Genomic DNA, 72,089 nt, shown 5'->3' with positions numbered 1-72,089 from the left:
TTAGTAGTTTCTGTTCCATATCTAACACTCATTGCTCAGTGGAGTCTATTTTAATTCTGAAGGTAACTAGATCCACTTGCATAGTTTTAAGTTCTTTATTTGTGTCCATTGTTTCCTGTTCTACTATTAGTTGCTGAACATTTATTTGTTTTAAGTTTCCCCATATTCACTTCCAAGGCAGCCAAGAAGTATCAGAACTAGATTGTTGTTGCATGGTACATTGGTGTTTTCCCTGAAGTTCTTCTGAGAAGAGAAGCAGCCTATATGTATTCCCTAATGACACATAGAAACAGTGGAAGAACCATAAAAACAAAGTTACAGAATTGTTTGGGGCAACCCAGAAGTATGCCGTCTTATAACTTCTATTGCCTCAGTACTAGCAACTATTGGAGCCCATAGGCAGCAGGAGAAGTGCCATTCTGGTGTTGTGTGTGCAATCAAACCATCCCCAATTGTGCACTCAGCAGTAAGGACAAATGCTTGCTTTGAAGGCAGTGACTTGCAGAGGGTGTCTATGTAGAGTAGGAACATTATGGGAAACTGTGGAGAGTGCATCGACCATTTGCTTTCTATGGTGACAAGATCAGACGTGGGTCCTAGTTCAAAATGAGGGACAGTCCCCGGTACATCCTCAGTACAATGTTCATATAGCTGAAGAGCTCTGCCACTAACTGCTCTTTAGTTGCAGTGCTCAGTACACCAACTGCACCCTTCCCTTCCTACTTTAAGCTCCTCTCTAGCGCTCCCTCTATGAGGACAGATTGCATGGTCCTGGTACGGTGGAGGCAGCACCAGAACCTCCCTGACTACATGAGAAACCCTTTATGCTTGATGAATGTAGGCAGGTAACACAGATGGTCGCAGTCACCCCTCAGTTGGCTGGAAGCGCCTTCAGTCCTCGATCAGCCTTTTGCCCCAGTGGGGGAATAATTAAGAACCTGCAGTTTCACTGAAGGAGAGAGAGGCTAATATCTTATGTTCCAGTTATGAAGAATGATATCAGGATGACCTATAACACATTCTAAAAGTCAGACTGGCAAAATCCTTTCTAAGATGTGGTCAGCACACATAAGACCTAGCTCTGCACTTTTACGTTGTGTAGGTATTTAAAACACAGATCTGAGGCCCTGCATAAAGATTTAAATAACAAAATAGAAATCCAGAGAAAGGAGAGAATCCCATGTAACCTTTAGCACTAAGAACCATCTTGAATCCAGTCTTTACCCTGGGGGAGTTGGACAATGACAGGTTTCCACATTAGATCTTGAACGCATTGATTGAGAGCATATTAGGTTCCTTAGAGTCAAAATCTAGACAGTGATTGTAAGATATGACACAACTATAGATTCTCTATGAAGACTTCACTATTTCTGCATGTTTATCTGGTTTGATCTGGAACAACCATAAACCTCCTTAATAGAAACTCCTGATTAAGGACTGTCCCTTTCTTGTTAAAGCCTGAGCTAGAACTATGTACTATATTCACCGCAAGCCAGGTTTCCACTTTCATATTTGGCCCCTCTCCTGTGCATGTGATTCAAAAAGCTATAATCATGAAAACTAGAGAGCCAAGTGTGTTTCTTAATCATAACAATATTTAAGAGGTGTGGCGCAGCGGCCAGGGTGCCTGACTCTGGACTATGGGGTTCATGGTTTGATCCCCGGTGCCAGGTTAGCCCAGCACCATGTGACTCTGGGCAATAGCTTGCTTACTCTTCCCGAGGGCCCCCAGCACCGGGACACCACTTTGGAGGTAGCTGTGCGCTTTACAAATACTGTTATTTCATTTCATTTTCCTGTGTTAACATTCACCACACAATCATATTTCTTATTGGCTACATACAATGGGCCTCATTTATGAAAAGTGACGCATCGCTGCGTGAAAACAGCGATGCGTCACTTTTCATTGCGCCCTCCTTGCGGCACCAATGATGCGTCATATTTACATTATTACGCATCATTGCGCAAGGAGTTACATATACGTCAGTATTTCTGACGTATGTGTAAGAGCAAAAGTGACGCATTGCTGGAGTGTGTCACAAAATTGACGCAACTCCAGCAATGCGTCCTTTCACATGGGGAAAGCCCCATGTGAAAGGGCCTGCGTCAGTCTTATGCCTGCTGTGAGGCAGGCGCAAGATTTTGACCCAACGGCGTCCTAGAAGTGAAGCAGTGAAATCTCATAGATTTCACTGTGTCACTTCTACGACCCTTTCTTGCGTCAATACGCCCCCCTTGCATACATTATACCTGGCGCAGGTATAATGTGGCGCAGGGGTTTACAAAGTGACGCATCTACCTAGATGCGTCATTTTGTAAATTTGGCGCAACAAGGCGCATTTTTTACGCCACTGGCGCGTCACAAAGAGTGACGCACCGGTGGCGTAAAAGTGACGCAAGGGCTCATAAATGAGGCCCAAAGATTTCAAGATTGCACTGTGTATGTTGAGTGAAACTTACAGTATTTAATATTACTGCATGCTTTAAGAGTGAAAGCTCAACTGCAGAAACTGCAGTCTGTTCCATTTCTATCCAATAATACAGAATAATTAACAAGAAAATATCAATGTAGAACAAGAGGAACTGTTTGCTGAGTACCTTCGATTTGCAAGAGGTTTGTGTTTATTTGCTCTTAGTGCACCCAGATTCTGAATGCATGGAATACTTGATGGACTGCAGTCACCTGTCACGTTTTGTGTGACCTCTGCGAGTTCAGGACACCTTCCCGAGTTGTCAGGTTCTTTCGTGAAATGAAACATGGATCCCAAAGTGTTAGAATGTAATCCAAATGCTTCCTTGAATAATCCAAATGCTTCTCTTGAGCCAATGTCTTAAAAGGCAGAAATGTTGGGATATTATTCACAAGTGAATTTACTAAAATCCAGAGATGTTGCATGAGAACTTTGATAGAGGTTATTCTTTAATCTCGCTGATTAAGATTAACTCACACTACTACATTATCATTACTTACCCTTAAATTGTGGCCAGGGCTGTATGTGGTACAAAGTAGCCGCGGGTATTCATCCCAAGTCCCTCAAAGGGACGCTTCATAACAATGAGTCGTGGCAATCTTGAAACAGTAGTAATAATCTTGACAGCAGGGTCAAGGAACCTAGGTCTGATGTCCTTTCTTTGAGCAAAGGGAGAAGAACCAGCACCGTTTTTCGTATAACATTGGTTCAATATCGATAATAATATCAATAATAATCCTTATTTGATCTTCAAAAAACAGCTCATAAAAGATACACAAATAAAAAAATACAATAAAAAGACATAGAAATGTAGAGAAAACATTAAAATAGCCGCAATAAAATTCATTAAAATACTTCCACTTGGAGGGGATAAAAGTGTGTAGATGTAGTTTTAGCTGCTTAATGAGAAACTAGCAGCATATAATACGAATAAACTCACAAATCAATATATTAAATTGAGATTATTCTCCTCGATAAAATTAGTTACATAACATCAACTTGGGGAAGTTATAAATACATGAATCAAAATTCATCATCATAGTGAAAAATTAGCATCACATAGTGCAATTATATACGCAAACACTATATTTAAAATACCATACTCCTCCTTTGAGTTAAAATGCTTTTCAGAAAGCAAGCAACTAGGTAACACATCTAGTCATTGAGTTGCTGTAAAAAGAGAAAGGCCAGTTTTACACTTAGAGAATGTATACCTTTGCAGCAAAGTTAATCAAAACCTCCTTGTAAATAGTAAGTAATACCTAAAAAAAACAAATGCAACAAGGATTGACTTTATTGCTCATCAAATGGGCAAATACCAATATCTGCAGTAGAGTTTTGTGCCAATGAGAAACATATCAGCCATTGTATGAAACCTAACCTAAATCTAGCCAATAATATTCTCTCATACACGTTTGTCACAAAGGGTAAATAGAGAGCAATCGCAGGTGACGTCTGGATTATATAGTCATCTCTAACCAAGGGTTTAGCCACTTCCACTAGCTCGCTAGTGGCCAGACTATGCTTAGTGAAGCTATCTTGAACCCAATATTTATATTTTTTTCATAATGGGCTCTGGATGCTCAAATAAATGTACACCAATAGTTTCTGGCCAGAAGTCTGTAGGCCGAGACGCCTGCGGGCAATTGTTCGCGCTTAACAAATGCTAAAAATAAATAAATAAAATAAATAGATACGGAGATCTTTTGCCCTCTGTATTGAGGGGAATATGCTGTTTCGCAGTCTGAAGAATCTGTTTTACATGATCATGAGATAGCCAGCTTGCAATTTTAGGTTTGGTCATATCTTTGGTAATTGCTTGTTGGATTCAAAGTCTATGAGCCATTGAAACTCCAAGGACTGATTCTATGTTTAACTGAAAGATAATTTAAATTTTCCAAATCAGGGTAGTATGTCGTCACTTCTACAAGTTAAGGCCATTCATTGAAGTTTTTTCATCTAACATTTTGATTTTAAGATTTAGGCATTTAAGGACGACTGCAGTATTTACTTTTGCAACAATAAATGTGATACATTTCCCTTCCATACATTCCAATGATAGTGCAGAGTCCAGGGACCATTAAGGGGAAAGAGGACAAAGTCTGAGTTCCTTTATAAGATGACTGAATTTGGGTAAGAGGTACTTTATTCCTTATAACAAATTGTGACATCATCGTCCATCACAAAAAAGACTTAATTCTTTGATTTCTTGCTCCTTTGTGTTCATTGCAGAACAGAATAACAAAAAACAAAAAGCAGTTGTTAACTTTAGCAAAGAATTATTAAATTCAGTTCAAAAAATATGTCAGGCTAAAAAAAGCCTGTGGCTCGGATTGTGTAGAAACATGTAGAGATTTTATCTTTCCTTTAATGACATATAGGGGTCTATTACAATGGCGGGTGGACAACGGCAAATGGGACCACCCGCTATATGTGCGGTGGTCCCGCAAATCCAATTAGGATGCACCCACTACACTGGCGGGCGCATCCCAAATTTTTCACATTGTGGCGGGTGGTGCTGTATGCAACACCCACCGTAATGTGAAAAATGCATGTTGTGCATTTGCATGCACAACATGGCAGGCACCATGGAGTGCCTGCCACCTTGTGGATGTAAATGCAGGGGGGTACCATAGGTACCCACAATGTGCCCCCAATCCACCAACATCCTGCATGCATTGTAATAGGCATGCAAGTAATATGCATGCATGCATTGTATTATGGATGGCAGTGTCTTGCAGCCACCGCCACCATATTCAACCCTTTTCTGCCCAGTCGACTCGTCGACTGGGCAGAAAAGCAGCAGACTGCCTTCCCGTCTGCCGTGGCACCCCCCGCCATTATAATATGGCGGGGGTAAAATGCATTTGTGCGGTCTCTTTCGGGCAGCGGATCGTTGTCGCCGTTTGGGCGGTGGCGATCTGCCCACCATACTAATAGACCCCATAATGTGGACAAAAATACTCATGTTGCCATACTTATCTCCTTTATGCTGATCACTATTTTGTTTTAGATAAACATCAGAAGAATAAGTGCAGAACCCATTTACCTGGTTTAGATGTAATTATGCTCTGTGACCTGCCTTTCACCTTGCTGCTGGCTCTGGAAGTAGGCACTCTAATATCACAAGTCAATAGTAATACAATTGAAAGAAATATATATTTTCATTATTACAGGTAATTAGAAGGGTGACAGCAGAACTGTAATAAGATTTAATAAAGGGATTTCTGGCTCTCATGTATTGTTAAATAATAGCCATTTGATAGTGCAGTTTTCTGTTATATCACCAATGGCATCCTCCCCTTATCTAAAGTGGTAAGACAGCCGTGAGGGGCGGGGGTGTTGGGGAGGAGAGGAGAAAAAATATAAAAAGAAAAAAGAATTACCTGATGCTCTGCTCCTGCTGCCGCTGCCAGCCGCCTTGCTGCTCCTCTCGTTGGACCGGAAGGGGATGGGCCCGCAAGGCACAGCCTCCCTACCCAATCCAGATGAGAGCAATGCCAGTATTGGTCTAAGCAGCCTTGTTTGCCCCTCAGACAGTGCATTAGAGCCTGTGACATTTCTCCAACCTGGCTGTGCAACCCATTGGGCTAGGGAAATAACAGTATGCATGTCTGTTTGGCCAGCCTAAGGCAGCCAGCCAAACTGACATGCAGACTTATAAGTGCACACTACTCCTCCTGCCTGACATGCCTAGCCCCACCCCACCGAATTCTCATTGGGCAGCTCAGACCGCATTAATAAAGTGATAATAACATTGTGTTATTATAATTATATCTATCATCTGCTGGTGCTGGGCTGTGGGACAATGCTCCTCCGCCTCTACGGAGGAACCTCCCCCGTCAATCACAAAATAATTCCTTTCAGGAAAACTTTAAAAGATGTTCAATAAAGGCGACAGGTGGGAGCTCTGCAGCTACCATAAAATTCCCCTTCGCTTAAGAGCCTTTCTTATGGCACTCTTTAACTCGTCATTTCTTAAGCTGTAAATGAATGGGTTTAACATTGGGGCAATAATGCTGTAAAAGATAGAGCTCACTTTGCCCTGCTTCAGTGAGTGCCTTGAAGATGGTTGGAAATACACAAAGCTGCCTGTGAAATAGAATAAAGCCACAGCCATGAGGTGGGGTGCACAAGTTGAGAAGGTCTTCTTTCTTCCTTTTGTGGAAGACATTTTCATCACGGACCTGATTACATGGAAGTAAGATGCAATGATAAGCAGGAAGCAGCCCAGCATGTGCAAGCTCCCTACAACAAACACCACCAGCTCTGTCGGCTGAGTATTGGTGCAGGAAAGCTTCAGCAGTGCTGGAATGTCACAGAAATAGTGGTCAATCACATTAGATGAACAGAAGTCCAACCGGAATACATTACTGTTCAGGATGGTTGCATAAACAACCCCTAAAATCCATGAAGCAGCTGCTAACTGGATACAAGACCCTCTACTCATGATGGTGAGGTATCGCAAAGGAATGCAGATTGCCAGGTATCGATCATACGCCATCGAGGCTAAGAGAGCTGACTCAGTGGCGGCCATAGTCAAGAAAAAATAAAGCTGGGCCACGCAGCCTGAAAAGGAGATTGCTTTGGTTGTAGAAAAGAAGTCAGCCAGCATTTTGGGGATGGTAATGGAGATGTATAACATATCTAAGAAAGATAAGTTCCCAATGAAGAAGTACATGGGGGTCTGTAAATGGCGACTGAAGCTGGTGACGGTGAAGATGGCCAGGTTAGCCAGTACAGCAATCAGATAGATCATGAGGAATATCACAAAGTATATGATCTCCAGCTCAGGCACATCTGAGAACCCACGTAGGATAAAATCGTGTACTGAGCTGTGATTTGTCATTATTCTTTCCGATCTGCACTGAATGTCTGTGTGATCAATAAAAGACAGAAATCAAACACAATTAATTGATGACTTTGTTCCTCCTTTGCAGAAATACCTAGAACCGTAATTATTATGCCCTTCCTATTTACCAAATGACAGATTACATATTTTGTAGTCATGTAAAAAATATTCCATAATACACTCTAAATAGTAATAGAATCATGCATTAATATTAAGATGTGTGGACTCAATTAAAATTGTTAGAGTGCTGGGCCTAAGTAATGTTGTCTGCCAGTATTTGAAGTTCAGTGAGAGAATGAAGCAAAGGCTTTGAACCTACTAGGACAGTTAGCCTGTTTGCCACCATGTATTGGGTAAGATAAGTGGGCATGTATTAATAGACATATTACCTACAAAAGAACAGAGGATCAAAATAAAATCTGGAACAAGTATGAAATATAATGCAAGGTTTGTGGCTAAGAGCAATTTAAAGTGGGTCCTGAAACTGAAACATGTCAATTCTTAAGAATGCTCCACTTTGTTTATTTATCTTTGTATTTTTGTTTTAAGAGTTTTATATAGCATTGGCAGGACCCAAGGGTATCAGAGCGTTTTACATCAGTATATGTTCAATATCAAAATAAGGAGTAGTATCAAAACTATTAAGTCAAATCAAACAGTAAGTTTTCACATCCAGAGTAACTGGTATAGTCAGAATATTTAAGTTGGATCAAGTCAACTTAATTCTTAAGCACGTGAAGGAGAAAGGACAGGAGAAATAACAAGGAGGGGTCCAGATAGAAATGTGTTGTGTGGCAATTGATGATTTGTTAGTTGCAGTGATGGTTGAGGAGGTGATCCATTAGCTGGCTCTTGAAGCTCAAGAAGGAGCGGTTCATCCTGATAGGTATTGTCATGGAGTTCCACATTTTAGGGGCATTGCTCAAGAAGGAGCGTGTCTGAGTTTTTTGTTGGTAGGCGTTGAGCAGGGTGAGGGTAGGGGGTTTGTGCTTCTGAGGCTTTTCGTCTGTCCTGTCTTTTTCAGTTTACAGGTGAGGTAGGTTGGTTTTGCAGTGTGCAGGGCTTTGTGGGTAAGACAATACATTCTGAAGCTTCATCGATCTTCAATTGGAACTCATTTCAGTTCTTTCAGGGCCAGGGAGATGTGGTCATATTTTTTGATTCCTATGAGCATCCCCGCTGCTGCATTGAGCGCAGTTCTAAGGAGCGCAAAGTACTTGTGAGGGTAGCTTTTAAGCATGAGCGAATTTTGCGGATCTCGCGTTCGCGAATTTTGCGGATTTGCGGATTCGCAATCCGCAAAATCCGCGAATTCCCGCGAATTTGCGGATTTTTTTTTTTTTGTGTTCGCCCATGTTTCTGCCAGTTCGCGAGGGTTTTGTACACTTTCGCAAATTGCGAACTTACCTGTCGGGTCGCAAGTTTCGCGAACTTGTTGTTTCTACGTGTCCAGCCTGTTTGGGACACTCTTCTTCATCACTGCCACTCTCTGTCACCACTGCCACTCTCTGACTACTCATGCCACCCTCTGGCCCACCCATGCCACCCTCTGTTTCATCACCACACCCTCTGGTTGTCCAGTGTACATTATTTTCGGCAAAGCAAAGCACACCTTCCCTGCCTCAAGTGACCTGAATTAATTTGGGGCTGATTCATGTGTCACAGAATATTTTTTTAGCTGGCACCTGCTTCCTTAGTGCGCCCTGATTAGTGATCTTTTGCACTTGCTAAGTGCTTTCATTGTTGCAAAATTAGTTACAACACCTGCCCTGCCCCAACTGACAATAATGAATTAGGGGCTGATTAATGGATTTTAACTTCCAGCCTGGCTCCTGCTTGTCTCCCTTAGCTGTAATTCAGGACCTTTGTGGCATATGTGTAACTATTCTGAGGTTCAGAGCAGGGTCACATACTAGTTTCAACTGGCAACTGAACTCTGGAGGGGCCCCTCAGGAAGCACTCCAGGAAATGGCTACTAATGATGAGCCTGAACTTTTGAACCTGGTAAGTAGTTACTTTCAGTTTTGCTAAGATCGTATTTCTGCAATTTTGCACTTATTCGCGGGGCGCGAACTCACGCGAACAGTGCGAGCAGTGCGAGCAAAATCCGCTGCTCGCGGATTTGCGGATTTTGCGGGAAATTCGCAAATCTCGCGGATTGCGGATTTCCCGAAAATCCGCAAAATCCGCGAGCGGAACGGATTTTCCGCCCACGCCTAGTAGCTTTCCCATAGTCTTATCTGGACAGTACAAGCTCTTGTGAGATATAGTTGAGATCCTGCTCCGGTCGGTAGGGTTTGAATTTGTTCAGAAGTTTCAGACTGTAAAAGGTGCTCTCTGCTCTATTCCTTATATGATCTTTCATGATCAATTTGGACTCCAGGGTGATACTTAAAGATTTGAAAGAGTGGGATAGTGTTAGAGTACAGTAATGGCACCCATGGATTTTATCCATTCTTGCATCTGGAAAGGCTGCTCTTTCTTTGATGTGAGCAGAATTTATATTTTGTCTTGGTTGAGTACTGGTGGTTGCAAGATAGGCAGTATTGGACTTCTTTAAGAGTGGAATTTCATCGGGGTATGTCTCATAGCAAGAAGATTTCCACTTAGAGCTGGATGTCATCTGTGTATAAGTGAAATGGGACTTTTTCTTGGTTGAGGATGACAATGATGGGATCCGCGTAAATATTTAACAGTGTGGGTGAGTGTATGGAACCTTGGGGATACCCGGGGTTACTGCCATTGTATCCGAGTTCTGATTGCTTATTTGTATATGTTGGGCAAAATTATGTAGAAAGGATGTACCCCAGCATTGGACCACCCCATCCACACCAATTTATTTTTTAGGGAATCTAAGAGAAGCTTGTGGTTGACAGTGGCAAATGCCGACGAAAAGTCTAGCAGTATGAGTATGCAACATTGGTCTGTATCCAGAGATTTGTGTAGGCAATTAACTATGTTCAAGATAGCTGTTTCTGTGCTGCATCTTTTTCTGAAGCCTGATTGGTGAGCGGCCAGGAGATTGTTGTTTTCAAAATCTAGGTTAAGTTGTGCTAGAACACATCTCTTTAGAGTTTTGGCTAGGAATGGGAGAATGGAAACTGGTCTGAAATGATTAAGGTGGTTTGGGTCTGCTCCCGGTTTTTGATCAATGGTGTGACTCCAAGTTTGAGACACTCTGACATCACTCCGGTCTTCAGGGAGCTGTTAATAATCTTCGTCCAGAGGGAAGTTAGAGTGGTTGATTTTATTTGTACCAGGGGTGCAGGGAGAGGGTCTGCAAGGTGGGAAGAGGGCCTGGTTGTAGCCAGCAAAGCAGATATGTCTGACTCTACTAGTGTGCTGAAATCCTTTCATGTGCTCAGTTTTATGTGGGATTTTTGGGTTTTATAGCACTCATTGTTGTCCTGATGGGTGATCTTTGCTGGAGAGGCCGTGGAGTGGATGATTGGCTGTGGAGTGGATGATTGGTTAGGATCAAAGGAGAGCTCACTCTTCATAAATGTATCATTGATGAAGATGACAAATTTGTTACACCATGTTTTTCATATCTGAGGGTTTTCTATGGCTGGCTCAGAGGATTGTTGATTGATTATTTGAAGAGCTCTTTTGGGCTATTTTGGCCACATCTAGAGTGTTGCAGAAGATGGTGGTTTTTTATTTGTGATATGTTTTTTATATTTTCTGTGTTCCCCCTGAGTTAGTCCAGGTGAACCGTGGATGGATGTGTGTGTCAGAGTCTTTCAACTGCTCTGAGCTGTCTTCTTTCAGAGTAGATGTCTTGACTGAACCAGTATCTTTAGGGAGTGCTTCCCACCTTTTTCTTTTTCAGAGGGCTACTTGGTCCAGGATGGAGGACATCGTTGGGTTGTAGTGGGTGTTGAGTTCAGAGTTCAGTTGTTGAGAGGTTCTCTGATGAGGTGGGTAGAAGTGATGTCACTCTTTCTTCCAAGTCCTGTAGAGTAAGGTGTTGTATGTTTCTAATTCATTGGAGAGTGTTTTGTGTACGAGTTGGGTGAGGAGACACTTTATTAATGTGAATCAAAATGATGTGGTGCTCTGACCAGTCGACAGGGAGGGTGCTTAGAATGGTTAGTGTTTCTTCATGAGCTATGATAGCATCCAGGGTTGAGCCGTTATTGTGGGTTTGACCTTTGCAGTAGTAAGAGAGGGTATTAGCAGGAGCTCATTTAATGATTGGATTTGAGTATTGCTTTTATCATTCCAGTGAAGGATGAGGTCAGCTGGCCTTGGTCAGTGAGAGTGATCAGTGTGTTATCATGTCTGCTAGTTGTTTGCTGCAGGATATTGCATTACCTGGTGGGTGGTAGAGCAGGTGACAGTTCATGACTATGTTGTCTTTCATCCTTATGATGGTGCTGAAATGTTCAAATGCTTTGTAGGAGAAGGTGTCTGTTTGACTTCCATTGATATTGTTCTTGTGGCTAATGTTGATGCCTCCATCATGGCAGTCCTTTGTGTATGTCTTTATGATTTAAAACCCCGTTAGGACTAGCATGTCAATGACTGTGTATGAGAATTCAGTTAGCCATGTTTCTGTAATGAATGCGATGTCAATGTAATGGTTTAGGATTGATTCTGCTACTTCTGTTGCATGCTTGGTTGCAAATCTGTAGTTTATGAGCATGCATTTGGGCTTATTGCAATTCTTGATATCTTGGGGGAGGAGGTCAAGGGAATCTTGATGAGGTGAGATGGGGTTTGAGTTGATCTCATCGGTATGGGGTTTCTTTCTGTCCCATGATAATCTGGATTATAGAGGAGGAGTTGTGATGAATAGATGTCAGGTTGTATGACTTGACTAGCTCTGCAGCCTCACTCAGAAGCATCATGGAGATCATTCTTTAAGGTCTCTGAGCTTTGTTAGTGAGAGGAGTTGAGGTCCAGCTGTGTGGCTGTGTTTTAGGTCATTTTAGAGGTTGTGTGCTGTTGCATGAATGGAGGAGGTGAGGTTGATCGGTGGTATGTGGATAAATATTGTGGAGACCCTTTATTATCTAGTTGGTTTTCTGTATGCGTTAGTCGCTTATTTGGCTCAGACATGAGCATTTGCTTTTGTGAGGAGGGAGTGCGGGAGGATCCCTTCATGTTGTACAGGGTAAGGCCATCACTAGTATTATTTGCTGAATCTGTGAGTCACCTCATGTTATAAGTGGTGGGGCTTTCCAGCGTCACATCCTGCATGTCAGTGGGAGCTAGATTTGGGGAGTCTTTAAGGGAGTGACTGGAAGTTTCATTGGCTGTTTTTATGAAGGCGGGACCGATGGATGAATGGAGTTGGCCCCTTTGAAATGGCATCATCAGTGTATCGGTGTGCGCATAAGGAAGGGTATAGGAGGTGGGGGCATGAGCATCTTGTTCGACATCTAAAGAGGTCTGGGAGGGAGGGGAGGAGAAGGGAGTATGGTTTGTACAGAGAGGTGGCAGATGGAGTAGTTGAGCCCTGGGATTAATAGCAGTCAGCTGACCTAAGCTAGTATTCTGAGTTGGGTGTGTAAGTGTGTCAGTGGGTGAGTATACCCTATTTTGTGATCTAGAGGCAGTGGTGTGTACCAGTGCCCTCCTCAGATAATCTGTTTTGTACCAGCTGGGGTGGGGGGGTAAGATGAGTTATGAGGGGGAGAGTGGAGCTAGAGATGTGACTTATGAGTGTTTCATTGAGAGGAAGGTGGGTAAGTAAGGGAGGGAGTGGAGTAAGTGATGTGATTTTGGAGTGATTCATTTAGTTTAGTGTCCTGTGTTGGAGAGTCAGAAGAGAGGAATTTGTTTTGCCGCAGCAACGTGGCATTTCTCCAGTGTAGGGAATATGAATTCAAAAGTGCAGAGGTTGGCAATGACGGTCCAATTTTTGAAGATGGTTGTGGTAGCATTACCTTAGAACGTGGGCAAGTCAGATAATGTTAGTTTGCTGCTGTACCGGATGTTAGTGGCTTTGGTAATGTGGAAGTATTGTGTTAGGATTGCGTTCCATTTCACAGGACGGGTACCATAAAAGAGGAGGTCCATTCTCTTGTGCTTGTTAGAGGCGTTTAGTAGAAGTCGACGATGAGCAATTCGGAGTTTTGTATCATCTGTTTGTGTTTGAGATTTTTGGTGGCTGAGATAGATAGGTTAGGGAAAAGATGATGAAGAAGGAGTTTGGACCGTGAATTTTCATAAGGGGGAGAACTGCAGGGGTGGTGCCTCACAGCAGCGTATTGTGGCAAGGCATCTGAAATTTGCAGGGAGGTTGTCAGGACACAATGTGGCAAATTAGGTCAGACGCTTTAACACTACATCACCCACACTGAGTAGGCTGTTAATGCAGCTCTCAGTTGTCGGGCCACTATCGCTCACAGCCCAGCCAAAGGGGCTTCATTGGAAAGCTCAACATCCAACAATAGTCCTGGGTGCTAAGTGTCACCCATATCGAATTTGTGTGCAAAGACCTAACCTGCTGTGGTTCCTTGCTTACTCACCACCCTCTACAAGAAGAGAAACTCATTACCCTTAATCCTGTGTTAGCCTAAGTTACGCATGGGTCTTCCTTGGGAGAGAGGGTGCATTTTTGGTCGGTCGGGACAGCTTTGAAACTATGCTGCCAAGTTCAGTTCATCTGCAATATCTGCTTCACAATTGATGAGCTTCAAATTATTTACTTGCTCATCTGTCACTGTGGATCTAAGGTAATTCTTTATCAGGTTTAATCTCAGTGTCATCCTAAGGATTTTTAGGGACCCTGATCGAGAAATATATTTGGGATTCAGTTAGGAACAACTTTGAAGTTATTACTTTTTTTTTCTAATTCACACCCTATTTTGAATAACAATATTGAATTAGAGGAGGAGCTTCGCGGGCAAGCAAGATGGCCGCGTAAGCTCGGAGCTCCGGAGACCCTCCGACCCTCCACATAAATCCTGACAAGAATCCTGATCCGCGATAGTGGAATATTGTGGGTGAACGGTTGCTGAGGCAGGACTCGTTGTCCGATTCAAAATCCGACACTCCTATGTGGAGTTACACCGTGTAGAAGATCCGTGCCAGGGACGTGCTGCTGCCCGTGCTGTGGGTGACGACGATGACATTGCTGCACGGAAATGGTGTGGTGTGAGAGTGTCTACTCCGCTGGCCCAACGAAGCACGCAGAGTTGCGGAGTGGGACGGCACTGATCAGCAATTGGTGTTCGCGGAACCCGATAGTCGCATCGAAGAGCCGGAGTGACCCCGGGGTGTAATCCATTGTGCTGTCCCCAAAACCATCATGGCGGCCAGAGGCGAGCCGGACAAGACGAGGGTTCGTGGGAGTAGGAAGACTACGTATTCCCAATCGAACAATATGGATCGCTATGCCCAGCAGAAGAGCTCGCCAGGTTCAGCCACCCGGCCTAAAGACTCAAATCGGGACGGGTCGCCAGACACTTCGGACCCAACACTCCGGGACGTCATGGGCACCATCGCGGGCATCAAAACAGAGATACATAAACAACATGAGGTCCTGACACATAAAGTCGACACCCTGGCGATTGAGATCAACTTGATTAGAGCCGATCTGGGCAAGACCGACGATAGGGTCAAATCGTTGGACATTAAAACCGCGAGCCTCACAACCGATGTATCCGACCTACAAACAGAGGTCCGAGACTTGAGATCGGCCAACGATTTCTTCGCCAGACGGCTGGATGATTTTGAAGGACGTGCCAGGCGACAGAATGTCCGAATCATCGGCGTGCCAGAAGGGGCAGAGGACTCAGCCACCGATCTTTTCGTGGAAGACCTGATACAAACTCATCTGGCCCCTGCGGGCCTTAGCCGTTTCTTCTTAGTGGAACGAGCTCATAGACTGCCGGGGGGACGCCCCGAAGTTGGGTGCTCTGCCGATGCCCATTATAGCATGGCTGTTTAATTTCAGGGATCGGGATGCTATCCTGCAGGCTTCAAGAAGAAACAGGCCGCTCAAGTTCCAAAATGCGGACATAAACTTCTATCCGGACTTCACCCGGGCGGTACAGCGACGGCGGCAAAGCTTCACGGGGGTGAACAGGCGACTTAGAGAACTGGGGATGAAGTACTCGATGATGTTCCCCGCGAAACTGCGAATTGAACATGATGGCCGTGCCATATTCTTTGATTTGCCTGAAGTGGTGAACGAGTGGTTGGACACGTTGCCACAGAGACACGAGGAACGTGAGGAACATTCGGAGGGCGCCTCGGGAGACCCTGAGCAACAGGAGTAGACTTTATCTTTGGAACATTGTCGGACAATGGGACTGCTGGTGACAACCGGTATCACTTTCTTGCACTTTATAATGAATATCCTTTACTTGGTTACGGAGGGTGGTGGGGGGTCTGCGTGATCTCCATTCTCCTCTAGGGTCTTTCTGTAGCGTAGTTTTATGGGGCGACAGGCACACTGCTAGTTGGGGAGCTACTTAGTCTGATGCAGGGGTGCAGGGTGGGGGGTGGTTTGGTTGTTGGTTGTATGTTTTTTTCTCTTTTCCCCTTTTTCTTCTGCAAGGCAATGTAAAAACTGTAATTCTTCTGGTTCTGTAACTATGATGCCGGACGGGACTGGCGAAGGCCCACAATTCGACGATGGGGGGTAGGAACCTAAAGGTATTGTGTTGGAATGTCAATGGGCTGGGGGATCGCATAAAGAGAGGTGTGGTTTTGCAACTGTTTAAAAGATGTATGCCCGACGTTATTCTGCTACAAGAGACACACTTGGTGGGGAACACGTGCCAAGCTCTTAACAGGAAAGGTTTTAAGATGGTGGCACACTCGGGGTTCTCTTCGGGATCCAGGGGGGTGGGGTTTATGGTGCGCGCGTCTCTCCCATTTGAGATTGACTTCAGTGTTGCCTATGAGAGGGGGCGGTACGTCGCCATCTCTGGGAGATGGGAGGGACGGTCCCTGGTTCTGGTTTCGGTTTATGTTCCCCCTGGGTTGCAAAACAACACGTTTCAGGACATTCGGGGCGCCATCTTAGGTCTCCCTGAGGGTCTGCTTATTATAGGCGGGGATTTCAACGCAGTTTGTTCGGGGACCCTAGACAGACATCCTTCCAGAGATCTCCGAGGTTCGCAATCCTGGCTTCCCGACTTCCTGGACACCATGGGACTTATTGACTACTTGCGGCTCAGGCACCCTACCCAGCGTCAATACTCATTCCACTCAGGGGCACACGGAAGCCTCTCCAGAATTGATTATGTTCTGGCTCTAGCGGCCCACGCGTCAGCAGTCTCTGAGGCCCGACTGCTGGCGAGGGGCATCTCAGACCATTCTCCGGTCTGGGTGTCCTTTGACTTCGACATTGTGGTGACCGAGAGGGTGGTATCGGTTAATCGGTGGTACTTCCGCAACCCCGGGACTCGTGGACTCATGGCTAAGGCTATTGACCTTTACTTCTCTGAAAACTCAGGGTCAGTTACATCGGCTATCTCTCTATGGGAGGCCTTCAAGACGGTCTTGAGGGGTGAGGCGTTCTCCCTTATAGCTGAGGCTCGGAGACGTAGAGATGCGGACGTGGTGCGGATTGAATCTGAAATTGAAGACCTGGGATCCCAATTGGAAATCGACCCGACACCGGACCTACTCCATGTTCTCTCACTCAAATAGTCAGAATACCGAGCTACTGTTACCGATGCTGCCAAGGTCATGAGAAGAGAGCAACAGGGTAGGATCTATGATGTTGGGGACAAGGCGGGCAAACTCATCGCTTGGCTGGATAAGAAAGAGAGAGCAAGCTGTGTGGTCCCGGAGGTGCATGGGGAGTATGGCATGACAGTCACCGACCCGAGTGCCATAGTCATGGCATTTGCAGACTATTTCGAGACCGTTTTCACCTCGGTCTCCGACATGTCCGTGACTGACTCTGGAGAGCTCCTGGCAGAAGCGGAGCTCCCATGCCTGTCAGAAGCGGAGCGGGTGGATATGGATAGAGATATTACCGCCGATGAGATTGCCATCGCAATACGTTCCCTGAGGTCCGGCAAAGCGCCCGGCCCTAATGGAATACCAGTTGAGCTTTATAAGATTAAGCCTGATGCCATCTCTCTGCACCTGCGGAACATGTTCTTGGAGGCGGGAGAGACGGGCATGCTTCCCTTGCACCAGAGACTGGCCACCATTGTGGTCATTCATAAGGAAGGGAAACCCAGAGACCTGTGTCGATCGTATTGTCCCATCTCTCTGTTGAATGCTGAACCCAAGATTATGGCTAAATTGCTTGCCAACCGTTTGGTTGGTGCGATTAGCGACTTGGTTCACCCGGACCAGTCGGGCTTTATTCCACACCGCAACACTGCCCTTAACCTCAGGAGACTACATGGGGCCCTCGCGAGGGTTCACACGCTCAGGGAACCTGCCGTTTTGGCGTCGTTGGATGCTACAATGGCGTTTGACTCCCTTGAGAGGAACTATCTGTGGGCAGTGTTGGCGAAGTTCGGATTTGGTCCTGAATTCATAGGGTGGGTCAAGCTCCTTTCGCTAGCCCGCTTGCCAACGTAACGGTTAATGGTCGTGTATCTGCGTCTTTTGCTCTCCGCAGAGGTACTAGGCAGGGTTGCCCCCTGTTGCCCATGTTGTTTGCATTGGCGCTTGAACCGCTGGCGGCGGGGCTGCGACTCCACCCGGATATAAACGGAATACGTCGGTCCCCTGGATTTGAGGACCGCGTGTCTCTGTATGCAGACGACATCCTGCTATATCTCACCTCTCCTTGTAAGTCACTCATCGTGGTGTGTGATGTGCTACGTCTTTTTGGTCGGCACTCTGGCCTGGTTATTAATTGGTCAAAGTCACACCTATACGTGCTGAGAGGTGGGACGCCTCGGCTTCCGAGGGAATGCAACATACAGGTCGCGCGGTAGGGATTCAAATACTTGGGGATCTATATTTCAACGGATCCCAAAGTACGCTACACGAACAACTTGCTCCCCCCTCTCGCACGTCTCCGACATGACGTAGAGGGATGGCGGAAGCTCCCGCTTTCCCTGCCCGGGCGTGCAGCACTGTTTAAAATGATGTCCCTGCCCAGATTCCTGTATGCTCTCCAAAATACCCAGGATCCGGTCCCATCCAGTTACTTTAGGGAGGTCGAGGGTTTACAGCGGGCCCTTCTCTGGGATGGCAGGCCACGCATCGCTATTACGAAGCTTACGCTCCCATGGTATGACGGAGGCATAGCGTTAACTGACATCCCGAGATATTACTGGGCTTCTCAGCTGGCGGCCCTTAATCACGGCCTCTAGGGTCCAGCAGTAAGCCCAGGTTATGCCATGGATCGGTGGCTCCTGGACGACGGGAAGTATCATAGAGCGTTATACTCAAGATCTCTGGATGGTAGGATGTCAGGGCCGACGAAGACGGCTGTACACATATGGCGGGAAATCACAAAATCACAAGGGTGGAAGGGTAGGCTCACGATGGCAACTCCTCTTTTTGAATCTGAAATACTGGGCAAAATATGGCACACAAAGAGATTCGACAGATGGGACATGATAGGCATATCCAAGATGGAAGACATGATTGTGAAAGGGGAGATACAGTCCTTTACTCTTCTACAGACAGAGTTCCCGTTGAGTGATACGGAATATTTCCGGTACGCCCAATTGCGTCATGCCATTCTGGCAGTGATGCCAGCGGGCGAGAAGATCCCTGAGTCTTCCCCGTTGGAGGACAGGGTGCTGGATGGCCACTTGCCGGACAGTGCCATTTCCTTAATATACAAAAAACTCATCAATGTCCGTACTGACCTCCTCCTTGGGGTGAGAGACCAGTGGGTGCGGGATGGGATTGAGCTAGACGATGAGGACTGGCAATATGCAGTGTCCTCCCCCAAGGAGGTGGCGATCCCGGCCAGGTTGCGGCTGGTTCAATTAAAAATTCTCCATAGAGTGTATGTGACGGGTCCCAGGTTGATACACATGGGTCATTCAGTGGACGGCCTCTACAGGCGAGGATGTGGTGCATTGGCCACTTTCATGCATATTATCTGGGAGTGTCACTTGGTTGCCACCTACTGGAGGCGCGTACATATGATCATGAGTGAGGTGACTGGGATTGACGTGATGGCAGAGGCCCGGCGCTGTCTCCTGAATGTGTGGGGTCCTACTGATTATAATAGTGCACAAACACAATGGGTCACCTTGGGGAACATGGTCGCGAAACGAGACATTGCTCAAATGTGGGGTGCAGCTACAGCCCCAAAGGTGGTAAAGTGGAAGGCCAACATGGATTGGTGCATATTCCGAGAAAAGACGGTGTACATGGCCAGGGGTAAGCCCAAAAAGTGGCAGAAGATATGGGGGGCCTGGAACGAGTATAGGGACGATATTTGCCTGCTGCCTGACACCGCCCCCATGGAGGAAAGAATGTCCCCGTAGCCTATGGCACCAACATACGTCCTATTAGCTGATATCTCCTGTTTCCTCGCCCCCTCCATGGTTTTGCAATTGGTGCTGATCACATTGTTTTTATGCTATTGGGCCTAGCCTTTCTTATGATCGGGCTCAGTTACACGAATGATTAATTGCCTTGTTCCTTAGCACTAGTTTGGTGCTTTCCCCCCTTTTTTCATCTTAGTTATTTTTCAAAAAAGTAAAAAAAAAACCTTTGTACGATTTGGTAATATGCTCCTTGTACACCAGCCGATTGACTGATAATATGCTGCCTAGCCGCCAGGATGTAAGGCTAAATAGCTGTGTGCACTGATTTGAAAATAAAGGTTTTCCAAAAATAAAAAAAATAAAAAAACAATATTGAATTAAAAGTTAAAGATTAAGATACTGCAATACATAGATGTGAGCTAGAGACAAAGTTCACTTTTACACAGAGGCCTTTGACGGTGGGGGCCCTTGGCAATTGCCTGCTCTACCTATTTTGGGTGCATTATGGTGATGGAAGTTATGTCTAATGTAAAATGATGTTGTAGGGTGGTATGCAAGTATCAGGATGTAGATATACCAATAATCTAGGAAACACTAAGCCGGTGTTCTGGCTTGGATCTAATTTATGTTCATGATATCCCCATTAGATGTCTTTTCACCTGCAAGTATGGATGCAGACATATGACACTTTAATGCATTAATACCAAGTGCATAACTTGATGGGAAATAATAGTAGAAAGGGTACAATAAGAATGATGACTGTGCAACAATGTTCGCACATCCAAATGCAGGCAAAATATGGGGAAACAGTATCCGTTATTAAGATAACTGTCCTTAGATTGGTGCTCTCCTGGTACAATTGCCCTGTCACCAAGGGTGATGAGTCTGGCTTGGAGCAGAATCCCAGAACAGTGGATTTTCTGAGTAAAATAGTACAGAAGCACACAACTGAGTTTAACAAGAACAACTTAATGAGTCCAATAGTATATTCAGAAATGAAGGTGAACAAAAGTTGTTTTTTTGCATTCTCCCACTGCATCCACTGTGCTCCCTCCCCAAGAGCTGCTGTCACCCCTGGAGGGGTTGTACTTGCTGCTGACTCGCTATTGAGGGTGTCATAACGCCAAGCTCACGCCGCACGGGACTCCAGGGACCAGGAGCCCGTGCGTGCTGGCACCTGTGAGGAGGCCCGCCCCAGCTCAACCGGGCTTGATAACATCTTGCCGGACCCGCTTGCGCGGGTCTCGCTGCGTCCACTGTGCTCTCTCCCCCAGCACTGCTGTCAGCCCTGGAGGGGTTGTACTTGCTGCTGACTCGCTATTGAGGGAGTCAGAATGCCAAGCTCACGCCTCACAGGACTCCAGGGACCAGGAGCCCGTGCGTGCTGGCACCTGTGAGGAGGCCTGCCCCCAGCTCACCGGGGCTTGATAACATCTTGCCGGACCCGCTGGCGGGGGTCCCGCTGCGTCCACTGTGCTCTCTCCCCCAGCGCTGCTGTAACCCCTGGAGGGGTTCTACTTGCTGCTGACTCGCTATTGAGGGAGTCAGAACGCCAAGCTCATGCCGCACGGGACTCCAGGGACCAGGAGCCCGTGCGTGCTGGCACCTGTGAGGAGGCCCGCCCCCAGCTCACCGGGGCTTGATAACATCTTGCCGGACCTGCTGACGCGGGTCCCGCTGCATCCACTGTGCTCTCTCCCCCAGCGCTGCTGTCACCCCTGGAGGGGTTGTACTTGCTGCTGACTCGCTATCGAGGGAGTTCGAATGCCAAGCTCACACCGCACGGGACTCCAGGGACCAGGAGCCCGTGCGTGCTGGCACCTGTGAGGAGGCCCGTCCCCAGCTCACCGGGGCTTGATAACATCTTGCCGGACCTGCTGACGCGGGTCCCACTGCGTCCACTGTGTGTTTGGGTTTGAGTTTAAAATTACTTGTAGGGCGCACGTATACCAGCGGTTTCTTGGCGCTAAATCTAACAGGATCCGGGGCTAAAAGACTGGGAGAGCTGAAGGAGTATTATTCAAAAGACTTCATGAAAAAATAGGTCTTGAGGTGTTTACGGAATTGTGAGTACAAAGTGATGGTACGAAGTTCAAAGGGAAGGGAGTTCCAGAGGGTCGGGGCAAGGGTGGCAAATTTTGAGCCACCCAAATTCTTTCTCCGGAAGCGTGGGATGGTGAGGAGGGATTGGGAGGACGAGCGTAGTTCCCTGGTGGGAACGTATGGAACGATCTCGGAAGAGATGAACGCCGGTGCCAGGCCAAGTCGGGCCAGGAAGGTGATGGAGGCGAGCTTGAATTGGACCCTGGCTCGCACGGGGAGCCAGTGTAAAGATTTCAGAAGAGGGGTAGAGTGGTGAAATTTCGGAAGTTTGAAGGCCAGGCGGGCCGCCTGGTTTTGTATCTGCTGTAGGCTCCGCAAGCTATATGCAGGGATGCCGGCATATAGGGCGTTGCCGTAATCCAGGCGGGACACCACCATGGCCAGGATGATGAGCTGGAGAGCAGAGAAAGTGAAGAAGCGAGACACTCTGCGTATAGTGCGCAGTGAAAGGAAAGAAGAAGATACCACAGAGCTAACCTGGGAGTGAAGGGTGAGTTGAGAATTGAGTTTTATGCCTAGGGTTTTGACAGAGGAGGAGGGTGCAGGAGAGGGGCCAAGAGAGGGAGGCCAGAAGAGAGAGGACCAGAGGCTGGATGAACCACCCGTCAACACCAGCTCGGTCTTGTCGGGGATAAGTTTGAGGTGATTGTGGTTCATCCAATCCCTGATATGGAGCATGACAGATTGAAAGTTTAGAACAGAAGAGGGGGAAGAGGATAGGTTGAAAACAATCTGGAGGTCATCCGCATAATTAAATACGGTGACCTCCATCTGTTGGAGGGAAAAAATAAGAGGGGCGACATACAGATTAAACAGGAGGGGGGAAAGGGAAGAGCCTTGGGGAACCCCGCACTGAACTTTCCGGACGTCCGCTGTGAAGTCACCCAGGCGGACGGCCTGGGTGCGGTCGCTCAGGAAGGAGGATAGCCAGACCAGGGCGGTCCCCCCGATCCCCGCCGCCTTGACACGGGATAGCAAGATGGTGTGATCTACCGTATCAAAGGCGGCTGAGAGATCGAGGAGCACAAGGGCCTGGTGCTGATTGGTATCCATACCCTCCCTGAGGTTGTCCAGGACCGAGATGACAACGGACTCCGTAGAGTGTGCGGGGCGGAAGCCGGCCTGGCGGGGGGCAAGGGCTCCATGCGTCTCCACAAAGGAGCTCAGAGCGCAGGTGACATGGCGCTCGAGCACCTTGGCCAGGAATGGCAGGAGGGAGATGGGGCGGAAATTGCCAGGGACAGAGGGGTCTGCCCCGGGTTTTTTCAGAATAGGCACAATAACCGCGGACTTCAAGGGGTTAGGAACTACGCCTTGAGCAAGAGAGCTATTGAGGAGGTGAAGGGGGGGTCTGGGCAGGTAACAAAGATATGGCGGAGAATGTGGGCCGGACAGGGGTCAAGCGGAGAACCAGACTTGACCAGAGGCACTAAGGAGGTCAGACATTCCCTGGTGATGGGGGGAGGGTGGTGAGTTCACCCTTGGGAGGGGGACATTGGGGGTCAACAAAGGAGGGAGAAGGGGAAGGGATGTTGGCCTTGATGGTAGCAATTTTATGAATAAAGTAGTTGTTGAGGGAGAGACAGAGTTCTTCGGACGGGGCGGGCTTAAGGGTTGTTCTGTCCGAGAACGCCAGGTTGTGGACGATTGTGAATATCTCCTTAGACTGGTTTTCCGCGGCTAAGATTTTGGACTAGAAATATGATGTTTTGGCCTCCAAGATGTCTTTTTTATACTGGGTAAGGATGTTGGTATACTCCAGTTTTAAATTGGGGCAATAGTTTCTCCTCCATGCCCGCTCCGCACGGCGTACTTTTAGTTTGGTGGCCTTAAGCTCTTCGTTGAACCACCGGTTGGCGTCCTTCTCAAGTTTGGAGGTGATGCGCTTGAGCGGGGCAACGGAGTCGCGGCCAGAGGAGAGCCATTGGTCTATGGCATCCACCTGGGAGAGAGTGGAAAGGCCTTGCAGGGAAGGGAGGGAGGAGCTAAGAAGGGAGGAGAGACTCTCCGGGTTAACTCGGCCCCACGATCGAACCCAGGTGTTTTTGAGGCGGGGGGGCTTGGCTGGGGGGTGGATAGGAAGGGAGAATGAAATCAGGTGGTGGTCAGACCATGAGCAAGGCGAGATGGAGAGAGATTCCACAGGGCAGTACAGGGACCAGATCTGGTCAAGCGTATGACCTTTGATGTGGGTGGGGGAGTGAACGTAGGATGCTCTCTCCCCCAGTGCTGCTGTCACCCCTGGAGGGGTTCTACTTGCTGCTGACTCGCTATCGAGGGAGTCAGAACGCCAAGCTCACGTCGCACGGGACTCCAGGGACCAGGAGCCCGTGCGTGCTGGCACCTGTGAGGAGGCCCGCCCCCAGCTCACCGGGGTATATCAACAAATCCGGAATCCGCAGCGCAGGACGCGTGCGGGACGAGCCGGACGAAGCCCGGACAAAGGGCGGACCATCTGTTGCCGTCTGGGGCAGGAGGAGGCAGGGCTGGGCCACCCCCTTTCATCTGGTATCAAAAGGTACTGTTCATTATTTGTTTGCCTACTGTCTATGGGCCAAATGGGGAAAAGAAAAAATCCTGAGGACATCAATGACTCTGTTGGAGGGGCGTCCAAGGGAGGAAAGCATGCAAAGAGACAAAAGTGTAGGCTTACCAGAAAGTGTCAGCCACATCCAGGAGGAAATTGCGTAATGGACAGGATTGATGAACATGTGCAAGATTGCACAGACCTGTTAACAGTCGCCCCCAACCTAGGGGGGGAGAACTGTGAGGTTGAAAGCACTGGCGGTGTGAAGGGTGGGAAGAGTAAAAAAGGGGGTCTAGCAGTTATACCTGAAATGTTTAGGGGCAAATTAACCCCAGGGGCTTAAAAGTCATTGAATAAAAATAGTGAGGATAACTCAGGCCAGAGCGGATTTATTGTAATCTACAACCAGAGCTCTGATGATTTTTTAAACTTACTGTGAACTAATAGATTCACTGTTCTAGCTCAAATTGAACACTCCCACTTAGATAATGGGCTGGAAGCGACAGCACCTGGATTACACCCAGCAGTAAGTCTCCATCAGTATACCTGATTAATATACCCAAGCTCCCTGTTGGTAGGGATCGCGAATCACCTGATACCCTGACCAACAAAGCAATTCACTGGATTAGGCATTTAAGTGGATGCAGGTCAGTGATTAGGGAGGACATTCTACGCGCAAGTAGGCTTACTTTTCAGGGTGATGCCTATGATTGCATAGAACTCACTTTGAAAAATCCAATGGTAGCCGGAGAACTGTTAAATCTAGAATTCAGATCTTGCTCTCCGGATTATTCTAGGATTCAGATGAGAGCAACCCCCCGCATTCCTGGAAGCCTATAGGAGGGAAGCAGGATGAGGGCTTATAAGGGGAACGTTCGAGACTAGACTGTACGATTGACTTCAATTGGTAAACATCCTTTACCACAAAGTTTTTACCACGCAGTACCTTTACCACGCGGCCGTTACAACGCAAGTCGTTACCACAACTTGCGCTGGAGGGCGCTAAAGGATTAAAAATAGTAAATTTACTATCCCAACACCTTCCCTAGGGTCCACGGGGACTGGTGTTAGAATTGTAAATCATACTATTCGAAATCCGCGCCCCCAACGCAAGTCGTGGTAACGACTTGCCGTGTAAAGGGATGCGTTGTGACGGTACGCGTTGTACCTTCATAAATCCACTTCAATTACGAGTCCCAATAAAAATATCCAGTGAAGTAGCTAATAGTGAAATAACTGGGAAGGATTTAAGTAGTATTGTAGTAAACCCTTTTAAAAGGCAATCTTTACCAGGTAGTTCACCTGGTGAGTCCATCCCCCCAGATACCAACTTAGAGTTTGCAGGGCAAGATAAACCTGCGCCTATTATTGGTAAATCTGTATCTGTCCTTTCTTGGAATATAGCTGGCTTGAAGTCTAAACTAGAGTCACCGGAGTGGGTACTATTTATCAGGGAATATGAAATATGCTTATTTCAAGAAACCTGGTCGATGGACCAACTACATCTCCCTGGTTATTTAAATTATAGTATACCTGCAGAGAAGGGAGGGAGGGGCCGACCAGTTGGAGGGCTAACGATATGGATAAGACAGGATCTTGGGGTGGAAATAAAAACCATACCCACCAACCATAGGGATTTGCAGGTACTAAGACTTAAGTTTCCAAATTTGGTACCAGTCGATGTTTATAATGTATATGCGAGAAGCACTGGGGGTAGAAAATCTAAGGTCTTATTGCTCCTGGAAGAATTACTTGAAAGTCGCCATTTCCCCTGTAATATAATTGTTGGGGGGATTTTAATGTTAATTTTGAACCTCTTTTGAATGGAAGTTGGGATGTATCTGACGAGGAGGATAGGGAGTGGGGGATTCCAAAATTGGATCTTGAACCGATTAGCAAATGGTCCGATGTAGTGGTCCAAATGAATTCTCTTTGTTTAAATAAAACTTTAAGAGCAACTAATGGAAGGGCGACAGGTGACAAGGCCTGGGCATTAACATTTAAGAGAGGCACTCACAAGAGTAGAATAGATTATATCTTGCTGAACATGGGCCTGTGGAGATATCTCCAAGACATGCTAAATATAGATAGGGTTGAGAGTGATCACAATCCTTTGTGCATGAACCTCACCTATTGGGAATCTCCCGACCACCCTGGGGCTGAGATGGTTCCTACTCCCTCTCCAGATATTGTGATATCTAATGATATGCGACACGTCTGATGGTCCAAAGTTTCATTATATAAAGAGAATGTGGATTTTATAATCGGCAAGCTTGCCCAGGCAACACTAGATTTAGGGTTGCTAATTAAAGTAGACAAAAATCTTTTAAAATTAGAAGAAGGAACTATGATTCACGAGGTTTTCTTTGGTGAACTAAAAAGGTCTCTTTATTAAGCCCTGCGGGCGGAATGGTTCCCGCACCCCTGAGGCACCACGTTGGTACTCAGGGGAATAAAGGAAGGCCCGCCTTGACCTGGGAAGAGCTATCAAAACTGAGTCAGCTGAGAATATAAGGGCAGCCAGGTTGATTTATAAAAATGCTGTCTCCAGAGCTAAACGTGATTGGGATGAGAAAAGGTGGAATGACCTTAAGGAGGCAGGATCCCACAAAGACACGCGAAGATTCTGGAATGTCTATAAGTGGGGCGTGGATGGCAACTCGGATAAACCGCAGAATTGGGTCCCTCAAGAAAAGTGGGTAGCACACTTCCAGCCACAATATGCTATGGGGGAGGATAGGCAATCAACCGTGGAAGTCCCCTTTGAACCTTGCTTGGAAGATCTTTTTACCCAGAAAGGCGTTCAGTGTGCTTTAGATCTAGTGGTCCCTGGTAGAGCGCCAGGTATCGATGGTATACCCGCGGATCTATTTCTGCAGAATAAGAATTCCTGGGGTTGTTATATACTCCTTCTGTCAAATATGGTTGCCAGGGGAGCCCCCATTCCTCGTTCTTGGAACTGGGCTGAAATCATACTTGTGTTTAAAAAAGGGGACAGGTCCCAGGCAGGAAATTACCGTCTAATCAGCCTCATTGACACCTCTCAAAAAATTTTGGCAGGCTGATTTTAAACAAAATACTTGACTGGGAACGGGATAACAAGATCTTATCCCATTTGCAGGCTGGGTTCAGAACCTCAATTAGCACGGTCAACCAGGTGCTTCATTTTGCTATGCTGTACTGGAAGACCGTGATAATTGGACACAGTAGTCTTTATGCCGCATTTATAGACCTAAGAGCGGCATTCTACCTTGTTCCACGTTCCACGCTATGGAATGTCCTCAGTAACATGGGTTTGCCTGGGCCTCTGCTATCATTGGTTAAAAGACTTCACAAACAAAATTATGCACAGATCAGGTGGCGGAGTCCTGGGAGTTTCGCATAGCAGTTCCCAGTGGAAACTGGAGTACGCCAGGGCTGGGTCCTGGCGCCAACTCTATTTTCTTTATACATTAATGACGTGGCTAAAATATTAATTGACTCTAATATCAATGCACCGATCCTTGCTGGAGCAAAAGTTCCTATTTTAATGTTCGCAGACGATGGTCTTTTAGTAGCAAAAACTCCTAGCGGGCTTCAAAAGGGTCTGCGGCTCTTTGAAGAATTCTGTACCGCACGGGGCCTAGAAGTAAACGTGCAGAAATCAAAGTTTATGACTTTTAATGCTTCTAAATCTTTTAAGGGTGACGTCATTATTAATAAGCGTCCTCTGGAAAGGGTCCAAGCTTTTACCTATTTGGGTGTTTGAATTCAGCACAACTTGTGCTGAAAACATCAAATTGAGCTGGCCACTCTAAAACATAGGCAGGTTTCTAGGAACCTGAGCCAGGAGCACTCTAAGTCCCTCACTAAACCAATATCACTGGTATTGGCGGTCTACAAGGGTAAAGTGGTTAGTTCCACTTTATACGGGGTTGAAATGTGGGGAACTGAAAATCCTAAGGGGGTGTCAGTCTCTGAAAATTCCTTTCTTAGGAACCTAATGAAATTACCACAGAGTACCCCTCTGAATCCACTCTTCTATGATCTGGGGATGTCCCCAATAGCGCTTATTGCATCTCTGCAACCAGTTTTATACTGGAGGAGGATTTGGATCACCCCGGAATTAGAAACCTTCTCAAGGGGCCTGCTGGATATAATTAGAAGTGACATCTCCCATGAAATCAAGCGGCTAGGGCATATCTGGGGCCTCTTGATTGATTTGCGTTACGGGATCTGTGGGACGATCCAACAAATGTAAGGTTCCCTCCTAAGAAGGTTCTTAAAAAAACTGTATTGGCAGCTTGTGGTCTCCAGGACCTTTAGGTCTATTGATCCTGGGTCCTTAACCAGATTATTTATGGACATTAAAGAAGCGCTAAAATTGGAAGCCTTCTGGGACGTTATCCTAAAACCCTTAGATCGTAAACTTTACTTTCAACTGAGAATTGGGAGTTTACCGGTCGGGGCGTTCACCAGTAGATGGTCTGGGGGAGCCAAGGACGCTTGTCCATCTTGCTCAGCGCTCTCTGAAACCATTTGCCATCTACTATTTGAATGTCCCGAGTATGTTGCGCCCCGGAGAATTTGGCTACGCCCAATATGCAGATTAATGGGCACCGACAGGGGGTCGTGGCAGTTAGAATAATTTGTTCCTGCACAGACACAACAGTTTATATAGCTGTGGCAAAATTCTTGGGTTGGGCGTGGACTATTAGAAGTAGAAGGCTAAAAGATTAATATGTATTCATGGTGCATATCTAAAAACCCTTATCTAATGTACTATAATTTGATTTTAAATGTGGAATGGATTTTGATTTTAAATGTACATATGTATAATTTGATCTAATATTGTATTTATTTGTACAGTTGCTTTTATGACAATTGTCAAATAAACCTTGTTTGACTTGACTTGCATTCTCCAGTTTCTCGTCTATGTCATACGACATTAAAGGTAAAGGAGTGGTGGCTGACATGAGTTTTTCGCTAAGACTTTTTCAAGGCTGTTATTCAATGTTTAGCTGTATGCTCATGTGTCACTGAATTCAAAGTAAAAGTTGCATTGTGAAAATATGTAGCATTGTGAAATGAAATTCTACAGTGCATTGGTCACAAGTACTCTGTCCAGAACGCTCAAAAGCAAATAAACTCACCGCCATCTCAGAATCGGTCAGTTATATTTTTCAGACAAAGGTCGAGAATGTTTTTAACACTCTTGTCATCAGTAAGCAACACCAGACAGAACCAGTCACACACACATTGAAGACTTGTAAATCCCGTACCTCCCAGGAATTGAGGGACAACTTCCAATGCACATCGTCATTGGTCTCACCAGACATTGATATACTCTTGAAATGCCCTATAGTTGTTAGTATAGAATTTGGTTTGTCTTAGTGTCTTTTTTATGGGCACTTCAGGTATTCACATCTCTTCTCTATTTCATGGTGTTTCTCTTGGCACTAGATTTCTTTCTATTTTAGATTGACACTTTCTGGTTATTGTTATGCTGTTTTCCATCACAGGCCTTGAAATGACATGAAATGTCTGACCCCGTCAGGGGATAAGGGCTGGTGTCAGTCCAAATAGGGTATCCAGCAGATAATGCATAGTCAATAGCATACCATAGCAAGGTCCAGTACGTCTCAACAGTTCAGAAAGAATGCACAATAGATAGATCATGACGGGGAAGGGGAACTCCCATGTTCCGTTGGTAAACTGGTGAAAGCTGTCAGGATCTACTTATCTGATCTCCAAGGTCTTGCGCGGGAACAGAGATGCTAGAACCCAAATCCCTTTGAGGAATGTCAGCGGGTCAGATCTCTGAACCCTTCCTTCATTACTCCCAGGGAAGGGGGTGTGGATAAAATAACAAACAGAGAAGAGAACGGTCCTGCGAGAGTTTTCTCTGGTCACTGCCTTCTGGTAGTTGAGTAGGTGAGAGAAAACCCTAGCGCTGCAGGACCTTGCTTCTCTTCATGAATATGGTTGGCCTCTGCTCAGCTACCAGTTGACGTTCACTGGCAATTGAGCATCCGTTTTAAATGGGGTTCTGTTTTAATAGTCTTTTTCTTTCTTAATCTTGACGGTTGACTGGTGAGTTACTCTGTCCCTTTTTCTCCCTTACAGGTTCATTAAGTTCTTAGAGCTAGTCTCAGCCAGCACGATGAATACTCTCTTTCTTTGGTTAAGTCTCTTTCGTAATTTTCCTTCACTAGAGTTTCATTCTTTCACTTATTCAGTTTGCGTAAACTCCTGGAGTCTCTTAGCCTTAGCAAATATATATATATATATATATTCATCAACATTGGCAACTCATTTAATGAAACAATTGCGGACTTTTACTTAGCTTAGTTTCTTTGAAGGACTTGCGTTGCAGGCACTTCTCGCCCGGTGCAGCCCTCAGAAGGTAACTTGAAAACTTTGACAAGATGCCGGTGAAGATTCCTCTGGGATTTCCTGTCAGCGGCAAGCGTAATCTTCGAGCCAGACGCTTAGCTGCGGCAACACGAGGATAACTGGAACCTCTTCTGGAAGAGCGCGCCTCAGGCAATTTGACAGCCGTCAAGAGTTCCTCACCTGAGGGCGACGCTCGCAATGTTCTTAAGACTCGCGCTTGAATTAACGCGCCGAGTCTGCCTCACGTTTCCACTCTCGCTCTGAATTGCTTCGATACGCTGAACATGGATTTTTACTTGGTTACTTCTTTAATCTTGACACGACGAACTTCCTCGGCTGGGGTCTTCAGTGAAGTGCGCGTTTTTCGTGACGCTCGCGCTTCACATAGGAATCTCAGCAACTGGGACCTGGAGGACTAGAACGTTCATTGTCCTTTACGCTGGCCACAACGGCGGCCATCTCGCATCTCCAGGATCGTACTCTATCTGTCCATGTGTCTGGAAAGCATCCTGATTGCCTTCCTACAGCAGTTGGGTTGATTATGACTGAACCCACAGCTTGAGTCCTGACAGTACCCCCCAACAAGGCAGGTCCTTCTCTTCTTGGTTTGGTAGGGAATCTCTGATGAAAAGATTTTACCAGTCTTGGCGCATGAACATCCTCTTCCTGCTCCCAAGATCGTTCTTCTGGACCATAGCCTTTCCAGTCTATCAAATAATACAGTTTGCCTTTGGAGCATTTGGAATCCAAGATTTCTTTGACTTCAAACTCTGTTCCGGTGTCTAACTGAATCGGTTTTGGCGGTAGATGGCTCCTCAGGCTTGGGGAAACCTTCTTTAACAGAGAGACATGGAAGACTGGATGTATTTTCAACTTAGGTGGCAGTTCCAATCTGTAAGTGACCTGATTAATTTGTTCTTTTATAGGATACGGACCAATAAATCGAGGTTGAAACTTTCTGTTTCCTTTAAGTCTCAGATTTTTGGTATTTAACCAGACCCGGTCACCTTTCACCAAAAGAGGTCCTACTTTTCTCTTCCGATCGGCATATTCCTTGTACTTTTCTTTAGCTGATCGCAGATTGTTCATTACGTCTAGCTGAATCCGAGACAAATGTGACATGACTTCTTTCACTGCTGGAACTGCCGTTTCCATTTGTCGAATGGTTGCATGTGGATGTCTGCCATAATTTACAAAGAAGGGAGAGAAACCTGTCAAGATGTTCTTGGCATTGTTATGAGCAAATTCTGCTGCCCACAAATACTCTGACCAATTCCCTTCTTCTTTTAAGAGGAAGAGTCGTAAATATTGTTCTAATTCCTGGTTTACCCTCTCCGTCTGTCCATCTGTTTCAGGGTGGTAACTAGTGGAAAACCTAACTTCCGTTCCCAACCCTTCCATAAAGGCCTTCCAAAAACGGGACACAAATTGAGGACCTCTATCTGAAATGATTATCTTAGGAATTCCATGCATTTTAACAATTTGGGCACTAAAATTTTCAGCTAACTGTCTGGCTGTAGGTACCCCTTTTAAAGCTGTGAAATGGGCCATTTTTGAGAAAGCATCCACTACCACTAGTATGGTGTTGAACCCCTGGCTGACCGGCACATCTGTAATAAGGTCTAATGTAACTGTGTGCCATGGATGGGGGGGTGTGGGTAGTGGTTGTAATAACCCCTTTGGTGCCTGCCGCTCCGACTTCCCCTGCGCACAAATCTCGCATGACTTCACATACATCTCAATATCTGACGCCATTTTAGGCCACCAGTAGTGCCTCTTAACTAATTCCTCTGTTTTAGCTTCTCCCTTATGGCCAGCCAGCTTGTCGTCATGACACTCTTGCAGTACTTGTTGACGCAACTCACTTGTTGGCAGGTATAAGGCATCCTGATGATAGGGCAAACCTTGGATTATTTTTCTGTTGGTGTCTTCTTCCACCCATAGTTGCATGGCCTCCTCACTCATGACATCTCCAATCGACTCTTGTAGTTGAATGGTGGTTAAGGCTCCGATAATCCTTTCACTGGGGATGATTGGCTGGATGTTGTTGGGGGTTCTCTGAAACTCAGTGCCTATTCTGGATAATGCATCCGCCTTTCCATTTTGGGCTCCAGGACGAAAGGTGATGACAAAGTCATAGTCAGCGAAATACAACGACCACCTTAGCTGTCGTGGCGTAAGTGTTCGGGCCGTTTTCAAGAATTTTAAATTACGATGATCCGTAAACACTGTTACTTGGTGTTGGGCCCCCATCAAATAATGCCGCCACTCCTTGAAGGCGTCTTTGATAGCCAACAACTCCTTCTCTGTGATTGTGTAGTTCACTTCGGCTGGTGATAGTTTTCTGGATCTGTAGGCCACTGGATGCAACTGTCCCGTGGTTTTATGTCTTTGTGACAGCACTCCTCCTACTGCTTGATCTGACGCGTCAGTTTCCACATAGAAAGGCTCAGATGGGTCGGCATGCAATAAAATGGGTGCTGTGGTGAAATCCTTCTTCAAAGACTGAAAGGCCCCTTCTGCTTCTTCTGACCACTCAAACCTGGCCCCTTTTCTCAGTAACTTTGTGAGGGGAAGGATCTTCCTGGAGAACTCGCTAATAAATCTCCGATAGAAGTTAGCGAATCCTATGAAGCCTTGAACTTCCTTCACGCTTCTCGGGGATTTCCAATTCGTTACCGCTTCCACCTTGCGTTGATCCATTACAATTCCGGAAGGTGACAATACGAAGCCCAAGAACTCCACTTGGGTCACATTAAAGGCGCATTTTTCTAACTTCACAAACAACTTATTTTCCTGCAATTTCCGTAGCACTCCTCTCACTTGCTCATGATGTCTTGCCACGTCAGAAGAATAAATCAAAATATCGTCAATGTACACAATTGCACACTGATCGATAAACTCCTTCAAGACGTCGTTGATGAAGTGCTGAAAGGCGGCCGGGGCGTTACACAATCCATATGGCATCACCTGGTATTCGAAGAGCCCAAATCTTGTCCGAAATGCTGTCTTCCACTCATCTCCTTCCTGCATCCGGACTAGATGATAGGCCCCTCTGAGATCAAGCTTGGTATAGATTCGAGCCCCCTTGACTTGATCTAGAAGCACTGAGATCAGGGGTAGAGGATATCTGTTCTTCTTGGTTATTTTATTTATGGCTCTGTAGTCGATGCACGTCCGCAAATCTCCCTCCTTCTTCGGCACGAAAAAGAGAGGCGAGGAAACTGGCGATTGGGACGGCCTGATGAAACCATTAGCAAGATACTTGTCCAAGTACTCCTTCAAATGCTGATGCTCCTTCTCAGTCAAGGCGTAAACACGGCTGCACGGCAAATTTGAACCCGGCTCCAGCTCTATCTTGCAGTCGTAAGCTCGATGTGGTGGTAAACGTTCTGCTTCCACTTCATTAAACACCTCGGCGAATTCCTTATAATCCTCTGGGATTTCTTGAACATCTATCACACACAAGGAATGTTCGATAGAACATAAGGCCTGCGCCAGGGTGTTCTTGTCGGGTTGATTCTGTGAGCCAAAACAATTTTCACAACAATAGTTCGAATCCATTATTATTGTTCTGGAACTCCAATCGATGGTAGGATTATGCTCCGTGAGCCAAGGAAGACCAAGGATTAACTGGAATTGTGGGGCGTCTATCAGATTAAACTGGATTTCCTCCCGATGGCCTTCTCCGGTCGTTAGCTGAATAATTTCGGTATGACTCACGATGGGCCCTGAAGAAAGATTTGTTCCATCTACAGCACGTACTGGTTCACTCTTGGCTTTCCGGATAGCTTGAATTCCCACCCTTGCGGCAAATTTCAAATCGCAAAAGTTTCCCGTGGCACCGGAGTCTATCATCACAGATACTTCAGTCAGGGTAGTTTGTCTGAATTTAACCTCCATGGTTAAAATTAAATGCGGCTCTGCAGACTGTAACGTGTTGGCGATTTGATGTTCATGTGGAGTCAATTCCTGAGTCGCACCCACCTGTTCAACTCCTTCCACAGGTGGTGCCATTAGTTTTCCTTCGGCTTAAATGGACCCTTGGGCTTTTTCGGACACTCACGGACAAAATGATTTCCGGATCCACAATACATACATTGGTTGTTCGCCCTTCTTTTTTCTTTCTCTTCTTTGGTCAGAGGGCCCCGTATTGTTCCAATTTGCATCGGTTCCACTCCCGTATGATGGTCCGAGGTTTTAGCACCGTCTGACCGAGCCCGGTCAAATCTTGGGGGTATAGTCCTAAAATCTTTTTTCTTCTCCCCGCGCCGTTCCCCTTGACGGAAGTCAATCTCTAATACTAGGTCTATCAATGCTGAAACTTCGGTAGGCCGATTAGGAATCTGGGCCAAGGCGTCTTTCAATTCATCTTTCAGGCCCCGATAAAAAACTGCGGCTCTCTTACTCTCCGGCCAATTGGTTTCTACTACTAGCTTATTGAATTGGGCTAAGTAGGCAATCAAGTCCCGGTTTCCCTGTCGGAAATCTAAGAGTTCGTTATCCACTACCTGAGAAATCCTCCGTCGGTCGAATATTCTTAGAAATTCTTGTTTAAAGTTCTCAAAATTCCGCAGTAATGGGTCATCTCTAGAGACTAGGGGCATAGACCACGCAGCGGCGTCTCCGCTAAGATATGAGAGTATGAAAGCCACTCTAGACTGCGCGTCGGGGAAGATCGAAGGGCGGCACATGAAGTGTAATGAGCACTGTGACAAAAATATCTGCGCTTTCTGAGGGTCCCCGTTAAATCTCTCTGGAGCTGCCAGTGGGATAACTGGAGAGAGGGAATGTATTACTTGAGTGGTGGACCTATTTGTTGTCTCTAAAACTGGGTTCATGGCTTCTCTCTCTAAACTACTTGGTTGGTGTAGTCTTAACGCCAAGTCCGCAGTTTCTTTTCTGGCACTAATCACTTCTTGCCTCAAATTCCGATTCTCCTCCCTCACTGCTCCCAGTTCCTTCTGTATAGCATCTAAAATTGTACCCAAGGACTGGACATCAATTCCCTCTGCCATCTCTGTTCAGGTGCAAAGCTTACTTGGGCACTTCACTCTGTCAGGATCTACTTATCTGATCTCCAAGGTCTTGCGCGGGAACAGAGATGCTAGAACCCAAATCCCTTTGAGCAATGTCAGCGGGTCAGATCTCTGAACCCTTCCTTCATTACTCCCAGGGAAGGGGGTGTGGATAAAATAACAAACAGAGAAGAGAACGGTCCTGCGAGAGTTTTCTCTGGTCACTGCCTTCTGGTAGTTGAGTAGGTGAGAGAAAACCCTAGCGCTGCAGGACCTTGCTTCTCTTCATGAATATGGTTGGCCTCTGCTCAGCTACCAGTTGACGTTCACTGGCAATTGAGCATCCGTTTTAAATGGGGTTCTGTTTTAATAGTCTTTTTCTTTCTTAATCTTGACGGTTGACTGGTGAGTTACTCTGTCCCTTTTTCTCCCTTACAGGTTCATTAAGTTCTTAGAGCTAGTCTCAGCCAGCACGATGAATACTCTCTTTCTTTGGTTAAGTCTCTTTCGTAATTTTCCTTCACTAGAGTTTCATTCTTTCACTTATTCAGTTTGCGTAAACTCCTGGAGTCTCTTAGCTTTAGCAAATATATATATATATATATATTCATCAACATTGGCAACTCATTTAATGAAACAATTGCGGACTTTTACTTAGCTTAGTTTCTTTGAAGGATTTGCGTTGCAGGCACTTCTCGCCCGGTGCAGCCCTCAGAAGGTAACTTGAAAACTTTGACAAGATGCCGGTGAAGATTCCTCTGGGATTTCCTGTCAGCGGCAAGCGTAATCTTTGAGCCAGACGCTTAGCTGCGGCAACACGAGGATAACTGGAACCTCTTCTGGAAGAGCGCGCCTCAGGCAATTTGACAGCCGTCAAGAGTTCCTCACCTGAGGGCGACGCTCGCAATGTTCTTAAGACTCGCGCTTGAATTAACGCGCCGAGTCTGCCTCACGTTTCCACTCTCGCTCTGAATTGCTTCGATACTCTGAACATGGATTTTTACTTGGTTACTTCTTTAATCTTGACACAACGAACTTCCTCGGCTGGGGTCTTCAGTGAAGTGCGCGTTTTTCGTGACGCTCGCGCTTCACATAGGAATCTCAGCAACTGGGACCTGGAGGACTAGAACGTTCATTGTCCTTTACGCTGGCCACAACGGCGGCCATCTTGCATCTCCAGGATCGTACTCTATCTGTCCATGTGTCTGGAAAGCATCCTGGTTGCCTTCCTACAGCAGTTGGGTTGATTATGACTGAACCCACAGCTTGAGTCCTGACAAAAGCACTCTTCACCATTATGTCAATAATTAGAGAACTCAACTGATTACCATATTTTTTTTTCTTTTTGCGTTTTGCGTTTTATAATAATAATAATAATAGGGAAGCTTGTAGAGCGCCTGGTTACGCTAAAAGCGTGTCCCCGCGCTAAGACTGAGAAGAAACCTCCAAGCAGAAGAAAAGAGGGCTCTGTTATCTTGCAAACAGGTAAGTCTTTAGGTTCTTCCGGAAGCTAGATTCAGATGGGTCTAGGCGGAGATAGGTAGGCAGGGCGTTCCAACTCTTCGCAATCAGATGTCGAAACGAGCGCCCTCCCATGCGGGCCCTTTTTACCCTAGGTACCTCAAGTAGGCCTCCGTTTGAGGAGCGCAGAGTTCGAGATGGTACATACTTGGTAACTAGGTTCTGTAAAGGTTTTGGCGCTTTGTTAGCAAGAATGCGGTGACAGGTACAGAGGGCTTTGAATTCCACTCTGCTTCTCACTGGCAACCAGTGGAGGGTCTGCAAGGCAGCTTTGGAGTCCGATCTTTTAGGGATTTTTAAGACAAGGCGGGCGGCAGCATTCTGTAATACCTGGAGGCGGTTCATTGCCTTGCCAGTGGCTCCCAGGTACAGCAGGTTGCCATAGTCTAGGCGTGAGGTCACGAGAGCATGTACTAGCGTTTTACGAGCAGAGCTAGGAAGGAAGGCCAGGACCTTCCGAAGGGTTTTTAAAACGCCAAAACAGACGCCTGCCACTCGGTCTATTTGGGGTCCAAAGGACAGGTCGGCATCGAGCCAAACGCCAAGGTTTTTGACTTCCTGGCGAGGAATGGGGGCCTCTCCTAGGCATGGGGGCCACCACGCCGATGACCAAACAGATGGATTCCCCCCCACCACGAGCACCTCGGTCTTGTTGCCATTAAGTTTAAGGCAGTTGGTGGACATCCAGGTAGCAAGATCTTGCATGCACGACCTGAAGCTGTCCATAGCAAGTCCGGGTGCACGTGAGAGGGAGATAACCAGCTGCGTGTCATCGGCGTATGACACAATGTTCAATCCATGACTCATAGCAATCGGAGCCACTGGAGAGACGTAGAGATTAAACAGGGTTGGGCTCAAGGACGATCCCTGGGGAACGCCCTGGCTCAATCCTATGTCTCTTGAGTAGTGGTCACCTTGGCGGACTTGGAAGCTTCTCCCAGTCAGGAAGGATTGAATCCATTGGAGTGCAGCTCCAGATATTCCTCCGTTATTCAGACACTGTAGCAAGGTGGTGTGAGCTACAGTGTCGAAAGCTGCACTCAGGTCCAATAGGATGAGGGCCATGGTATGGCCCTCATCCGCCCCCTGACGTAGGGCTTCCACAGCTGTGAGGAGTGCAGACTCCGTAGAATGGCGCGGTCGGAAGCCAAACTGAGTATCATGTAATAGGGCAGCCTTGTCCACGAAGTCCATCAGTTGCAGATTGACTGTTTTTTCGGCTACTTTGGCCAGGTAGGGTAGGAGCGAAATAGGACGGAGGTTTTCTAGTTTCTCGAAACTAATAGTTGGTTTCTTCCTTAGGGGTAGAACCACCGCCTTTTTCCAGTCTTTGGGTACGGTCTTGGTGCTAAAAGACACGTCTAGTAGGTGTCTGATGTAAGGTTCTAATACCACCATACTATCTGCCAGACGTTTAGGGGTGGTAGGGTCCCGGGGAGAACCCGACCTCACCGATCTGCAGATTTTAAGGAAATCTTCTGTAGGCGGGGTGACAAAGTTGGTCAGTCTGAGTCTGTTTCCCCAATCCCTTGGACCTTCCTCAAATTCAGTCCCATTTATGGGCTGCTTTGGGAATGCCGAATAGATTTTGTCTATTTTTTCTGCAAAGAAGTCTGCGATTTTATCGCACGTTTCGGGAGAGCAGTTGACCGGGGCAGTGGCTGATTTCCCACTCGAAAGAGTTTTATAGAGCGCAAACATCTCCTTCGCGGAGTTGCCAGCTTCACTAATTCTGGACGTGAAGTAGACTGTTTTGGATTTTCTAATTAGGCCATGGTAAAGTCGCCTCTCAGTCAGGTAGGCGTTTCTGATTTGTTTGGAGGGGGTCTTACGCCACTCTCTTTCCGCTCTTTTCAATGCGGTTTTCAGGACTCTTAGTTCATCATTGAACCATGGGGCAGTTTTATGAGCACGGCCGCTCGGTTTAGCTTTTAAGAGAGGGGCGGTGCAATCTAATGCCTTATTAATTCGTGTGCAAAGATTAGTGTTGGCCGTGTCAGCGTCCTCCCCCCCGGGGCTCCCTCCTTTAGTCAAACTCGGCTTGAAGACAACAGAGTTCTTTACATGTGCACCAGTTGTTTTATAGATGGACACATTCATTTTGTTAGGCACGGGGAAAATACATGATTTGCCCAGAATCACAGGATGTTCGAAGACAACCACTCTAGCCGTTAGGTCACCAATCCCTATTTGAACAAGTAGCGAGATAACAACATTCTGCCTCAGGAGTAAAAAATGCAGAGACAAAAAAAACGCACATGTATCAAGAGTCGCCTCAGCTTACTATTTACGAATACAAAACGGTGAACTTTGTGAAAGAAAATAACCTACACATGCTATAAGGGATCCAATCAATCAATCAATCAATCAAAGACATTTATAGAGCGCACTACTTACCCGGAGGGTCTCAAGGCGCTTGGGGGGGGGGGTCCTGCTACTGCTCGAACAGCCAGGTCTTGAGCTTCTTCCTGAAGGAGAGGTGGTCTTGGGTCAGGCGCAGGTCGGTCGGGAGGGAGTTCCAGGTCTTGGCGGCCAGGTAGGAGAAGGACCTTCCTCCTGTTGTCGTTCTTCGGATGCGGGGGACGGCGGCGAGGGCGTGACTGGCTGATCGGAGGTATCGTTTGGGAGCGTAGAAGCTGATGCGGTTGTTGAGGTAGCTCAGGCCTTGATCGTGTAGGTCTTTGTGTGCGTGGGTGAAGAGACGGAAGGTGATTCTTTTGTTGACGGGGAGCCAATGCAGGTCTCTCAGATATCCAGAGATGTGGCTGTGTCGTGGGATGTCGAGGATGAGTCTGGCTGAGGTGTTCTGGATCCGCTGGAGTCTCTTCTGGAGCTTGGCGGTGGTTCCGGCATAGAGGGCGTTGCCATAGTCCAGTCGGCTGGTGACGAGGGCCTGGGTGACCGTCTTCCTGGTCTCGGTGGGGATCCACCGGAAGATCTTCCGTAGCATGCGCAGGATGTTGAAGCACGACGAGGAGACGGCGTTGACTTGTCTGGTCATGGAGAGGGAGGAGTCCAGGATAAAGCCCAGGTTGCGTGCGTGGTCTTTCGGTTTGGGTGCGGTGCCCAGGGCGGGGGGCCACCAGGAGTCGTCCCAGGCGGAGGGCGAGGAGCGCAGGATGAGGACTTCCGTCTTGTCTGAGTTCAGTTTCAGGCGGCTGGTCGTCATCCACTCGGCTACATCTTTCATCCCTTCGTGAAGGTTGGCTCTGGCGGCGGCGGGGTCGTTGGTCAGGGAGAGGATCAGCTGGGTGTCGTCGGCGTAGGAGATGATGTTGAGGTTGTGTTGGCGTGTGATGGCCACGAGGGGGCTCATGTAGACGTTGAAGAGGGTGGGGCTCAGCGAGGATCCTTGAGGGACGCCGTAGATGACTTCGGTGGCCTCTGACTTGTACGGTGGTAGATGGACTCTCTGTGTTCTTCCGTCGAGGAAGGAGATGATCCATTCCAGTGCCTTCTCCTGGATTCCGACGTTGCTGAGGCGCTGCACTAGGGTGCGGTGGCAGACAGTGTCGAATGCCGCGGAGAGGTCTAGGAGGATGAGGGCCGCTGTGTCTCCGTTGTCCATCAGGGCTCGGATGCCATCGGTGGCAGCGATGAGGGCGGTCTCGGTGCTGTGGTTGGCTCGGAAGCCAGACTGTGAGGGGTCGAGGGATCCATTCGTCTCGAGGAAGGCGGCCAGCTATTTGTTGACGGTCTTCTCGATGACTTTGGCTGGAAACGGGAGGAGCGAGATGGGGCGGTAGTTCTTGAGTTCGGTGGGGTCCGCTGTTGGTTTCTTTAGTAGAGCGCTGAGTTCGGCATGCTTCCAGCTCTCCGGGAAGGTGGCGGTGTCGAAGGAGGTGTTGATGATGTCCCGCAGGTGTGGTGCGATGACAGCGTCGCCCTTGTTGAAGACGTGGTGAGGGCAGGGGTCGGTCGGAGATCCAGAGTGGATGGAGTTCATCATGCGGACGGTGTCTTCGGTGCTGATCGGAGTCCAGGCGCGGAGGGTGGTGGTGGGGGGCGTTGCTGCAGTCGTGGCGTGCGTCGGTTGAATGCTGAAGCTGTTGTGTATGTCCGCGATCTTGTTGTGGAAGTAGGAGGCGAGGGAGTTGCAGAGGTCTTGCGATGGGGTGATGTCGTTGTTTCCGGCGTTGGGGTTGGAGAGCTCTTTCACGATGTTGAAGAGTTCCTTGCAGTTGTGTGCGTTGTTGTCCAGCCGGTCCTTGAATGCAGTTTTCTTGGTGGCGCGGATCAGTTGGTGGTGCTTCCGGGTGGCAAGCTTGAGGGTGGTCATGTTGTCCGGTGTTGGTTCCCTTCTCCAGACTTTCTCGAGGGCTCAGCAGTTCTTCTTGGAGCTCTTGAGTTCGTCGGTGAACCATGGGGCTTTCTTGCTGCCGGGTCTGCTGGGCGGGGTCCTCAGTGGGGCGAGTTCGTCCGCGCAGTTGCTGATCCACTTTGTGAGGTTGTCGGCGGCCTGGCTGGGGTTCGCTGAGCTGGCGGGAGGGTGCTGGCTCAGGGAAGCGGCGAGCTGGTCGGCTGTGATCTTGTTCCAGCTACTTCGAGCAACCTGTTGCTGGTGGTGGTGGATCGTCGTTCTTCTGAAGGTGAAGTGGACGCAGCTGTGGTCCGTCCAGTGGAGTCCTGTGGCGTGGCTGAAGGCGATGTCTTTGCTGGATGAGAAGACGGCGTTGAGTGTGTGTCCGGCGAGGTGGGTGGGGGTGGACACCAGCTGCTTGAGTCCGAGGTTGGCGAGGTTGTCGAGCAGGGTGATGGTGTTGCGGTCGCTGTTGTTCTCCAGGTGGAAGTTGAGGTCCCCCAGGAGGATGTAGTCAGCGGAGGGGAGGGCATGCGGGCTGACGAAGTCGGCGATGTCCTCACTGAATTGTGTGCGTGGTCCCGGGGGTCGGTAGATCAGGGTGCCTCTGAGGGTGGTCTTCGGGTCGGTGTGGATCTGGAAGTGTAGGTGTTCGGCGGTGGTCAGGGTGTCGTCGGTGTTGGTCGTGATGTGGATGGTGTCCCTGTGGATGATGGCGATGCCTCCTCCCATCTGGTTGGCGGTGCGGTCCCTCCGGGTGATCTTGTAGCCCTCTGGGATGGCGATGGCGATGTCGGGCGCTGAGGAGTCGTTCATCCAGGTTTCCGTGCGGAAGGCAACGTCAGGAGCTGTGGTGTCGAGGAGGTTCCAGAGTTCGATGGCGTGTCTGTGGACTGAGCGGGTGTTGAGTAGGATGCACTTGAGGTGGTTGCTGCTGGTGTTCGGCTTGGCGGGTGCTGGTGCGAGGCAGGTCCGGATGCAGGTGAACTTGTAGGCGTGGCAGCTGAAGGGTCCGTGGGTGCGTCTCGGGGTGGCTCGGTAGCATCCCGGGATTCGGCCGGTGTTGAGCACGTTGAGGGTGGCGGCGGTGTACGTCCGGCGGGTGGGCTGGGGTCCTCGAGGGCCAGGGGTCCTGGCACTGGACGCGGTCCAGGCACGGACGGGCGCAGACGGGCTTACCTTTGGCGCACCTTCGGCACTCAATCGGTGCTCCCGCTGCGCGCGTCCGCTGCGCGGTCGCTCTGGGGGCGTCATAAGAGGGGAGCCGGGAGGGAGGGTCTGCGGGGAGGCGGGTAGCGCGGCAACCAATCGGCGGGCGGGGGGGCGGGGTTTCGCGGCAGTCCGGCAGGAAAAGGAAAGCCTGGGGGCTCGGCGGCAGCCCTGCGGTGGCTGGAGCGGCGCTGGGGCGGCCCTGCGGTGGCTGGTGTGGCTCAGCGGCAATCCTGCGGCGGCTGGGGTGACTTGCAGTGCGAAGCACAGGCAGCAGGTAGCAGCAGGTGAGGAGGAGCAGGTGGGGGCGACCAGGCCAAGGGCGCAGTGGTCACTCCTGGGCAGCGCAGTGGGTCCCCTTAAGAGGGGAGCCGGGAGGGAGGGTCTGCGGGGAGGCGGGTAGCGCGGCAACCAATCGGCGGGCGGGGGGCGGGTTTCGCGGGAGTCCGGCGGGAAAAGGAAAGCCTGGGGGCTCGGCGGCGGCCCTGCGGTGGCTGGGGCGGCGCTGGGGCGGCCCTGCGGTGGCTGGTGCGGCTCAGCGGCAGTCCTGCGGCGGCTGGGGCGACGTGCAGTACAATGGCACAGGCACAGGCAGCAGGTAGCAGCAGGTGAGGAGGAGCAGGTGGGGGCGACCAGGCCAAGGGCGCAGTGGTCAATAGCAGGGGGCTTCCGATGGATGCACCAGATAAAAGAAAGAGCCCCCCGTAACCATCGAAACCAGAAGTCAAGCCCAAATACTTTGGAAAAAGTATGAACCCAACAAGACGGAAGTCTCATCGGGATAAATAGAAAAGGATGCTCAAACCATTCTTGACCAAAATGAGAAAGGAACATAACGTTTTACTTGGAGCAATTCAAATACAAGACTTACCAATATTTTAGACAAGAAGCCTCACAAGCTGTAATAAGTTGAGATACACATGACCGGGCACATGTCCATGGTGAACAAATCCTGGAGAGGACGCCGGATTTAAAGCGCAGCCACGTGTGTGACATAATCAACAGAATGCACAAGGGAGAACTAAACATATAGGGGCAAATGTACAAGCCCATTGCACCACTTTAGTGTCATTTTTACCATGGGAAAAGTGATGCAAAAGTGGCGCAATTGGCTTGTAAATCTGCCCAATAAATGTGGCAGAATTTCGAAAATGGAAGACCACGTGGTGGGTGCCATCTTGAAAGGGTTGAGGTCCAAAGCAAAGAAAGAAAGAAAAAATAATGAAAGTGACTAACTTCAACTTGCCTTGAAAGGATGCCAAGAATAAAACATGGTATCCAGGGTAAAAAAGGATTCTGAATGAAGTTAGAATCCAGGAAAACATATATACATATAACAAACCAGACAAAACAGGATGAGATTCCAAAGTAGGAAATGGGAAGTCCTAAACTCCTCAACTCAGTTGCTTTAATTAGATCTCCCAAAGAGTCTAGATAGCATTTTCTCAAGGAGATGTCTCCTTGAGGTCTTTCTTCTGTGTATCAAGATAAAAGATCCTGAAAAAGTCTATTCTTTTGTGATAGACAACCTAATGTCTCTTTATGGAAAGATTTTTTAAATTATTGTCTATCGTTGCTCTTTTTCCAAATGGTCCTATTCTTGCCAATGTTGGACAAGTGGAACAGTGATCCTTTATTTAATAATGTTGGATTTAATTTCCCCTGTTCTCACTTTGCACTCGCATTCAGTCTCTCCTACATACCCTAGTACGCACGGACAAAGGATCAGGTAGCTGATGTTTGCAGTCCTGCAATTTGGCATGTTTTTCAAAAAAATTGTTTTGTCTGTAATTGTAATTTTCTCAGGATACAATGGCACCATGGCATGCATGGCAAGAGCCACAATATTGATTACCCTTACTCGGGTTGAATCAATTGATTGACTTTTGACAAAAATGCTCTGATTCATATGTTTGACTTGAAACAAAAGGTTTCTCAGATTTCGGTTCCTCCTGAATGCAAAAGTTGGTCTGGGTAGTTTGTTTTGAGATGGCATTGTGAGTTAACAGCTTGTCAGATTTTTTGATCAAAGTTAGAATGATGCATGCCACAGACACATTTTTTTCTTCACTCCCTTTAATTTTATTTTGAAACATGCTTTCCTCATTAAAATATCTCACTCTTTTGAAAGAATCATGAATTAAAAGGGTATCCATGAGATTGGTACCATTCCTATGTAAATGTAAACATTGACTAAAAAGAATCCCCTGTTTATGACAGAGAGGATGAATGCTTTTAAAATGGAGAAGCATATTCCTGGAAATGGGTTTGGTATATAGGGACACCTGTAACTTTTGTTTATTATGTTCAATCGAAATGGATAGATATTCGCCTTTCTCTTTTCTGATTTTGGGAGCAAACTTTAAGTTACTGTTAGACATGGCCCTTTTTGCAAGGCCGGCCCTGAATTTTTTGCCTTCCTTCTGTATTTTGTCTGACCTGTTTTTGTTGGTTTTATGACTCTGGGCACTTTACCACTGCTCATCAGTCCTAAAGTGCATATGCTCTCCCTATTGTAAATTGATGTATTGATAAATGACTTAATGATTGGCTGGTTTGGTTTACTTGTCAGAACCTAGTACATTGTACTGACTGTGCCCAGGACGTGTAGACCAAATGCTGGAAAGGCATGGCTTGGCAGTTTGGGCTGGACTGTTCCCATGAGGCACAGGGTAAAAAAAACAGGGAAGGCATGGCTTGGCAGTTCGGGCTGGACTGTTCCCATGAGGCACATGGTCAGACTGATTTGCATATGGCCATGTCTGAACTGAGGTGGTCTGGAGTGCAAAAAAACGATGGATTTAGGCCAGATCTCTGTACTGGGGTGAATGTATGACATTGTTCTGCATTCTGTCCATCAACTGTGGTTTTTGCTGGTGAGCTTGCAGCACTGGTTGTGCCACCCACAGAAGCAGCTTGTAAAGTGTGTTGCAGGTCTGCCATTGCAGAGCCTGTGTGCAGTCTGTTACTGCCATGCTGACTGGGCAAATGCACCCACTTGCCAGTCCCTAAACCTTCCATTTTCTGCATATTAGTAACCTGTATGGTAGGCCCGAGGGTAGGAAAAAGGAAGGACATGCCCTGTTGTGTGTGGCATGTCCTAATAGTGAATTAAAGCCATTTTCGTTTTTCACTATTGCAAGGCTACCTGTTCCCCATAGGCCAGAATGGGCAGTTTGATTATTACATATTGTAATCCTAACTGACTCAGGGAACTATGTAGACATTTGAGTTTAGTATGTATGAACTCCGAATGATTTATGGTAAATGAACAAGGACCCCCTGAATGGGATACATTTCCTGGGTCAGGGTAAAGCAAACATATGCAAAGGTAAAAACCCAGGCAAATTAAAAACAGAATATCTGGCAAGAAGAGATGTTAATGAAGGAAAACACAGCATAAGGAGAAAGAAACTCAAACAAATTATGATAACATGAGAAATGTAATTGTACTCATAAAAATTGATATGAACATATTCAATAATACACAAATTTAAAAAGTTTGTTCAAAAAAGACAATTCTTCAATTCAATGGATATACAATAATCAGGGAAATATTAAAGCATTGATGATTCCCGAAACTAATTGAAGAAGCTGATTCCTGTCAACGCGTTTCGACACATAGATTGTGTCTTCATCAGGACAATTTCAGCAAAATTCTAAAGGTAAATAGATGATTTTTTTTAAAATCAAAAACTCTCCATATGTCTGTTATAATACATTCATCACTATTAAATACAGTGGTATTACCATCTGCTGCCAGAGAGATAATATTAAAACATGATACATCGCTAAAGCACAAACAAATATACTCTTATACATAAACATATTAGTGCTCAACAAAGGGATCATGTGCATTATTAAGACTTATGTCACTATTTAGAAAACAGTAGAGTGAGAAAAAAGAGCAAAGTTAAGATAAAAGCATAGATGACAAAAGTCATTTTTAGAGGTGCTCTTCTCCTCACTGATTTTAGATTCTATTCCTAAATTATCATATATACACATTTTACATCTCCTATGAATCTCACTATTTAATGTCTCTGAATAGCACTGTCTATTGATTATTTTTAAAACATGAGTGAATCCTATTTTTCAGTTATAGACAAAAGTTAAATTATACCTAAATTATTCAGGCTACGACTTATCTGAATCTATGATTCTTACCTTTGGATGTGAAAAAATGGATTTTCTGAAAAAGGTTCTGACTTGTAGGGATGGAAATTTCGTCTTTATTGCTGCAAGAGAATAATAATATGCAGAAAAACTGATTCATATATTTTAAGTTTAAAGTCAGGGTCAACATTGTCCTGTCGTGCTTTTTTATCTAGGTATTTTTTATCTTATGGCGCTCCTTCGTTTTTCTACATATTTCTTTTTTTTGAGTGAGCCCCGAATGTAACACAATTTTAAAGGACAATTGGTAAAGGCATCTCCACACAATTACGTATTTTAATTAGCTTTTTTTATATAAAAATAAAAATAGATGTCAAGACGGTTTTTACGCGCTAGGGGAGGCAGTTGCGGCGACACGTGTGTTCAAGAAAATTGTTCAAAGTTCAATTAATAAAATGGATTTTATTTAAAAGCGTGCTTTTTCTTTTCTTCACACGCTTTTTATAGCGCGTTTTACAAAGTGTGCCACATTTTGTCGGAGACACTGTCCATCGAAGCGATTATCAGTACTCACACTGGCGAAAGTAATAAATCTTGTAGAAGACTGATCACGGTAATGGGGACAGATCACACCCTCAACAACACACCATTACTCGAAATCAGCATATTATCGCGAGATTTACCTTTCATGCACGAAGCAAAAAACACCAAATCCTCTGTTTAATGCGGCGGTCCTAACGTGTTCTTATTCTAATTTTAAAAACACTTCTCATTTGCGAAATTCTAAGAAGAGAAATGAAAACGATACATCTTATGACAAAAAATCCTCGGCGTGACCAAAATCGTTGTACGATAACGTTAAACACAAAGGTATTACATGCACTTGAAAACTACACGTTTGGTGAAAACAGCTGATGAAAGCAGCTACAGACGCCGGAAGAAACAGGTCAAGGGAACGGTCTCTGCTATCACTGACCTTAGAAGAAATAGTTTCCGGGTTTTACATTTTAGTGCTGATGGAGGTGGCTCTATTTACCTACAGCTCTGAGCGAACGGCGATAGGTATTACCTGATAAAAACGCCTTTCAAATATGTTTTACACTCTGGAGTCTTACAAATACCTGATGGCGTGGTAAGATTTCATAAAAAAACGTGTTTTCTTGGACCTATCAAAAAGATAATTAAAAATAGATTGAATTAAAGTCGCTTATGCAAACTTAAACTTTATTCTTGGGGATGTATCGTTCGCTCTTTCTTAACGCACATACCTTCTAAAAGCTGGATATTCGGCGATACCTCTGGCGTCTAGTGGCTCGTACGTCCGGAAGGGTTCCTATGCTCTAGCCAAAAGCGTTTTTATACGCATGTAACCTCCTGAATGATTAGCAGGTGTGAGAGCTTTCTCTGTTAAAGGGCAAGGCGATGTTATGTCGCAGATGTATGCAACAATGATAAAATATCACGTTCAGCGGCAAGACTATCGATGAAAATCATTTATCTCTCTGGTATCATTAACACTAAATAGAGGTGGATTAAATCCCAGTTATTTGTAATAGCTAGTATAATTATCTTCGCTATTACACAACCCTAAATAGTACCATAGATACAGTGAATATAAAATGAAAAAGAGGAGAATGTTGAATAGGTCAATGCAGACAAAAACTTGAGGAAAGATTTACGTTATTGCATTCTCCCATGGGAGCTCGTTATTTAAGCCCCGAGTGAAAGTACTCAAAATGATAAAATCCATCTTTTAGTGAAGTTGGTTTTAATATTCTGTGTTTTGAAAATACCACTTTTAGAAAGTAGGTATTTTCTTGTCTAACCATCCAAGCCTGCCTCTGCTAGGTTATGCATTCCTTGTCTGGAGTTTGAGTGAAAGGGACTGGGGAGTTCCAGGACACAGGGTGAGTCTGCACAGGGCTGAATAGAGAGATCTGCATGCAGATGGGAAGAAGGAGTTGCACCTGGGACCTTAACAGAGCTGTGCCTTACCTCCACAATGCTGGCTCCACCTCCTGTGGTGTGTCTGATGTCCCTGGCCTACACTGTGAAAGGAAGTCTTGTCAACAAAATGCTCCAGGACTGACCAGAACTGGTTTGGACTAGGCAAAGGCCTCTCTGACTTCAGAGAACAAAGGGAAAATGAGTATAAAAGATGGGGCCCAGACCCCAGAACTTTAGATCACTTTTGGGAAACAAGAAGAAACCTTTGCCGAGGTGAGGAACCAGAGAGACTGAGCAAGAGAGTATCCCTAAGCTGAGTGCTGTTTGGGGGATTGGAGTGCAGTGGTTGCCTGCCTGCCAAAGAAAGGAGAAAATACTTTTGTGCTTCTTTCATTCAACTTGTAAAGGAACTCCAAGGGCCTGAGATAGAGCTTGCTTCCTGCTGAAGTCTCAGGGACAACAGACTTCACCCACCAGTTCCCCAAGCTTTCTTTTGAAGTGCCCGCTGTTGTGTTGGGCCTTCTGAGGGACTGCGTGTCACAAGGAGCTGGAAGCGCGACTCACGAAAAAGAAGTGTGTCGCCGCTGCTGCCACTGTCCCTTCGCAACGCGGAAGCGCCTCGCATCACCGGAGGAAAGGATCGACGTCGCATCAGACGCCGCCGCCGCATCATCGGAGAAGCGTGTCGCCGCTGTCGTATCGCTGAAGCAGGGTGTTGTCGCTGCAGCTGTCGTATCGCATTGCCGAAGCACCTCGCATCGTTGGAGAAGAGGATCGACATTACATCAGACACTGCAGTATCACCGGAGAAGCGTGTTGCAAGGCCTGTCGTGGCTCAGAAGAATCGTTGGGCATGCAGACATCTTTGTTTTATTGCACCGGATCTTCATCGAATCACAGCGTTGCTGGTCGCATCACCGCGGAAGCTCAGTAAGAAACCGACGCATCACCTCCCAACGCCGAGAAGAACCGACGCATCCCCTACACTTAAGTAGGGACGCGACGCATCACCGTTCTTGTGTGTAAGGAACCGACGCATCACCTTCCCTGCAACACTTTCACTGTATAGCGTTAAACATCCAAAGATACATTGAACTCAAAGTGTTACATTTTACATCTTAAGAGAACTGAGCTTTTTCTACCATTTTTAAGTACAGTATTGTAGATTTTTGTAGTTTGTGGTCTTGTGTTAAATCTATTTAAAAAATACTTATTTTCAATATACAACTGATGTGGTGTCAATCTGTAATGTTGTCACTGGGTTACTGTATGTGTTCACAATTGCTTTGCACACTGCCTCTGAGATAAGGCTGTCTGCTCGTGCTAAGCTACCAAGGGGGTGAGCAGGGGTTGTTTAAGGAGTTTTCCCCCTTACCTTGACTAGATGCAAGGGTCCCTATTTGGTCAAAGATACCTACCTCTGCCAACTAGAGACCCACAAATCTAATAGTTACAATCACAGAGGTTGATACATTGACTAAACTTGTGGAGCTCCTCCTTTTCTCCCCTTCATATGAAAAATATATTGTCAGTGTATCGAGACTAGGCATTTACATTCTCGAAAAATTGAGCTATCTTATTGTAAATATACCTTTATTCAAAATGGCCTATGTACAGGTTCGCTACAATGGGGGCACAGGCCGTTTCCATGTTTACTCCTTAGGTTTGCTGATATATTTCTCTGTCAAATTCAAAAAGGTTTGCACTAAGAACAATCTCTAGACAATGAATTATGAATTCATAGTGTGGAATGAAACCTCCCTTTGTGAAGATGTCTTTGATAACCTCAAAAGCCTGTTGTTGAGGAACATTGGTATAAAAGGTCTCTATGTCCATAAAGGCCAGGAGTTTTCTTTGCACATTGAATAGGACACCATCTATTTTAGAATGAAATGACCTCTGTCTTTGATGTATGCTTGTAGGTGATCGACAAGGGGTTAAAGGAACACATCAATGTATTTTGAAAGTGGCTCAGTTGCTTTGCCAATTGGAGAGATGCCAAACATACCGGTACTGGGAGTTTTAAGATATTACAGTTCTTTTTTGCAGATAATGCCCCCGAGAGCTGCTTTTTTACTAATGGTCTGTATCCTATTGTCAGGCCCAAACCTTCCCTTTTAGTGCCTGTAAAGCACCCCTATGGTCGGCCCAAGGTAGCCCGATGGAGAATGCCTTGTATGTGAAAAATAGGACATGTATTGGTGTATTATACATGTCCTGATAGTGACATACTGCTAATTGAGTTTTTTACTTTTGCAAGGATGACCTCTCTCTCATTGGAGCTTCCTTGTAACCCCTTACAAGCATAACGTCCATTTGGGAAGAGCTAGAGATTTGGAGTTTGGGTTCTCTGAACTCAGGATTTTAAAACACATCTTTCTGTGAAGATGGCTTTCAAATTGTGTGTTTGGAAATGGCAGTTTTAGAAAGTGTTTATGAAAAAAACCGATCACTATCCTTGTACTCTTATCCTGGTGCACTGCGCCAAGTGGTAACAACACCCTCCAATAAATCATGTTCCTCCAAGTAATCCAGGGTAATCTATTAAACAGTTCAATGATGTTCTTGCTCCTTATTGCTTTTTAATTCTTAGTTTTCTTCACCACAACGGAGACAGTGAGATGCAATCTGTAGTTTTTATTAGACATTTTTCAATAAATGCTGTATGCCATTCCAAGCTTTATATAGTAGTACGGACAAACTGATCTCTGTGTAAAAATGAGCGTGATGTGAATTATCCCAATGCATTTCGAGCCTATTAGGCTCTTCGTCAGGGAATCTAAAACGTAAAAAAGAACAGTGTCACTTGAATATGCCATTCTAATCCATGTGTGCTGTCTCTATTATTTCAAATCATAATAAAAATACAAATACGAACCACTCTATAAATCATGACCCCTCCCTTCATAAATCAAGCCCCCTCCCGTCATCAATCATTATGAAAGGAACCGTGGTAATAATTACATCTAACTACAAAAAACTCTGGTGTCCTCCTGCCTTGTCCTTATATGCTAACCCTGCTATTCCAGAGCATCTTGGTAAAACTTGTGCAAACCTCTTCGTTAAGAAGAAAATCTTTGAACTGGTTAATAGATTACCCTGGATTACTTGGAGGAACGTGATTTATTGGAGGGAGTTGTTCCCTCTTGGCGCAGTGCAACAGGATAAGAGTACAAGGATAGTGCTTGGTTGTTTCATAAATATGTTACTTTTGTGGTTCGGGGCGATCCGCATACTACTGGTAGCACGCAATCATATGATAACACTTAAGGATGGAGTTACTCAAAACAAGAGAGGGAGTGCAGGCTCTCTATGCCTTTTCAGTTTTAGAAAGTGGGCATTTATCCTGCTTTGTCATCCTGTGCCACAGCCTGTGGTAGCCATGTCTGGTTTAGACTGACAGTTGGGCTGTTTGGACATTCACTCTAGACAGTCACACAAAGGGAACTGAGGTGTGCCCTGCATATCCTGATTGTCCATCACCAGGCTAATGGGCCTACCTCAGACAGAGTGGTGGGAGGAGTTGTCATTGACACCTGAATAGGATTATGCCTGTCCTCTCACAATGCTATCTCCACCCTCCTGTAATGTGTTTGGAGCCAGGTTAGGGCAAGGTAGGATCTGTGCACTACAAAGACTATGCTTTGTAGTACACCTACTTCAAAGGTGGAGAGAGGTATAAGTATTGGACCTGTAACCCCACACCCTTATAACACCTCTGGATCAAGAGGAGATTCTGCCAATAAACAGAGCTGGAAAAGCTACAGCAGGAGAACTGCCACTCTGCTGTTGGATATGTTGCACTGGCCTGCTGCTTGCTGATTCCGTCTTGGCCAGAGGAAGGACTGACTGTCCTTTCTGAAACTGCTTATCAAGGTTTCTTCAAAGGCTTGTGTGTGCTTGTATCTTGTTTGAAATCCCAGGGTCATCAAAGACCTCCTGACCTCCTCTGATGGTAAATTCTGACCTGCCAAGTTGTGCCAACTCTAGAAATGGGTCATTGGAGGTGGGTTTGCTGCTTCACGGACTCACTGTGCGGTTGAAATTGAAACATATCACCACAGTGCAGATGAAAAATTGATGCAGGTGCTGTTGTGCGTCTGAGGAATCACCGCAGCCCAAGTCCTGAGCACCATGTCTATGATTTCGGAGACCCCCACTCTGACTTAAATGCAGGCCCTGCTGTACGGATGAAGGAATCAATGCATCCACAGTCCATGGTTGTGAAAATAGATGCATCACCTGTATCGCCGCCGCACCAACCCAGCATGCTGGATTTTCCATGCATCGCACCTGTGTGCCAAGTCTTCACACTAAGGAATAGAGGCACCACTTCTCCTGCGTGCAGCAGAACTGATGACTCCATTCCTCTGGGACTCAAGAATTAATACATTGCTTGTGTTTTTCGATGCTTACCTCCTCTACAGCTGTTTTTCATCTTGGATTTTGCACCATCAAAGGTACTTTGAGCTAAAATTGGTGTATCCATAATGCACATAAGAAGTAGTATGTTTCCCCTTTACAGGTCCAAGGTTGTCCATAGTGACTACTTTCCATGGGTTCTTTGGCAAATTCCGACAACCATGGGAATATTTCTAGTTGTGAGCCCCTTTTCACACACCACATATGCTACACAATTCCTGATCATGCACTACGCATCATTGATTAAGGCTGGCAACCAGAAGTCAGACAAAGTCTTTTTTTAGTTTTTACTATCTCCATGTGTCCTTCATGGGCTAACTGCAACACTTTGCGTCTCAACCCTTTTTGTAGCACTACTTTTGTTTCTCTCAGCAGAAACCCTCATTCAAATGTTAGTTCGTGTGACATTTTTCCCCATTTCACTTTGTAGCCCTTCAATGTTACTGCATTAGGTTTCTCTGAGATTAGAACATGACTCACATGTTTCAATTCTTCATCTGTCTGTAATTCTGCTAACCAATTGGTCTCAGTATTCCAATTCTTACACCACTGAATTACTCTCAACCACTAACCTTGACAAGGAGTTAGCAGAAAAATTGATAGCTCATGGATCATACTGTATTGCAAGCAATACTCTTGTAAGCCTACACTCTACCTTCTAATACATACAGTGATGCAATCCAGTCCCTTCTTTATAGAATCCTCACCAAAGGCTTGTGGACTATCTGGTAATGAAATTTAATTCCCCACAGAAATGGCTTAAATCTATCGACGGCCAAAATCAATGGGGAATCGAACACTTGTACCAGCAACCAGGGTTCAGGAGTTCTACCCGTCGTTACTTAAAAAAACCTCATTCACGTAGACAGGTTGGTAGGTGGTATATCTTGATTCTTTGCCTCCACCTGGAGGGAACCACTGGTTATTTCAGTAGTGATCAGTGATAAAGAAAAAGTGAGGGTGCCTGAGTGGAGTTAATTTATTTTAAAAAAGAGTCCTCATGCTACCTAAACTGTAACTTTATTCAGTTTGGAGCACGGGGAAAGTGAAAAATAGTGTTGTGCATAGTAGGACAATTTATGCGCCAACTACACTTGTTAGTCCAGATAAGTGGTCGACATGTTTCAACCACTTTGGGTGCCCCTAGGGGTCGGAGGGCTTTTGTCAGGACCTAGAATTACTGGTGGAGATGGATATTTTTCAATTCCAGTGTAGTCAGAGATCATGTCTCTGAACAGAAGGTCAGGAGTACCTAGAGTGTGCAATAAAAGAAACAAAGGAGACAAACAGAGTGATTCTAAATCGTAAATACATGTAAAAAATGTTGTATCATGATGATGATTATTGTTCAACTTGAACATGTCATGAAGAAAAGCAAGTAGGAAAAATGTCAATTCTTTAGAACCCCATGGGTTGGAAGATTCTGCATGAATATAAATGATTGAACTCAATCCACATTGGGCACCGGGTGTTCATATCCGTTTACTGGGCAAGGTTTGAAAATAACGTATGGCGTGTACTCAGCTCCAGTAAGTGCATGGACTTGGCCTTAAATGATAAGGACACTAAATAGTTAAAACACTATGTGTGTGCAGTGTTGAAGTCAATCGAACCACATAATAAAAAAAAGGGTTTGTATCAGGCTCTGATTAATGAAAACGGAATGCACTCTGAGGCGATGCATTATGAGCGTTAAATGGCGCCGGGTGTGTTGTATTCATCATATTGTCAAGAGTAAGCCAGTGCGTATGTTTCGCTTTTCAAATATGCATAGAACACTACCCGCTAATCGAGCGCGTCTAAAGGCGATACATCTTGCACATAGTGTGTTATAGGTAAAGGATATCCTTAGCAAATGAAAATGTGCAAACATCGAATTGTAAAGCGCTGAGTTTGGTACGGTGTTTAAGGAGAGACTATGGGTAGAACGCCATGAGTAATACGCCATGAGTAAAAAAGAGAGCAGGTGAATCAAAGTAAGGGTGTAATCTAGTTTGTGTTGAGAAAACCCTGAATAAAGCGCATACCTTAAAAGTCCCTTCTTCAGGAATTGGAGGTGCAAAACACTGCTGTAGTGTTTTAAAAGGAAACATAGTTCAGTGTTGTTTAGATGTAATATGTTAGGTGAACATCTGCTGTAGTGAAGTCTTCCAGTACATCATACCATGTTCAGCAGCTTTCCACAACTTGTGCTGATGCTGCCTTCCGGACCTCGGGTTTCTCAAGAGCTGCGGTGAGTAGCCATTAAATGTCAAAAATTGGTTGGTAGTGAAAAAAGACAATGAGATGTTAGCATTTTCAGGTCATGTGGTGAAATTGAACGAACATTTGAACTGAAATGGACCATGAGGCAACATATTAACTGAAACTCAACACATGTGATCTACATGATTATGTGCCCCTGCAACCTCAGATATATTGGAATGACCTGCCGCAAATTAAAACAATGGAACTGTGAGCACAGGAGCAATGTGAAGTGTAAAAGAGGAACAACCAAAATGAGTAACCACAACATTGAACAACAACATAATATTGATGACCTAGGCTGGGTTATCATTAAAGCATTACCAGGAACCACTCAAAGTGCATAAAGAATATTCTTTGAAAAAGAGCAAAGATGGCTACACCATCCTAAGACCAATTCCATAGGATTGAATGATAATATCCCTTGGCTCAATTTACATAAACAGTATTCAATGCCAAGACCAACTATACCTGTCCAGTATAAGAACATACCTGATCTTTCCAGGACTGACTCCCCTTTTTATTGGTATCACAACCAACGAGTTGTCATGACACTTATTTTTCTATTTTCATTCTTATTATTCCTAATTTTCCTCTATCAAGTCACAGTTTCCCCATTTTATAAAATTTGGACCAATTTCACCAGATGACCTGAAAACGCTAACATCTCATAGTCTTTTTACACTACCAGCCAATTTTCGACATTTAATGGCCACTCGATGCATCTCTTGAGAAACCCGGGATCCGAAAGGCAGCGCCAGCACAAGTTGTAGAAAGCTGATGCACTCGGTATGACGGACTGGAAGAATTCGTTACAGCAGAAATTCATGTAACATATTACCTCTAAACAACACTGAACTATGTTTTCTTTTAAAGCCCTACAGCAGTGTTTTGCGCCTCCGATTCCCGAAGAAGCCCTAATTAGAACTTTTAAGGTATGCGCTTTATTCAGAATATTCTCAACACAAACTAGGTTTGATTCACCCACTCTCATTGCGTTCTCCCCATATCTCTCCTTAAACATGGTGCCAAACTCACCGCTTAACAATATGACGTTTGCACATTTTCATTCGCTAAGGCTTATCCTATACCTATACCACCCTATATAAAAGACGCGTCACCTTTAGACTCGCTCAATTAGTGGTTGTGTTCTGTGCATATTTAAAGAGTGAAACATATGCACTAACTTACTCCTGACAATACGATGAATACAACACACCTGGCGCCATTTAACACTCATAATGCATCGCCTCAGAGTACACTTATTTTTTCATTAAGCTGAGCCTGATACATACACTTTTTAATTAGAGAGCCAAACCACTAATATAATACGCGCCATATTAAAATCATTTAAAGGTGCGCTTTCATCGACTTCAACACTGCACACACATAGGGGCCAGATGTAGGTAATCTTAAGTTTCCTATTCTTAAATACCGAATCACACTGATTCGGTATTTAAGAATAGGTAAATGGGATGTAGGTAATGTTTCGTTAAAAATTACTGAATCGGTAAGTTTCTGTAATTACCGAATCAGTATTTACCGATTCAGTAATTGCCATTCATTCCTAAGGGCCTGGAGGCCCATAGGAATGAATGGCATATACCGAATCGGTAAATACCGATTCGGTAAAAGGCGGAAAACATTGAAGGGTGGCAGGATGTCACTTTGACACCCTGTTGCACCCCTCAATTGTGTATGGGTGCACATGTGGCACACATACATGCCCTAAGGGCATGTATGTATGCCACAGCGCACTGTTGGAAAAGCAAAAAAAATGCTTTTTCAAAGGTTTTCATTATTTACCACCAACTTGTAGTTGGTGGTACATAATGAATCCTTAACTGAGGAATACACCAACTTGAGTGCTCCCTACATCCTGGATTCGGTAATTTACCGAATCGGTATGTTAAGAATTTGGGGCCATATGTATCAACATACCCTTTTGCGATTCCTTAATAGCGATTTTTAAGGAATCGCTATTTAGAAATCGCAAAATGGTATGTATGAAGAAATTCACTATTTTTAAGCGATTCCTTAAAATTCCTTAATTGCAATTAGCAAATTGCTAATCGCAATTAAGGAATAATTTCCCATTTATTTCTATGGGCCAGGAGGCCCATAGGAATGAATGGGAAATGATTCTCAATTTGCGATTCGCAATTTGCTAATCACAAATTTAGAATAATTTCAAGGGAGCAGGTGTGTCTCAAGAACACCCTGCTGCACCCCTGAAAATGACACGTGTGCGCATATGGCGCACATACATGCCCTGCATGTATGAGCGTCACGTGGAACCATTGGATTTTCAAATAAATGCTTTTTTAAAAGAATTCGCAACTTACTAGAATTTGGTGGTAATTTGTGATTCCTTAAGGGCATTTTGGATTTTTTTTCCCTTGATACGTTGCATTTAAGGAATCGCAAAATTTGCGATTCCTTAAATGCAATCGCAAAATAAGGAATGACAAATTTTGCGATTCCTTATTTTGCACCCAAATTGTTTGATACATACCATTTTGCGAAAATGGGTTCACAAACGCCAAAATTCTGCAAATTTTGGCGTTTGCAAACCCATTTGACCTTGATACATATGGCCCTTTGTATTTCCGAATCCTTAAATTAGCGATTCGGTAAAATACCGAATCCTAAAAAAATGCCACCTACTTCTAAAAAGCCCAATACCGGTTGGTAACGGCCGAAATTCGGTAATTTCGTCCGTTACCAACCGGTATTGGGCGACCTACATCTGGCTCATACTGTTTTAACTATTTGGAATCCTTATCATTTAAAGCCAAGTCCATGCACCTAGTGGAGCTGAATACACGATATACATTATTTAAACCTTGCCCAGTTGAAGGATATGAACATCAGGAGACCAATGTGCTAGAGTTCAATCATGTATATTCATACAGAATCTTCTAACCCATGACAGAGTACTAAAGAATTGCCATTTTTCTTATTTACTTATCTTCATGACATGTTCAAGTTCAACCATAAACATCATCATGAGACAAAAATGTTTACATGTGTTTACGATTTAGAATCACTCTATTTGCCTCCTTTGTTTCTTTGATTGCACACTCTAGGGACTCCTGACCTTCTGTTCAGAGTCATGATCTCTGACTAATTACACTGGAACTGGAAAATATCCATCTCCACCACTATTTCTAGGTCCTGACGAAAGCCCCCGACCCCTAGGAGCAACCGAAGGGGCTGAAACATGTCGACCACCTATCTGGACTAACAAGTGCAGTGGATTCATAAATTGTCCTACTATGCACAACACTGTTTGGAACTTTCCCTGTGCTCCAAAGGTAATAAAGTTAGTTTAAGTAGCATGAGGACTCTTTTTTAAATAAATTCACTCCACTCGAGCACCCTCACTTTTTCTTTATCACTGATCACTACTGAAATAACCAGTGGTTCCCTCCAGGTGGAGAAAGCATGAAAGAAACTCAATGATGATGCTGTCACGTATCTGGTTAAAGCGGAGAATCAAGATATACCACCTGATGACCTGTGTACTTGAATGAGGGTTTTTTTAAGTAACGATTGGTAGAACTCCTGAACCCTGGTTGCAGGTACAAGTAATCCATTCCCTATTGGTTTTGACTGACTACTAGGAAGCTGAATGGATCATCGCTTCTTCTATCTCCCCCCACCCTTGATTTCAATAAATCTATTGTCAGCCCAGTAGACAGCCAAAGATTCCCTCTCAATTACTGAATAATTACACTCTGCCTCTTTAAAAGTACATGTGACACAGGCTATCAACTATTTCTTGCCTTCCTTAAACCGAATAAGATGTGCTCCTAGACCTTTGGCACTGGCATCACACACCACTTTGGTGTCACAAGAGGGATCATATGCCTGCAAAGAGGGGGGCTGACATAGCTCCTCTTTTACCCACTCCAACTCTTCATACTGAACTCCCCAAAGAAATTCCACATTTTTCTTCAATAATTTCCTCATGTTAAATGTTGTACTTGCAAAGTCTCTTATAAACTTGCTATAGTACTCCACCATCCCGAGGAATGATGGCAGTTCTTCTCTGGATGTTGCCTCTTTGATGGATTTAATTGCCTCAAACATCTCAGTAAGAGGGAAAATTTCATCACCTGATATCCTTTAACCCAGGTAACTAACCTCACTCACCTCAAACTTACACTTTCCTGCCTTATGCGTTAGACCTGTGTCTTGCAACCGTGCTAATACTTATCTTACTCTTTGATCATGTTGACTGATAATTGATCCAAAAATCAGAATGTCATCCTGGTAACACTTCACAGCAGGCATCCTTTCAAGATCCCCATCATAACCCTTTGAAAAACTGCAGCAGCTGAAATCATCCCAAATGGCATCCTTTTGAATCAAAATACTCCATTCGACATAATAAAAGCTGTCAGCTCTTGAGATGTCTTTTCAAGTTCAATCAGATTATATGCAAACACTAAATATACGATAGTAAATACCTTTTCACTTGAAAATGTTGCAACCATTTTTTTTATGTTTGGGCAAAGGGAATTTATCTACTACTACTTCCCTATTCATTGCTCGTAGGTTTATACACAGGCTAATGATGCCATTCCCCTTGGGGGCACTAAAATGGGAGCAAGAGATTCTGTAGCTTCCACTGGTTCGATCACTCCACTCTTTTAAAGTCTCTCCAGTTCATCCATCACAGCATTTTGCATGCTCAAGGGAATACCCCTGACATTTCCCACTCCCAGGGTGGACTATCCCTCATCCTGATATTGTACTTGTTGCCCACCAACGTATGCAGGCTGTCTTGAAACAAACCTTCAAATTCCTTAGTAAACCTGTCACTGCCTGAAAGAATTTCCTCTACCTGAACTTGTGGATTCTTGTTGGAATGAAGACTGCTACCCTATTATTTCTGATGAACCCACCCCCAACAAATCATCGCTCTGTCAAGACATATATATCTTACTTTGGGTGTGTTTGTGCTGACTCCGATATCTGCCTCAAAATAACCTAATATCCTAGCCACTGAACCACCATAGCCTTCTGGACTGTTGTCCATTGCCATCAAACTCCTTCCTTCTGTGAAATATTCCTGGATGTGTGAGTAGAATGACGGATATGCATGAGCCTGAATCAAATCTCATAACAACCTGAGCTCCATCAACCTGTACAACATCTTTTGGAAATACTTTTCCCCCCAGTCCCACCTGTAATACTACTTCCTGACACACTTCTAAAACTTTACTTTTGGGTATTTTATTTGCTTTGTTTCTGCAATATTCACTAAAATGTCCCTTGCCCCACAAGATTACATGTATAAAACAATGCAGGGCATGATTTGTCATAGGCGCTATGGTCATCAAAATCACATCTGACTCCTATCCCCTAAAACTCCATTTCAACCTTTTTTGGAATAATTTTGTTCTGTGCCTTCACAACACATACCTCCTTACACACTGGTATTAATTCCCTTCTTAGCACTCGGTTCTACCACACTCTTCAGGATGTGTTCAACATGTTTTGCATCTAAGAGTACTTCTCCAAATGGCGGCTCATCTTTCATCCACAATTCCTCCCTAATTTTGTCCATATTGCACTGTTCAACTAACGGATCCCTAATTCTTTCCTCCACATTTCCTCCGAATGTGCAGATTGATGCCAGCTTAATGACAAATTCCTCCATTGATTCATTATGACCTTAACCCATCCTTGTTGCCGGAAATGTTGCTGTTCTTTTAGGGATGGCAAGCCAAGGTTAAAGGTAAGAGGAGTCGTTTTTCTGAACATCTCATAGAACAGTACTGTACCAAAGAATGCCAGTCTGGCAGCCCCCACATTCCAATCCACTTACATCATCCCATTCTAACCTAAGTGTTCTATTATGCAACACTTTGCCTTTCTCAGCACACTTACTGGGTGGAGATATCCTGAGGAGGCTTGATGGCATGCCTGCCATTTTGTGGTGCTTGGCACACCAACTTCTAAGTGACTTAGAATACCTTTATTTTCAGGCAGAAACCACATTTATTACCAAAAAACATGAGTTGGAGAAACGTTTTCTGGGAAAGAGGGTCACCAGCATTTTCGCTCAGGGAATCAGAAGCAGACAGGGCCAAAAAATAGATCCAGGCATCAACTAAAACAAGCATTTGCAATGCAATAGGTCTCGCATTAGTAAAAGTTTGAGTTTTTGGCGTAGAAAAAATTAATGCAACACAACTAGTTCAATTTTTTGGTAATGGAGAAATATAAAGTGTAGTGTAGTACAGTGAAGTGGTGTAGTATAGATAGAGCTGAGGAAATTATTATAGAGTGGAGTGGAGTAGTTTAGCGTAGTGTGGTGTTGATTTGAGTAAAGTGGAGGAAAGTTTATTGAGTGGATTAGAGTGAAGTAGTGTAGTGTTGAGTGGTGCAGAGTTTAGTAAAGTGGCGTGTACTGTAGTCGAGTGGCAGAGAGTGGTATAGAATGGTGTTGAGTAGACTGTTATAGAGCAGAGTGTTGGAGCGTTGTAAGGCATAGAGTAGAGTGTGTAAGAGTAGCATTAAGTGGAGCGCAATTGAGTGTGATACAGTGTTAGAGTGGTATAGGGTTCGTAGAGTGGAGTGTGATAGAGTGTTTTAGATCAGAGTGATGTTAGATGTGGTTGTGTTGCACTGAACCAATTGAAGCAATGTGCTATAATGTGTTGCTTTCTCCCCCAACCACAACTGTCCTCACTGACTTGGAAAATGGTGTTGTGATTAGATAATGGGTATGGTAAGGAACACTTGAAAGTACATATACAGGCAGACAGGGAGGGAGCGAACGAGTGAGTAGCAGTTGGGTAAGAGTTGTGTTAGTAGTCGCTCGTTTTGGGTTAGGTGACTGTGAGAGCCACTGTGGTGCTTGCTAACAAAACTTATCAGTGCGCCAAGCATCACTGAGTCAGAAGAGCCTGTTGTGTTGCTCTGTGTGACAGGCTGTGACTGGTATGATGGTGGCACTTTGGAGGTAATGGGCAGCATGCGGGACAGGGTCACACAACAAAGTAATACAGGTTGTGGCTGATGATGTGACTCGTATTAAAGTTCCTTGTTTCTTACTCGGGTTTTATTTCTGATATTTATGTTTTTCTCATCTTCACTGTTTGAGTTTGATGGCGAGAAAGTGTCACTTATAGTCCTTGAAATGGAACTGATCATTACACTGAAATTAAGAAAATGTCACTCATAGCAATCCGATGCCTTGGCAGCTATGTAGCTGAATTATAACACTTAAGGGATGGCACAGAGCTAGGGAGGGAGCGAGAAGTAAGTGTGATGATGCCGTGCGCAGGACACGTGTATTAAAAGGTATCCCAGGCCGGCTGCATATTTCTTTCGTGTTTTTAGTGGCTAAGGCTGCTGTACGTGTGCGAGGAAGAAGGAGGGGGCATGTTACTGAGCCGCATGCTGTACGCATACACATGTCCTGTCCTTTGTGTTTTCCTAACGGAGTTATACGCGTGCACAACTGCTGTTGTTTGTACATGTGCACATAATTTTAGCAGGTGGCGAGAAGCCGAGCAGCATTGGAGTAGCAGTTTAAATGGTAAGTCCCTGGTAAAGAATGATGAGTAAGTGTGTGGTGTGTGGGGTGCAGAGTTTTGGTGCTTGCGTTAATATGCAGTGCAGTTTTTTGTTTTGGCAGTTGGATAAGCGGTGTTGCTACGTAGGGGCCTGATGGTGTGAGGAATGGAAGGAGTGCGCAATGTAATTAAAGCAGAACATGCCTAAAAAAGAGGAAGGAAGAGAGCGAGTAAGAGGAACAGCAGGTAGGCAGCAAGCGAGTGAGCAGGACGTATTACAAGACGCGTGTACATCTCCTGTCCACTGAGTTATGCTAACGCCTCTGTACGCATGGATGCAAAAAGCAGTTTGGTGACTGTATGCATTATTTGTGGAAATGGGACGGTGTATATTTTAAAAAACTATATAGGGGTCCGATGGTATGAGGAACGGAAAAAGCGCGCAATGTAGTTAAAGCAGATCGTGCCTTAAAAAGAGGGAGGAAGGAAGCGAGCGAGAGGAGCGGAAGGGAGAGAGCGAGCAGTAAGTATTACAAGATGTATTACAAGACACGTGCATATCTTCTGTCCTCGGAGTTATACTAAGGCAGCTGTATGCGTGGGAGCAAGTAAGAAGGAGACGTGCACATCTCTTGTCCTCCAAGTCCTGCACACACGACTTCTGTCTTTTCTACGCATGGACATATCATGTCCCCCTTCACAAACCAAGTCGACAACAATAGATCTCGCCAAGGCGTGCAGCGCATTGCACTGCTCCATTGTGAAATCTTTTGTGTTATGGAAGTTCTCACAAAAAGTCTGTCTCAAAACATGGAGCCCTTTGGTAGTATCTATCGGTGTTTGCACTTTACTTCACACAAGCCTGGGCAGATGCTCACCAGGGATGTGCATGGCCATCGTCATACTATTTCTGCTAGGCTACAGCCCTGCCATCTGCTCTGAGTTTCCAGACAAATGAATGAAAAGGCTTCAGAGTATAGTACAAAGCACAGCCCAGCACATCCTCCAAACGAAGCCCATGGATCCGATGCACTCACCTCTCCTAATGGCTGCACTGGCTCCAGGTCACTGGTCACTTCGCACAGCTGAAGAAACTGTCCAAGACACATGGTGATGGGTACAGTAGAAAGAGCTTCAAACATTCTACACCTAAATGATCCATTACTTAATTTTAACCCTCAAGCTGAGGCCAAGCTCTGCTGGGGTTGTCTAGCTTGCCCACTGCCAAACTGGAGTGAATAGCTGTCCTTGGGTTCGGTGAAGTGGCCCGGGGGGAGCAGGGAATTGGAACACCTAAGCACTAGGTAGCCCATGCAGCAGCTTTAGTGGTCTCCACCAGCACCCCCTAAGGGCAGAAGTGCTGAAAGCCCAGCACAGGTGTATCATTTGTATTAGGACGTACACACTTGGTCATACAGTAGAGACCAAAATGACGCCTCACCGCTGGGTTGCAAGGGCCAAAAGCTGTCTTTGCATTGACAAATATTGTTAACTGTTATGGGCAGCAGTACTGTGCTGTAGCAGTACTGTACCTGTCGTGTGTATTCTTGCTGCGCGGATCATCTTTGCTTAGTGAGTAGCAAAGATGTCCACAGCCTCATCTTGTAGGCCGCATGATCAGGTCTCTGGGAGCCTCTCTCTCTTACATGTCGAGACTGCAGCACGTGCTTGTTTGCTGCATATGTCGATGGAGTGAAGAAAATCTCTTGGTTAAATAATATACTCAAACTTCCCCAAGGATAGTATCCTTTGTAAAATGCAGTGCAATTACCACTAACTCCCTGGATAATTAGTGTCATTATATTTGTCGCTTTATTAGCAAAATAGGAACCTTTGAAAATGGGATATTTATTTATGTACAAAGTAAGTGTTCCATAGTGCACTGGTGCCATAAACTACTGTATCGTTAGTTTGGGCCTGCGTCTTTATAGACTAAATAATTTATTATTAAAAAAAAATCGAATTTCATAGAAAAACAATACGTTTTTCATACATTAATATTTATACCATAATATCATATACAGTATTCTTACATCGGAAGTATACATTTATGCTGTATAAAATGCCCCATCTACTTAAAAAAATTCAGTACATTTCAGCTGCTCTTTACCTTCCCCACAATTTTCCAAAGCCTTTTAGGTTCCTTTAATTAGTTACTTGTTTCACAGATATTTGCAGAAAGATGGCACCCCCACGAAAAAGCTCTGAAGGGCATTGAGTGACGACCCTTTCGTAGCTTGGATTGCTCTCGGCAAGAAAAACACAGTCACACTTTAATGACGGTGGGATTACCTATTTATAACTTATCGTAGTTAAAGGCCAGTTCTGGCTGCGTTACATTTATATGGAACAGTGCTGGGACTATATATTATATACAATCTGGAATGGATGCCAATGAAGGGATGTTGGCAAACAAATAGTGCCAAATTGCATATTTCAGAGAACAGGATTAACTCTATCTCTTATAACCTAAGAATATCTTCTTTATGGCACTGTAGAACCGTGGTAACCATCCTTATTCTATCCAGGGAGGGAAACCATGGTGCACGTGTATTTGTCTTGATAGCATAACCTGAGTGTACTAGCCTGCATGTGGTCAGTGTAATGCCCAGCACAAGTCAGCATTCTAGTGCTGAGCCTGTAACTACACTGAACACCCACCCACCACTGATGTCACAGGTCATGTGACACAGTACCAATAAAAGAGGCCGAGCGCACGTGCTCTGGGCCAGTTGCACCATGCAAGCAGTGTGTCAGTGTCTCGCTCCTTATTAGCATTAGGGCCCAGGGCCCTCAACCCTACAATGGCGACGAGGGCGGACGCTAGCCACGCGTGCCGCAGCTGAAAGAAATCATCATGGAAAAGGGAAGAGGAGAGCTGCCTGTATCGACAGCACACCCCCTTTGAAGCGTGCCAGCCGCCGAGAGGCCCACGGGGCGTGTGTCGAGCCCCGGGCCTGAAAGGAAAAGAGAAGGTGACCGGGAGCTCACCCCGCACCTCTGCAGCCTGCCGTAGCCCGCCCTGCCGAGGCGGTGCCCCGAGAAAGACGAAGAAGCCATCGCGGTGCCCACCCGCATGAGAACAGGCCCGTCGGCCGAAGGTGAGCCACAAACTGTAAAGCACCCAAAAGCGGAGCCCACCCGCCATAGACTATGAGCGCTGACTCGCCTGATATGTCCAATTAAGGAAGCAAGGCTCGCGGAGCCCACCCGCGACCTGCCGGCAAAGTCGGCTGTCCCCAGCCGCGCCGCGTGTGACGAGAGGCGGCCGCGGCGAGGGTGAAAGACATTTAATTAAAGCAGCACCAGCGGAGCCCACCCGCGGCCTGCCTGCAGCGTCCCGTGTCCCCCGCCGAGCACATGTGCGATGTGAGGCGGCGGCGGGGTGAATGAATTCCAAAGAGGAGTGCCCACAGCACATGGAGACCTGCCGGGCGCCGAGAACTGAAAGCAGAGATCACCCGCGCTCAACACGAAGCCCCCACCAAGCACACAGACGGTGAGAGCCAGCGCATGTACCCGGCACAACCATTGCCATGAATGGAGAACTACAGCGGAGCCCACCCGCATCGGTCGCGGTAGCTGGCCGACTGGAGAGACGAGGTGAGCGGGAGCAACCCCGCACATCATGAGCCCGCAGTGAGTGAGAGTGTGAAGACAGGTTGCGCAGCCCAGAATATTGCTGCTGCCCAGCGAAGCAGAAAGTGCACCCCTGTGAGATGCGGAGCGACTAGCTGAGTGGCAGGAGGAAAACTGACATTGTGACGATCCGCTGTCCAGAAGCGCACAGTAAGCACCACAACCACCTTACTGTGCCACTCACACTGCCCCAACGACCCCAGAACAAAGCGTGACAGCAAACACTGTGGAACCGAGTGAAGTTCCAGGAAACAAACACAGCAACTCACCTTACTGAAGAGATGGCTTCCGGTGATCCATCCAACGGTGACCACTTCAGGCCGCACTCCGGGTCCCCTACTCTAACGACCCCAGCGAGAGCCGAGCCTGGAAAAATGAACACTGCAGCGTATTGAGAGACCACGAAGCTCGTAGCGTTGGGAAGCTACTGCAGCAATTAAAAGACAATATAGCACTGCCATCTAGTGGCCAAAGCACACAACTGCGCCCCTAAGGAAAAGGAACTCTAGCAGCACTAGAGCACAGAGGAGACTGCCAAACACTGCACCCAGCAGCACGAAGGAGCTACTCTATGACCGCAAATGACATGCCATAGAGCGACACGAGCTAACAGGCAACCGGGTGCCAGGAGGAAAATAAGGCAGCACAGAGCAAGCTGCTGCAGCCCAGACCTACTGATAAGGTTAACTGACCACTGCAGCCCTGCAGTATAGCCCCAAGCGCACCAAACGAAAGCAGACGCCCAACAGAGGAGAACAAGCTGGGGAGCGCTCAAAAGGACAAAGCAAAGTGCAAACCAGTGCTATCTGACACGCCAATGGCGCCGCGCCACCACCAGACTTCAGAACACAGAGAGTGATACTGCGCCGCGCCACGCCAGCACCACAGGATACACACAGTACGCCAGACTGGCGCAGGAACGCCACACTGCGACAGGGAAGCCCGACCAACGACGCTGCACAGCGACACACCAGCGCCACCAGGACAGCATAGCATAGCACTGCACAAGACGGCGCAAGGAGTGAAGGAACTCTGCACCAGGTCACTGCGAAACAACGCCAGGAGAAACTGACCAAGCGCAAGAACACTGGTACACCGGAACGCCACCAAATCATCACACAGCCCGAGGAGATAAAAGGGTGACGACCCCGAGAACGCGCCAGGGACCCCAGAAGCGCGTCAGGAGTGCAGCAACTCCACGCAGGACATTCTAGAGGAAAAGTAACCAGCTCCCCCCCAGGCAAGGAAAGTAGAAAGCGAACAAGCTCACCATACTAACTGAATAAGACCACATCACAACTGAGAACACAGCCAAGCATGAAAGTAAATGCACAGCAACACTGACTACAGTAGTACCGAGACGCTACCCAGATGCCAAAGGCGACAGCGCAGGAGCGCGCCAGGAACGCAAAGAGCAACTCCGCCAACAGGAGTGCAAGAACTTCTCAGAAGACACTCGAAAGCACGCCGCAAGTGCACCCAGAGAAAATCCACAAGAATCGCAACCAACACCAAACAAAAGAAGCAAGACCAGAAGAACGTCAACGGAGCGGTGACGCAACCCTCCAGAAGCATCTACGCCACGCCAGAAGAGAAGACAGCGATGCCTGGTGGCCACAGGCCGTCGCTGCAGCAGAATGGCGAAAGTAAGAACACCCCACACGAACCAACAATGGTTCTAGAACCCAGCACCAGGAAATGCGAAAGCGCATGACGCAAATGCGCAACAGTGCGGCCAGCACTAGCCCAAAGCAGCAAGTCACAAGGGAACACCCGAAGAGCGCACCCAGTTGCGCACCAAAGCAATTGAACTGAGATGAAAAGAAAATGGTTGTGCAGACAACCCGCAGAACTGAAGATTCAACACAGAAGCAACCCGACCACTCGGCCTGGTCACAAAGCAAGAGGTCGGCCAGCCAGATGGTCGCACCGAGCAGCCTACCTGTCAGCGATTGGCAGAAGGGACCAGCACGAAGTCCAAGAAGCTCAGCACCACGAATCCTACCTGCCGGACATCGGCAGAAGGGACCAGCACGAGGTCCAAGAAGCTCAGCTCCACGAAGCCTACCTGCCAGACATCGGCAGAAGGGACCAGCACGAGGTCCAAGAAGCTCATCACCACGAAGCCTACCTGCCGGACATCGGCAGAAGGGACCAGCACGAGGTCCAAGAAGTTCAACACCACGAAACCTACCTGCCAGACCTCGGCAGAAGGGACCAGCACGAGGTCCAAGAAGTTCGGACAAGGCGCGGTCCGAGGACCTGGACCCACGAACTTCAACCACACAAACTAACGAAAGCAACAGGAAGAAGATGTGAAGGTCGTGACGCTAACCCTGGAGTTAAGTGACAAGAAGACAGTGTCCTAGGACTAGGACAGGACCAGGCAGACCTGTGTGGAGTGCGCGCGCTGCATAGGGAAGCTTGGCCAGAGAAGATGAAGAAGAGGGGACCAGAGTACGTCGCGAGAAGAAGAGAAGAAGACAATAAGGAAGAAGTAATCAGAGTGGCACGACTGTCAGGTTAAGAAGAAGGAAGAAAGAACAGAGTGGCCAGCGCCACTAAGAAAAGAAGAAAGGAGAAGTCGGAATGGCACGCTGCCACTGCAAGAAGAAGCCGCCCTGTGGAAAGAAGCAAGGTGACAGGCACTGGAACACCTGAGTGCAATGGAAGACAAGCCTGGCAAGAACACCGGCAGCGCAGAACAGAGACAACCACCTACGAGCCACCCATCCACATGGCGATCGCAGAAGAGAGCAAGATAGACTGTTGGCTACATCTACTTCTGGGGTTTGAGCGGAAGATTGGATGGCGAGACTACTCAGGACTCTGGAAGTGGAGGACCTGACCTACCTCACACCAGCCCGTAGCAAACCAGTATCAGAAGCCTCAAGGGACTCTGGTGGCAGCAAGTCCCGCACGGGAGACAGATCCACAGAAGCACGCCTGCAGGACCCAAGAGGATGAAAGCCTCGCAAGCAATGAGAAGAGTCAACAACTCAACCTTCAGGTGGAACTAGGACACGACGGTGAAGCTCGTGGAGCGCCCGGCTCACGGCCCGAAGGCTATGGTAGAGCAACACGACCAAAAACACCAGTCCAGTGGAAACCTGGCAAAGAGGTCCTCCCGGACATCTTGTGGCAGAAGAAAACCGGCGAGAGGGGCATCCTAGTGAGAGGGATGTTTGCACCTACTCTTTTCACCTGCCAAGAAACACACTGAAGCCTGCCCGGAAACATCGCGCAACCAGCATGGAGAAAAGAAGCTGGAAGACAAACAACAACCATGTCATCCATCTCTCTTTAACTATTCGTCACCAAGAGAGCAAAGCAAAAAAGGCAGGGCTGAGAACAGCGGACAGACAGCACAGACAAAGAATGAACCCGCCGAACAACTGCGAATCGTGCCACCAAGAACTGTTTAATCCAGAACACAAGAACTATACTGCCTGCGGCTTGCAAGCAGCCAAAGAGACTCATTTTGAAAGCGCAAGTCCAATGTTATTTTCTGTTTTCTTTCCCCCACAGGTTTTGGACTTTTCACGTTTGGTTTAATTTTTAACCAATTTGGGGAGGGATGTAATGCCCAGCACAAGTCAGCATTCTAGTGCTGAGCCTGTAACTACACTGAACACCCACCCACCACTGATGTCACAGGTCATGTGACACAGTACCAATAAAAGAGGCTAGAGCGCACGTGCTCTGGGCCAGTTGCACCATGCAAGCAGTGTGTCAGTGTCTCGCTCCTTATTAGCATGAGGGCCCAGGGCCCTCGACCCTACAGTCAGGGCCTGCTTTAAGGCAATGTGACTGATGCAGCAACACCTGATACTGCGCTCCTGCTGCACACTTCCTTATGTGTCCAGCAGTTTTCAGGCATCAATAAAAATGTCAAGAAAACTCAGGTGAATAATATTTCTGCTGGAGAGAGATCATATTTTTGTCTAGTAGCAGTTTTGACTCATAATAAAGTAGCACAGAGGGTTACCAAGGGTTACTTGACCATGCAGATCACAAAAATGTATTTTCTGTGCATCGCTCAGTGGGTTACTGCTTTTGTCACATAGATATTTTTGTTACTTGCAGTTCATAAGTGACAACACCTGTATAGCACAGTGACCTATGAACTGTCCTCTAAGAGCTGAATGCAAACCCCATGGCATAGGTTGAAACGTTATGTTGATTTCCTGTCTTTCAGTATCCTATTGTTGCTAAATAGGGGGGTAGAAATACATTCTTATTAGTAAAGCCAACCCCAACCACTCAGGATTTAAAACATACAAAAATATGTTTAAAATCCTGAGTTTGTGCTTTACTAGACCAAACACTGTTAAATTACACTGCCTGTTAGTATAGATGACATGTGATTCCTACACATTGCAATCCTCATAGTCTGATTTCCTCATGTATGATTCCTTGTCTCTGTATATTGTAGGAGTGATCTAAAGTGCTCTTACACCCCTTACTGGTGTGAGCCCAGTGGTGTAGGGAACCCCCCTACTCTAGCGGCTTAAGCCGGCGCTGTCAGTGGGCCGATGTTCGGCCGAACTGTGTCCCACTTAAACCAAACTTGTTGTTTATGGCCTCTTCTGTCAGCAGGGTATCAGAGAAAATGCTAATAACAAAACTCTGGAATACAATGAAAAGGGCTGAAGGCATGGACTACCAGACACAGCAAGATAAACAAAGAAACACAATAAGGAGAAACATAGAGGGGAATAAGACAGAATAAGTAAGGAAGAGAAAAAAATAGGTTGACAGGTGAAAGATAGAATTGAAGGAGGGTGAAAGGAGGGAAAAAGTGACTTTTTTTTAGAAAAAAGGGAAGGTAAGACGAAAAGTGAAAGAATGAATGGATAGATGGAAAGGATTGATAAATGAACGTGTAAAAGTATGGATAAACGAGTGAAAGACTCAACAAATGAACTAGCGCATGGATGAAATGATAAAAGAATGCACAGTAAAATAGAAGAGTAAAAGGATGGATGGGTTGAAGGATAAATTGAAGGATGCATGAATATATTAATGGGTGGATGGGTGAATGGAGAGGTAAAGGGAAGTACAGAGGGAATAGATAGAAGGGTGTATGGTTGAATGGCCGCTTGAATGGAAGGAGGAATAATGTGTGAAAGGAACTCCTCTAGGGAAGGTCAGGTTTGCTCGCTTTGCATGCACAATGTGATTAGAGGTATGTTTCCAGTGAGGGTACTTTCATTTTTATAGCTATTCCCTTATATGGGTGGCTCTATAAAACAAACTAAACGAATTGCATAGATGTGCTATGGAGAGATGAGAGGCATTGTTGAAGGGTGGTACTGAGGGAGTGTCAAAAACGATTGTCACACCGGGCGCCACCTGCACTAAAGCCATTCCTCTACGCGGCCAGTTAAATCTCCTCCACACACCGGACCCAGTCAGGAGCTT

Source organism: Lissotriton vulgaris, chromosome 5, assembly GCF_964263255.1.
Source record: "Lissotriton vulgaris chromosome 5, aLisVul1.2, whole genome shotgun sequence".
Taxonomy (NCBI): Eukaryota; Metazoa; Chordata; class Amphibia; order Caudata; family Salamandridae; genus Lissotriton; species Lissotriton vulgaris.
This window is presented reverse-complemented; position numbering follows the sequence as displayed.